The sequence below is a fragment of the Pseudorca crassidens genome, chromosome 3 (genome assembly GCF_039906515.1).
Source record: "Pseudorca crassidens isolate mPseCra1 chromosome 3, mPseCra1.hap1, whole genome shotgun sequence".
Taxonomy (NCBI): domain Eukaryota; kingdom Metazoa; phylum Chordata; class Mammalia; order Artiodactyla; family Delphinidae; genus Pseudorca; species Pseudorca crassidens.
This window is the reverse complement of record NC_090298.1, coordinates 171,504,514-171,571,140: the sequence shown is the minus strand read 5'-3', so window position 1 is coordinate 171,571,140 and position 66,627 is coordinate 171,504,514. Positions and strand designations below refer to the sequence as shown.

General features: G+C 60.8%; 4 protein-coding genes and 1 long non-coding RNA gene across 10 annotated transcripts; 3 read left to right on the top strand and 2 right to left on the bottom strand.

Annotated features, from left to right (window-relative positions):
• Positions 1-6,851: 6,851 nt before the first annotated feature.
• PLK5 (polo like kinase 5 (inactive)) lies at positions 6,852-14,202 on the top strand. The gene is given in 15 exon segments (XM_067734483.1): positions 6,852-7,054; positions 7,713-7,826; positions 7,979-8,095; positions 8,781-8,910; positions 9,025-9,112; positions 9,204-9,299; positions 9,922-10,120; positions 10,251-10,377; positions 10,557-10,633; positions 10,767-10,851; positions 11,100-11,177; positions 11,719-11,831; positions 11,834-11,875; positions 13,042-13,152; positions 13,806-14,202. Coding segments are annotated over 15 exon segments (1,680 nt in total). The 5' UTR covers positions 6,852-6,937; the 3' UTR covers positions 13,992-14,202.
• A 3,264-nt stretch (positions 14,203-17,466) lies between these two features.
• On the bottom strand, positions 17,467-26,203 carry MEX3D (mex-3 RNA binding family member D). The gene is made up of 2 exons (XM_067734414.1): positions 25,536-26,203; positions 17,467-19,681 (listed from the first exon to the last, which is right to left on the bottom strand). Exons 1-2 carry the CDS (start codon positions 26,143-26,145, stop codon positions 18,303-18,305), a joined length of 1,989 nt encoding a protein of 662 aa, XP_067590515.1. The 5' UTR covers positions 26,146-26,203; the 3' UTR covers positions 17,467-18,302.
• A 262-nt stretch (positions 26,204-26,465) lies between these two features.
• On the top strand, positions 26,466-30,105 carry LOC137222748 (uncharacterized). The gene is made up of 3 exons (XR_010942570.1): positions 26,466-26,593; positions 27,455-28,575; positions 29,805-30,105. It is a non-coding gene; the product is annotated as an uncharacterized lncRNA (long non-coding RNA).
• Positions 30,106-32,099: 1,994 nt separating this feature from the next.
• THOP1 (thimet oligopeptidase 1) lies at positions 32,100-49,952 on the bottom strand. 6 transcript variants are annotated; one of them, XM_067734406.1, is made up of 13 exons: positions 49,750-49,950; positions 47,372-47,584; positions 44,934-45,082; positions 43,812-43,919; positions 41,024-41,126; positions 37,749-37,909; positions 36,589-36,724; positions 36,019-36,385; positions 35,737-35,938; positions 33,752-33,938; positions 33,518-33,646; positions 32,755-32,855; positions 32,100-32,504 (listed from the first exon to the last, which is right to left on the bottom strand). In XM_067734406.1, exons 1-13 carry the CDS (start codon positions 49,763-49,765, stop codon positions 32,349-32,351), a joined length of 2,028 nt encoding a protein of 675 aa, XP_067590507.1. In that variant the 5' UTR covers positions 49,766-49,950; the 3' UTR covers positions 32,100-32,348. The 6 variants fall into 6 exon arrangements, with proteins under 6 accessions (XP_067590507.1, XP_067590506.1, XP_067590509.1 ...); XM_067734405.1 differs by having other exon boundaries at positions 32,755-32,891; positions 49,750-49,948; XM_067734408.1 differs by lacking the exon at positions 49,750-49,950 and adding an exon at positions 45,971-46,143 and having other exon boundaries at positions 32,755-32,891; positions 47,372-47,511.
• Positions 49,953-51,403: 1,451 nt separating this feature from the next.
• SGTA (small glutamine rich tetratricopeptide repeat co-chaperone alpha) lies at positions 51,404-66,327 on the top strand. The gene is made up of 12 exons (XM_067734456.1): positions 51,404-51,525; positions 58,533-58,671; positions 59,358-59,464; positions 59,651-59,735; positions 60,772-60,871; positions 61,230-61,334; positions 62,023-62,161; positions 62,839-62,901; positions 64,071-64,108; positions 64,648-64,737; positions 64,918-65,039; positions 65,174-66,327. Exons 2-11 carry the CDS (start codon positions 58,572-58,574, stop codon positions 65,030-65,032), a joined length of 942 nt encoding a protein of 313 aa, XP_067590557.1. The 5' UTR covers positions 51,404-51,525; positions 58,533-58,571; the 3' UTR covers positions 65,033-65,039; positions 65,174-66,327.
• The last annotated feature ends 300 nt before the right edge of the window (positions 66,328-66,627 follow it).

Sequence of the window (66,627 nt, the reverse complement as noted above, 5' to 3'; positions counted from 1 at the left end):
GAGCTGGGATGGTAGTTTTCTCCACCCCAGGGAGAAGCCAACAGAAGCAGGAAGCAGAGAGGGCGAGATTTCTGAGATGGTTGTTTCAGTCCCTGGATCAAGCTGCACCTGAAGCCATCCATCCATTATTTTTCACTTTAGCAATTTGGAGTTTCTGTGACTTGTTATCAGGAGGTCCTCTCAAATAGGGAACAGCATCTTTTTCATCACCCTCACCCCCCTGGACAGGTCCTGTTTCTTAGGCCACTGATCCTGTGATGCAGTATTTCACCTCTACATATCACCACCACCTTGGAGGCCTCCATATCTGATGTGACCCCCCCAGCTGCCCCCGTGAGAGGAATCCTCACCCCCACCTCATGGGTCGGGATGCTGGGGGGGCAGAGGGGCAGAGTCACACACAGTGAGACTTGGAGGGCCTGGGATTGCTTCACAGTCACATCCGAATGGGTGTCCTGAGCTCCTTTTGAGGCAGGGGGCTGGGGGGACTTGCCTGAGTGGGGAGATGCTTGAGGCAGGACCTGGAGAATGAAGGGGAACCGGACGGAAGAGGGTGTGAGGGAGAGGGTGTTCCTGGCAGATGGAACAGTACGTGCAAAGGACAGAGGGCCAAAGGAGCAGGGTGAGGACCAGCCCAGTGAGGAGGCCTGTGTAGCTGGAGAGCAGTGAACATGAGGCCAGAGGCGGCAGGGGCCTCGCATATTGTGGGGACCGGGAGCATGGGAAGGTTATTCAGAAAAGGCAAGAAGTGTTAGGTGAGAAGGAAAAGTTATGCATGATCTGATGCCGTTTATATAAAAGGAAAATTACCTATGTTAGCATAAACTCAGACAGGAAGTGGACAGGAATAAACCCTCACGGTTGAGCATGATGATCTAGGCGGGGGTGGGGGGGGAGGGGGTTGGGGTGAGTTTGAGTTACTGCCTTTTAGGTTTTAATTTATTGTAGTCTTTTAATTCTCTTTTTTAAAGAGAATTTTTATTTTGGAATAATTTTAGATTTACAGAAAGTTGCAAAGATGTTACAGCAAGTTTCTCTCTATCCTTTGTCATCAGAAGTATAATGTCACCCCCCGCACACACACACACACACAGGATGTCCATGTCCTGGTCCTGGGACCTGTGACGTGTCACTTCACGGGGCAGAGGGGACTTTGCAGGTGGAATTAAGGCCCCTGGGATGGGGAGGTCCCTGGATTCCCCGGGGGCCCCAGCATCGTCACAGGGTCCTTATAAGAGGGAGGTGGGAGGGTCAGAGGCAGAGAGAGACGGGAGATGCTGCACTGCTGGCTGTAAAGATGCAGGAGGGGCTGAGAGCCAGGGATGCGGAGGCTCTAGAAGCTGGAAAAGGCGGGAACCGATGCTCCATTGGAGCCTCCGGAAGGACCGGCCCTGCCCACGCCTGCATTTTAGGACTTCTGACCTCCAGAATGTGAGGTGATAAATATATGTTTTCCTAAGCCACCAAGTTTGTGTTAATTTGTTACAACAGCCATAGGAAACGACTATTTGTCACATCTAAGGAACTCATGTTGGTATATTATGATTACTAATTGATAATATTAGTAATTACCATCACTATTGACCAAACTCCAAACGTTATTTGGATGCCACGAGTTGCTGTTTTTTTTTTTTTCCTTTTTCCCCAACTAATTTCCTTTTTCTGCTCCAGGATCTCATCCAGGAGCCCACATGACATTGAGCTGCTTCTCTCATAATTGGTCAAAAGACCCAAGCAGATGAAATACAGATTATTCCTCTGGAAATCTGGCTGGTTCTGATGGCACCCAGTACTTTGCATGCAGCCGAGTCAACCGATGTCCCCAAACAGAGGTTGAGAAGGCATCCAGCTGAGGACACTGGGGGACGAGCGTCCACCCGGAGGGGCAGCACCCACTCAGGACCCTGAGGATGCCCACCCAGCGGGCGGAGTCTGAGGCAGCTGGGGGAGGGTTTGGACTTTCCCAAGGCTCCCCCAGTGAGTGGGTCAGCACCTACACGGGACATAGCACGGAAATGCACAGCCTGTCTCTGCCATGGAGCCCCCAGTCCTGTAGGAGAGAAGTCAGCGAACTAGCAGGGAAATGGCATGATTGCAGGTTGTGAGGGTACTGCAGAGGGACTCATAGGGTGTGGGGGGCCCTTGCCTGGGCCCCAGAAGATGAGAAGGAGCTCCTGGACGAAGACTGGGGGGTGGGGAGTCCTTTGGGCAGAGAGAATGGCATGTGCAAAGGCCCTGAGGTTGGGATGAGCTTGGTACGGGATCTCAGACCAACAGAGAGGCCAGGGCGGCTGGGCCAGGGTGAGCGAGTGGGTGTGTGGGAAGGCCATGGGGGCCCACTAGCAGGCTTTGGATGTGATCTGATTTGGTTCTGGAAGGCTTCTTGCTGTCAGGAAGAGGCTGGACTGTCCCTGAGCCCCACAGCATCCCCTGAGTCCAGTTCTCAGGCAGCCCCTGGTTCTGTGAGCCTCTGAGGGCCCAAATACATCGTGGCCTCCCGACCTGGCCATAGCTGTCCTTAAAGCTCCTGACCCAGGGCCCTGGCTGGTCCTGAGCATGGTGCCAGGGAGGCCCCACGTGGTGTCTTCAGTCCCATCTCCTCCTCTGGATCATCCTTGGGCTCCCCTGCCAGGCATCTTGAAGGCAACGTCCCCAAAACTGCACTCTGGACCTCCTCTCCGGGACCCTGTCTGCCGCCCCACACCCTGACTGTGGACATGTGTCCTAGTGTCACGGGCCAAAGGGGAGAAGTTGGAGTGGTTGAGCCCAGGCTCTGCTCCGCTCTGGGGGGGGCATCAAGCCCCTCAGAGCTCCCCACCCACATACCTTCCTGTCCCACATTTCACTCCATCGCTCTCCGAGCTGCAGTTGGACCATGTATGGGAGCCATTCCAAGCTGGGTGTACAAGACAATTAATGTCCAAGGTGGAGGCCCCGGCCAACGGGGGGTGGATGCCAGGGGTCCATGCGCCCCTCGTCCTCCCCTCCCATCCTCCCCGGCCCCTCAGTCCTGCTCTTCAGATCAACTCACGGCACTAAACCCTTGCTTCAGGGTCTGCTTTTGGCAAAGGCCGGACTAAGACAGGGGAGGAGAGACAAGCCCCCTGCGTCAGTCTCCTGCTGGCCTGGACCACATCAGCGAGAGGGAGTGGACAAAGGGGATGCGGGGGGCTCCGAACTGAGTCGTGGGCACCGGGAGGAGGAGCCTCAAAGGAGAACCGAAAAGATGTAACAAGAAAGGTGGGAGGGGCTTCCCTGGTGGCGCAGTGGTTGAGAGTCCGCCTGCCAATGCAGGGAACGCGGGTTCGTGCCCGGGTCCGGGAGGATCCCACATGCCGTGGAGCGGCTGGGCCCGTGAGCCATGGCCGCTGAGTCTGCACGTCCGGAGCCTGTGCTCCGCAGTGGGAGGGGCCACCACAGTGAGAGGCCCGCGTACCGCAAAAAAAAAAAAAAAAGAAAGGTGGGAGAATAGCCTACAAAGAGGTGTCCCAGAGGACATGAGGGGACAGAGCTTCTAGAAGGAGCCAGTGACAGTGTGTGCTGAGAGGCAGGAGAGGCAAGGGTAAGGTTTGTTCCCGGAGGATGGAAGCTCAGGGAATGTGGCACCCAGATCCCCACAGCCCCAGCTGGGCCAGTCTTGAGGCAGTGGGCACTGCAGTCATGAGGTGGCCTCCTGCCCGCTCTGCTCACGGGGCCCGTCCCTGGGGACCTGAGAGGTCTGGCCGAGGGCTCCCGAGTACAGACAGGCAGCAGGGAGTCCACTGCGTTTCAAAGTCCAGGAGGCAGGAGGCAAGAGAGGGACCCAGGAGCCGGGCTGAGTCACGCCTGCCTGCCTGCTCCCTCCCCGGTCCTGGAAGGAGGGGCTGCACCACAGAGGACCCCGCGCCCAGCCCACCTGCCAGCCGCCTGAGGGAGGCCTCCCAGGGTCCCGCCTGGGCGCTGTCTCAGCAGCCACCCCCTCCACCTGCGGCAGGTATTTTGAGCGAGGCTCCCCAGCACTTCTCCTGGGAAATCTGCTGAGTCTGGGGAGTTATCTCAGGTCAGGGAAAGAACAGACTGGAGACAAATCAAGCCTCTGGCCTGGAGCACGGGGGCTCAGGGGACCGCGCGGCCAGGCTGGGGCTCCAGCCCACGACCACCCCGGCCTCCTGAGCCCTGGGCAGGGGTCAGCAGGGAGGGTCAGGCAGCCCCCCTGAGTTCCCCCCTCAACGCCTGCCCCTTTGCAAAACTGCGATCCTGTGCTTGCTACACACACTAGGCTTCAGTTTGCTCATCTGTAAAATGGGGGTATTAGCTCCCTAGGCCTGTGGTTTTTAGGGGGGTGGGGAAGCTAAAACGGTTTTCACTTTCTGATTGTGGCAAAATATACAATCACACAAAATTCACCATCTTCACCATTTTTAAGCGCACAGCTCGGTGGCATTAAGCACACTCACATTGTTGTGCAACCATCCGCACCATCATCTCCAGAACTTTCTCATCTTCCCAAACTGAAGCTCTGTCCCCATGAAACACTGACTCCCCACCCCTCCCCCAGCCCCTGGCCCCCACCATCTACTTCCTGTCTCTCTGGATGTCACTCCTCTAGGACCTTCTGTGAGTGGAATGACACACAGTGTGTCCTTCTGTGTCTGGCTTATTTCACTGGGCATGATGTCCTCAAGGTCCATCCACATTGTATCAAGTGTCGGAACCTCCTTCCTTTTTAAGGCTGAATAATATTCCACTGTATGGGTGGAGCACGTTTTGTTTATCCCTCATCAGTCGATGGACACCCGGACTGTTTCCACCTTTTGGCTGTTGTGAAGAAAGCTGCTATGAACATCTAAGGTTTTCCTTTTATTATAAAGTTTTCCATTCTAGAGTGCTGGGGCAGGGCATCCCTGCTCGAGGGGGCGCAGGCTGGCAATGGGATGGCTCCCCAGCCCCGTGGAGGAGGTTCAGCCAGGAAAACAGTGGGCTGCCGGGAGATGGGGGCAGAGCTGGTGTCTGCAGAGGGTGTCAGCTGACAGCCCTGCTGTGAGGCACTGGGCCAGGAGCTTTCGATTTCTTTCCCCCAGGAGGCTTCTGGGGGTCCAGTGGGCTCAGCTGCCTACTGCAGCGTGAGGGCTCTTCCTATGCTCCCGTAGCCCCTGGAGGAGAGGCCTGGGGGGCAGTATCGGGGGGGCAGGGGCTCCAGACGCACCAACCTGCACTGCAGGCCAGGTTCGGCCACAGTCTGGTGACCCTGGCTTGCATGTCCCTTCCTGAGCCTCAGTTTCCTCATCTATAACGTGGGGCTAAGAAGAGCACCGACCTCTGGGATAAGCCACTTCCTGGAAGGGGTCTGGCTTTCTGACGTTGGCCTCCAGAACCCGCCCAGACCCCCGGCTTTGGTTAATTCTGGGTGATCTCCTCTCCACCGTTTCCTGACGGCCGGCTGGGTCTGTCTTGGGCACAAGACTGTGCTGAACAAATACCTGAATTCGCAGGCAGCAGAGGCGTGCCACTGAGAAGAACCTGGATTCCTGCCTGCCAATGTGGATTCCAGGGTGACAATGATGTGACAGCTCAGACCCCCGGGCCCCCCAGCTGCCTGCCTTCTGTCACACCGCACCTGGTTCTCATTAGCAGAGGACTCGGGCTCCCCCGGCCGCAGCCAGCTGGCCCCCTGCACTGGCCTGGATGGAATCCTTGGCCCTGGAGCTGAGGCCGGCCCCCCGCAAAGGTACCAGAGGATGGCTCCATCCAATGCACTGGGGCCCCCGCAGAGTCCCCCATGCCCTGGGTGCCCCCATTTGACATGCCAGGCAGACATGTGACAACGCAGAAGGTGTTTCCTATCCCTGGTGGCTTGGCTGGGCCGAACTCCGAAATCTGGTCTCTGGAAAATTCCGAGGCCTGATTCCAGCCCCACGGAGCCCTGCTAACCCCTCCCCATTCATTGTGTTATGTAACTTTTGGGGATTAATACCGAGGCATCGAGAGGCAGCTGCCTGGATTCACGTCCAGCACTGTCCCTTCCTGGCTGGGTAAGCGACTTAACCTCCCTGGGCCTCAGTGTGTTCATCTGTAAAATGGGGACAAGGCCAGTTCCTGCATCTCAGAATCGGTGAAAGGGTGACTTGAGACAATACAAGGAAAGAGCTGGGCACTGAGTCTGGGGAACAGCTCAGAGATGCTCCCATGGTTCCCGGGGGGCCCAAGCCTGCCCACTTGTTCTCCATTCCCCTGCCTCTCTTTGGCTGCCCAAGCCAGGAGTCACAACCCCCAGTGTCTGTCCATCAGTACCCAAATCCTGCTCCTTCTCTCCACTGAGTGTCCATCATATATGCCAGCCTCCCAACCCCAGCAGTGCCCCTTTGGGCTTCACGCCCCTCCCCACCTCCCTGAATCCTGCTGTGGCTCCCTAGTGCCAAGATAATCAAGTCTCGTGCATTGTCATATGGGGTCCGGGGACCCACCTGCCAGGACCCACAGTCACACGTATTCAGGACGACTAGACTCAGACCTCAAGCGCAGTCTGGGGAGAGCCCTGCCAAGCCCTCCCTCCCACCCACCCTTCCCCTCGAAGCCTCGAGAGAATGAGACAATCACTCTGACCTCAGTCTCCTGCTCAGAGAAATGGGCGTGTTGACAGTTCACAGCTTGGCGGGAGGCGCAGGATTGGAGGAGCAAGCGAGCTGAGCGCGCGCGGGACTGGCGCTGGGCTGGCGTGCAGGGTGCCAGCGCCGCTCTGGTCCCTGAACTCCCGCCAGCCCCGCGTCCCCGCACGCCCAAGCGCCCCCACGCGCCCGCCCCCTCCCGCGCTGGCCGCCCCGAGCGTCTGGACTCCACCCCTCCCCCCTCGGCCAATAAGACGCGTCCAGGCAGCGCGCGGCCCCCAGAGCAGCGCCGCGCGCGGTGGTCCCGGCCGAGGCTGCGCCAGTGTGCCCGCCCCGCCAGGCTCCCGGGAGGGATGGAGCCCGAGCCGCGGCGGCGGCGGCGGCGGCGCAGTTGCCGCCCGCTGGTCTCCGTCTTCCTGCGCGACCCGAGCTCGGGGCGCGTGTACAGGCGCGGGAAGCTGATCGGCAAGGTGGGGACCCCGGCACCCCAAGTCCGCTGACGAGGGGGCCGGGCCGGGCAGGGGTCCCGGCGGGGCGGGGCGCGTTCGCGCGATCGCGACCGCAAACGAGCCAGCGTGCGCCCCGGCTTTTGTCTCTGCGTGTGTCGCGTGTCCACGCGAGTTTGGGGCTGGCGTGGGTGGACGCCCGGGTCTGCGATGTACCCGCTGTTCTGCGTGCATCGTGTGGCGGGAACCAGTGTTGGGCACGTTGTGCTGTGTTGTGGGTTGTGTGTCTAGGGTGTGGGTGTGCGCCCAAGTGTTCTGCGACTTGGAGCCTTGGTGCGGACCCAGACTCTGTTGTGTTGTCCCTGTGCGTATGTGTCTGAATGTGTCATAGGTCTGTGCTTTCTGTGTTCGGGCGTTGTACCGTGTGTCCGGGGACTGTATTAGGGTCCGTGGGCTCTATATATCCAGGTGTGGATGTGTCTGTGTGTCTGAGTGTATGTGTCCCTGTGCCTTCGTGTACTTCTGTGTGTTGTGTTGCCTTGGGTATCCAGGTATGAGGATGTGAGCTATGCATCCATGCGTCTCAGGGGTGTGTGTGTGTGTGCGTGTCTGTGTGTGAAGAGGTCTGGCCATCTGTCCCCACACCTGTGTGCCCTGAGCTCGTGAATCGCCTGCCCCGCAGGGCGCCTTCAGCCGCTGCTACAAGCTGACCGACATGTCCACCAGCTCCGTGTTTGCGCTCAAAGTGGTGCCTCATGGCGGTGGTGGGGCTGGACGGCTGTGCCCCGGCGACAAGGTACGCTCTGCGCATCAGTGCCCAGGGGCGCTGTGACCAAATCGGGTCCGCAGAGACGTCCTGCCCTGGGCGTGGTGAGCATGCCCGTGGGGGCATGGGTACCTCGGGTGTGGGCACCTGCCGGGTGTGTACACGTGGGACCCCGCCTGCAGGTGGAGCGCGAGATCGCCCTGCACAGCCGCCTGCGACATCGCAACATCGTGGCCTTCCACGGACACTTTGCTGACCGTGACCACGTGTACATGGTGTTGGAATACTGCAGCCGCCAGGTGCCCAGGGGGCGGGGCCTAGAGGGAGCCATGCCCCCCCAGTCCACTGTGCTCATCTGTGGCCCCCTCCCATGTCTGTCTCTCCTTACCTGTTTCTACCTGTGACCACACTAGGCCCACCTCTGCTCACCCTTAATGCTCTAGTGCCCACCTGCCCACCCAGAGGCTCTCTTGACTCACCTCGGCACACCTATGCCCACCTGTGCCCCTCCTGCACTCAGCCAGGCCCCACCTGCCCACACCTGGCCTCACCTGGGCAGTCCTGCCCCTGTTCCCCAGGCCCGGGGCCCTTGGGGCCACTCACACGGTGCAGCCCAGAGCCCAGATGTCCGACAGGCAGGAATGCCTGTTCCTGAACCCACTTGGACTTAGTTGCACCTTCATAGACCCCTTGAACTGCCTGAGCCCACTTAAATACACCTGAGCTCTCCTTTGCCCAGAACGTACCCACCTTGGGTTCGTCTCTTGCCGAAAAGCTCACTGTGGCCCCCTCGACCCATCTGAACTCGTACGTTCCTCCTGGGGCTCAGAGCTCACCTCTGCCTGTCCCACAATCAGCCACATCCACCTGAGAGCTGAATTTACCTTTGCCTTCTTGGGTCCCTGGAACTCACTGTACCGCCTAACCTGGGCTCACCTGTGTCTCCTCGGCGCCGCCGGTGCTGCACCTGCCGGTCCCCTGCAGTCACTGGCCCACGTGCTGGAGGCGCGGCAGACGCTGACAGAGCCTGAGGTGCGTTACTACCTGCGGGGCCTGGTCAGCGGCCTGCGCTACCTGCACCAGAGGCGCATCGTCCACCGGGACCTGAAGCTCAGTGAGGACGCGGAAGGGGCCGCGGGGGCGGGGCGGGGGCGGGGCGAGGGCTGGGATTCCACCCACACGCCGTGCTCCTCCCCCTCCCATCCCCTCCGCCCCCGGGCCCCGGCAGGTAACTTCTTCCTGAACAAGAACATGGAGGTGAAGATCGGAGACCTGGGGCTGGCCACCAGGGTGGGCCCAGGAGGCCGCTGCCACAGGTGACCGGGAGGCTCTGAGCGGGCTCTCTGGGTGGGTGAGGGTGGGCCGGCTCTGGCCCCAGCCTTCCTGAGCCCCCGTTATGCCCCCCAGAGTGCTCTGTGGGACCCCAAACTTCCTGGCCCCGGAGGTCGTGTCCAGAAACGGGCACTCCTGCCAGTCGGACATCTGGGCTCTGGGCTGCGTCATGTGAGTGGCCCCCGAAGCCCCGGGCCTGGGGAAGGGGGGCAGGACGGCCCAGCTGGGGCCAGGTGTGGGCAGGTGGGAGCGGGCGCCGGCAGGTAAGGACAGGTGTAGGCATGTACAGGGGAGATTGAGTGGGGGCACAGGCAGGTATGAGCAAACACAGGACCAGTGTGTGCAGCTCGGGGGGGCAGGTGGGAGCACACACCTGCCATCATCTGAGCGTGCAGGTATGAATAGGGCATATGGCGGGATGATAGTTTTGAGTGTGCACAGAGGTGTGGACAGGTGTGTGCAGGTGGCAGATACACAGGCAGATGAGGGCATATGTACAGGTATGAGGTGTGAGCATGCATAAACTAAACCCGGAAAGGTATATGCAGGTGTGTCCAGGTATAACCCAGGAGCAGGCAGGTGTACAGACAGATGCTGGTGTCTCCTGAGCAGACAGGAATGGCCAGGTGGGAGCAGATGTAGGGCAGCTATGAGAAAGTGGATGTGACGTGGGTACGGAGTCAGGAAGTGTGGGAAGGTGTGGCCAGGTGTGCACAGGTAGGTGTGAGGCAACCCTGGATGCCCAGGACAGATGCAAGCAGGCACCCAGGTTCCTGCCCCCGACCCGGCCCAGGTACATGGTGCTGACTGGCGCCGCTCCCTTCGTGGCGGCACCCTTGTCGGAGATGTACCAGAATATCCGAGACGGCCGCTACCCCGAGCCTGCACATCTGTCCCCCAATGCACGCCGCCTCATCGCCCGCCTGCTGGCACCCAACCCGGCCGAGCGGCCCAGCCTGGACCACCTGCTGCAGGATGACTTTTTCACGCAGGTGTGGGGTGTCAGCGGGTCGGGGCTGCCCTTCTCTGGGGCGTCTCAGCAGACCCAGGTGTGGGTCAGGACCCCCAGCTAGCCCAGGTACTCAGGAGTGGTGTGCTAATGCCCAGCTCTCCACTCCGAAGGGCTTCACCCCGGACCGGCTGCCGCCCCACTCCTGCCACAGCCTGCCCATCTTCTCCATCCCCCAGCCTCTGGGCAGGCTCTTCTGGAGGGTGGGCCGGCTGCTGCTGCCCCAGTGCCGGAGGCCTTGTGAGTACCGCCCCGCCCCCTCACCTGCTCCTACCTGCGCCCCGCATCTCACACGCCTGTCCTCCTCCCTACCTGCTCTGAAATGTCACCGCCACGGCAGAGGCGGATGTCGGTGGCAGAGGTCTCGCCCTGCATGGGGTCAGGCTCTGCCCGCCCCCCAATCCTCGTGCCTCCTGCAGGCCCCTTCACTCCTAAGGAGGCTTCAGGTCCAGGAGAAGACGGCCCTGACCCTGACTCCATGGAGTGCGGTAGTGAGGTGAGGGCGCGGGGAGGGGGGCATGGTGGGGAATGTGGAGGGCATCCTCACAGGGAGGCTGGGCAGAGGGAGAAGCCAGGGGGTCTTCAGGGGGGGAGGCCAGAGCCCCCAACCCCTGCTGCTCCCTCCCCAGGCCTCCCTGTCAGAGGGAGGGGCTCCGTGCCCTGAGCGCCCTGTCCACCTGCTCAGCCAGGGGACCCTCGGGAGTGACCCGGCGGGTGAGCAGACTCTCCATCGTAGGTGGGAGCTGTGGGCAGGACTGAGGGTCGAGAAGTGGGGGCAAAGATCCTGCCTTGCCAGGACCACGTCCCCTCTCCCGGCCTCAATTTTCCCACCTGTAAAATGACAATGATGTCTGGAATCCTTCTGGGGTGAAAATAGGACTTTCCCGGATGTGGGAGTTTGGGGCGGGGCTGGTTGGAGGGGCCCTGGCCTGTCTGTCCCCCACAGAGATCTGTCTCCCCAGGGCCCCAGGGGAGCCCGAGGCAGGAAGTAGAGGCAGCCATCAGGAGCCTGCAGCTTTGCCTGGACTCTGGCGCCCCAGGTAGGAGCAGCACAGATAGCTGGCGACTGTATTACAGACTTCCAGCTTCTCCTGTGGCCCAGCTTCCTGGGCCACTGGGGTTTCCCAGGGTTTCCATGATTGCCCTTTTTCTCTTCTGCAATCCAATCTAGGATCCCACATGGCCTTGAGCAATTTTTATTTTTTAATACAAAAAATGTTTAATGAAATAAAGCAAAGCCCTACGGTATTTTGGACCTTACAAGCATTTCAGATTTACTCATTTCCAGAGGCAGAGGCAGCTGTGATCCCAGGGTCCCCCAGTCCTCCCCCATCAAGGCAAGAGTTGGTTGTTTTTTGTTTTTTGTTTTTTTGGCCGCATGTGAGATCTTAGTTCCCCATCCACGGATCGAGCCCGTGCCCCCTGCAGCGGAAGCACGGAGTCTTACCCACTGGACCGCCAGGGAAGTCCCAAGAGTTGGTGTTCTATTCCCTGGACTTTACTCTCCATCTCCTGTGCCTCTGCCGTCCTTCCGCCCGCCCCTTCCAGGACCCCTGCTCACTTCATTTCATCCTGTGCCAGCCACGCAGGACCCCCCAGGAGAGCAGCGGCCCATCCTCTGGGCCCCCAAGTGGGTGGATTATTCCAGCAAGTACGGCTTTGGCTACCAATTGTCAGACGGGGGCAGTGGTGTCCTGCTTCGGGATGGCACCCACATGGCCCTGCGTCCCGCAGAGGGGTAAGTTGTGGAGTTCCTTTCCCCCTGGGAGGCCAGGCCCTCCTCCCTGCCTTTCTTCATTCACTCCTCACAGATTTATTACACATCTACTGTGCACACCTACAGGCGCTTACTGCCTGGTCGGGGAGAACAATGCTAAACAAATGAATTACTAAGTTGATTTCAGGCGGCAGTTTTCGAAGGAAACGAAACAGGTGAGGTGACAGATTGGGGAAGTGGAGACGACTCTCAACAGAGTGGTTGTGGAAGCAGGGGCTTTCTGAAGAAGTGACGCTCAGGCGAGACAGAAATGATGAGAAAGAGTCCGTCAGGAATAGCATCTGAGGCCTAGGGAACAGCATGTGCAAAGCCCCCGAGATGGGACTGAGCATGGTGGGTTTGAGGAATGGCAGGGAGAGGGGAAGGACATGAAGTCACAGAGCCTCACAGGCCACTGTTGGGGTTGGGGCGGGAAGGGGAGGTCAGACTCACACTTTTTTTAAAAAAAATTAATTAAATTAATTAATTTATTTTTGGCTGTGTTGGGTCTTCGTTGCTGCGCGCGGGCTTTCTCTAGTTGCGGCGAGCGGGGGCTACTCTTTGTTGCGATGCACGGGCTTTTCATGGTGGTGGCTTCTCTTGTTGCGGAGCACAGGCTCTAGGCAGGTGGGCTTCAGTAGCTGTAGCGCACAGGCTCAGTAGTTGGGGCTCGCGGGATCTAGAGTGCAGGCTCAGTAGTTGTGGCGGCCCGTCAGGATCTCAGCGTGGACAGGCTGAGTCTGTGGCTCCAAGGGTCTGGAGTTCAGGGGAGGGGCCGGGGCTGGATGAACAGAGAGGGCTGGTCCGTGCAGAGCTGGTTTCACATCATGGTCCAAGAGACACGGCTGCGTGAGAAGGTGTCCTCGGGTGTGAGGTGTCCAGGATAGAGGTCCTGACAGCTGGCACCGCCCTGTGCAACCCCCCCACCCCCATCAGCCAAGTCATCTACATGCCTGACCGGGGAAGGCTGGAGACGTTCGCCCTGAGGGATGTGCCCACCCTGCTGGGTGCCAAGCTGGCTGTCCTTCGGCTCTTTGCCCGATACATGCAGCGGCGGCTGCGAGAGGTGAGGGCTGGGTGGGGCTGGGGGGTGTGCCAGGCGGTGGGAGCCCTCGGCCCTGAGGCCCTGTGGCTGGGTCTGTCCACAGGAGGGGGGCCTGTCCACAGCCGCCTGGCCGGCAGCCCCCAGCCTCTGCCTGCTGCGCTTCCTGGTGTCCGAGCGGGCCGCACTCCTGCTGTTCAGTGATGGGACGGTGCAGGTAAGTGAGGGTCCCCCCCGCAAACAGGGCTGTTACATTGCACACTTCTGGGGGGAGCCCAAGAAAATCGGAAATAAAATGTGTCTGAATGACAGCAAAATGTCACTCAGGGTCATCGTCCTGTGTGGTTACCTGTAGCAGCTGTCGAAATGTCATTTTGTTGCAGAATCATTTTTAGGTTTTCCTGTGCAGTCCTGGCAATCCCTGGGACATCATAGCCACTCCTAAAACAGATTGCAAATGCACTAGTATACAATACTTATTATTTTTAAAAATTAGTATGATTTTATTTTATAGTAAAAATCCCCTCTCCGTTCAGACCAGAGTACCCTGGCCTGGGCCGGGTCTTAGAGGATTGTCTTCAAATGGCCCTGCCCAGCAGCTGTGGAAGCTGGTACCCATGAGGAGCTGCTGTTCCCCAGGGCACAGGCTTAAGAGTAGGAGGTCTCACTGGGCGGCTCTGGGTGGAGGAGTCCCATCTGAGCCTCAGTTTCCCTGTCTGTGTGGTAGAGCCCTGGGCTCCTGACCCTGAGTTCCTATGGGTGGGGCAGCCACTGAGACTCAGATCAGGGGGACCTCAGTCTCCTATCCACTTGTCCTCCGAGGGCCAGGGCCCCTTCTCCCCTCGGACCCAGCTCCTCCCGCCTTGGTAGGTCAGCTGCAGCGGAGACCAGGCTCAACTCGTGCTGAGTGGTGGGTGTGAAGAGCTGCGGCTCACGGTCTGGGAGCAGGGCCAGCCTGGCACCTCCTACCCGCTGGGCGTCCTGCGGAGCCACGGCTGTGCTCCGGCTGCCCGCCAGCACCTTCAGCATGCGATCCACATGCTTCAGAGCATCTAGCTTCCCTGAGGGTCAAGGTGGACCTCTGCATGTTGATGCCCAGGACCCAAGCTCCCTTTCTGTCCCTTTTGCTCCCCCAGAGGGGACGTCCTTGGGGACAGCTGGGGGCGCATGCAGGGGGTATAGGAGGTGGGGGTCCTGGCCTCGTGGCATGACTGTTCAACCCAGACTTGTGTTTGGAATTGTTCTTTTATCATTAAAGTAAACTTGACTCTGCAGCCTGCCGTTGGCCTCTCTTTGGGGGAGTTTGAGGAGCTTTGCCAAGGGGGCACCATGATCTGAGCCCACTGCTCCTGTGGCAGAGACAGGCCAGATTTTCACCAACACAGAAATTCTTACTAGAGTGGGGTTCTGCCATGACCAAAAGTCTAAAATATGGAACATTCGCTCAACTGCTGGGCGGTGAGGACACAGGTGTTGGAGGCTGGGAAGATGGCGACCCATGCCATGCCGGGACAAGACACTGGACCAGGGTCACCCTGATGTGCTGCACCTGTGAACCAAGAGAACCAATTGCCAAGGGGGACGAGAGCTTGCCCTCAGGACTTCCCCTCGCCACGCCCCCGGAAATGCTTTCCAGCTCCCTGACTGAGAATGCGGTCCCTCTGGGTTTTTGTGAGTTTCAGTTATTCCAACTCACAGTGGCTGAAACAAAGAAGAGCTTATTGGTGCCTATAACTGAGAGGTTGGGACCCATGACCTTCAGGCAGGGCTGCATCCAGGGCCTCTCACGGCAAGGTAGGGAATTCACCCTGGCCTGGCCCTCTCTCTCCCCGAGGGCTGCAGTGTCTCTGGCCTCACACTTACAATATTCACAACCCTGTATCCAGCAGTAAGCAGTCTCCTCAGGTGTTTCTGGAAAGTCCTGGGACAGCACTTCCTCAGACCAGCATAGGTGACAGCCCTGCCCATGGTTGGGGGACCACCCGGTTAACCATTGCGTCTTCAGAAACCCCTCCAGGGGGCTGGCTTTGGCTGGTCTGGATTTGGACTTCGGCCCTGGGCCTCACCCTCCCCTGGTGGGTCCTTCAGCCACCCAATCTCCACGATCCCCTGCCGAGCTCCCGGGCACCTGGGCCCTTTGGGGCCCTTCTCTCCTCTTATTTCAGCAGCAAACTGACAAGCCCACTCCCTGCAGCTCCCCAGAGACCCCTCAATTCCTTACAGACACCAGGCCAACACCCCTTCTGCCCACCCCTGTCGGGACCCTCGCTCAGGCTCCCGGTCCCACCTCCCTCCCGAGGACGCACGCCCACCACCATAGACCCCTTGGCCGGGGTGGGGGTCAGCCACAGCTCTTCCTCTTGCTCTTGGGGCCAAACTGCAGGGGGGTGGTCTCCATGCCTCAAGTCCCTGCTGCCTCCGTAACCCTCTATGGCCTGACTTCGCTCCAGGTCAGCTGGGGCCACTGGCGCCACCACTACTCTGCCACTGAAGTGTGGGCCGGCCCCGGGTTAAGCATCGCCCTCCCACCCACCCATACTGGTTCCTTGAAGCTCTGTAACAAATTACCACAAAGTAATAGGTATTTGTTCTCCACGTTCTGGAGACCAGAAGTCGGAGACCAAGGTGTGGCAGGGTCGCGATTCCTCTGAAGGCTGCGGGGCAGGCGGGGAGGGCGGGGGCCGGGCGGGGAGGGGGGGGGTGGATTCTTCTGACCTCTTCCAGCTTGTGGTGGCCCCAGGCATCCCTGGGCTTGAGGCTGCATCACCCTAGCCTCTGCCTCCGTCTTCACACAGCTTCACCCTCTGTGTCTGAGTCTCCTCCTCCGTCTCTTATAAGGACATTAGATTTAGGGCCAACCTAATTCAGGATGATCTCATCTCAAGATTCTTAATTACATCTGCAAAGACCCTTTTTAAAAATTTTTATTTATTTATTTTGGCTGCGTTGGGTCTTCGTTGCTGTGCGCGGGCTTTCTCTAGTTGCGGCAAGTGGGAGCTGCTCTTCGTTGCGGTGCGCGGGCTTCTCATTGCGGTGGCTTCTCTTGTTGCAGAGCACGGGCTCTAGGCACATGGGCTTCAGTAGTTGTGGCTCACAGGCTCTAGAGCACAGGCTCAGTAGCTGTGGCACGCGGGCTTAGTTGCTCCGTGGCACGTGGGATCTTCCCAGACCAGGGGTCGAACCCGTGTCCCCTACATTGGCAGGAGGATTCTTAACCACTGCGCCTCCAGGGAAGTCCCTGCAAATACCCTTTTGTAAGCTCCCATCCACAGGTTCCAGGGGTGTATCTTTTGGGGGCCACGAATCAATGCACTCCACCCCCTGAGCCTCATCAGAGCTGGTTGCTTGTACCTAGGTGTATCCCCATTTTTTTGTTGCTTTTGAGCCACGCTGTGCGGCATGTGGGATCTTAGTTCCCCGACCAGGGATCAAACCTGTCCCCCTGCAGTGGAAGCGTGGAGTCCTAACCACTGGCCCGCCAGGGAAGTCCCAGGTGTATGCCCATTTTACAGATGGGGAAATTCCAGCAGGGCTAGGTTGGAACCATGCATGTATGTGGCCCTTCCTGAGACCCACCTGCGGCCCTGCAGCCTGGGGCTACTACTCTCAGTTGGAGGATCTGATGTGGCCATCACTCGCTCGTGGGGTGCCCTGTCCATCTCTGGCTACTTCCTCTCCATCCCTGTTGCCCCATCAGACGCTCCTGTCATCCCAAGCCCCTGGCCTCCTCCTGGAAGCCCTCCTGGCTGCTCTGCTATGCCTTCCTAGCTTTCCTAGCGGGCTGTGTTCCCCAGACCCCTCATTGCCCATTCCTCAAGCCAGCAGCCTGTGGTCACCTGGCCCCTGGGTTTGTCCCTGGAGCAGTCCTGGGCCCCTCCCTGTCACCACACCCCATCCTCCACACACTCCAGCGCTTCCTTCCCCGCTTTTGGAACTTTTGTGGCAACTGCCAGCTGACCACGGTCCAACCCATGGTCCCCCAGTCCTCGCCTCCAGGCCAATGCCAGTCCTGAAGAAATGTGTCCAGCAGCCCCACGGGCCATGGTCCTCTGCTCCCAACTAGGTGACAGGGGGACACCACCTGTGGCTCATCGCTCAGATGTTCTTTGGGGACTGGTAGGTGTTAGGAGTCATCCTGGGAGAAAGGTTTGCAGACCTCAGTTTCCCTGTCTGTACAATGTCAGGTGGACCCCGTCCTGCTGGAGATGGGGGTCCCACACACACCACGGAGGCAGGCCGATGCCCTAGGAAGTAACCACCTGGCACCATCCCCTCCACATGGGTCATAGCCGTCCCCATGGCTGGTTGTCCCCTGGGATATCAGGTCCTGAGCCTCAGGAAAAGGGGACCTGGCTGGACCACCTTTCAGTGTAGCCCCGATGCCGACAGCACCTGGCTTGTGGAAAAGCCTGGAATTGGGGTATCCTGAACTCTAACTCTTGTATCTGGAAGACTAGGGGGGGAGGGGCTGGATCTGAGCCCTCCCCCCACCCCTCCCCCATGCCCACCAACCCCACACCAGGCCAAGGGCTCACGTGTAGTAAAAAGACTTTATTAAGAAGGCTTTGAAGTCAAAAAATAAAACTCTTGATACAATTTTCTGAACCCTTAGGTCAGCTCAGCAAATATATAATCAGTAATTTAGCTGTGTAAGATTAAAGGTCCGTTACTTTATTTAAAATAAAATATATTTTAGTTTTCTTAAAATTTATTCCATAAAGTACATATTTCCCTATAAATTCCCTACATATACACAAGAGGTAAAAAGTAAAAGTTTAAAAAAACAAAAAAATTAAAAAACGGTCAACAGAAACCACAGCAGAAAAAGGATTAATAATTAAAAAAAAAAAAAGTAAGTTCTGGACGCCCCCGCCCCCCGCCCCCCTCCAGCCTGCGCGCGGCTTACATACTAAAGGGTAACCAGTTGGCCCCAAAAAGGGAGCCGTCCTTCTGGAAGTTTCTGCAGAGGTTGAGGCCGTGGGAAAACAAACACTGTCAAATCGATATCAGCTACGTACAAAAGGACAACCGGGAGAGTTGTAAAAATCGTGGTTTTTTTTTTTTCCTTAAAAAGATCACCCTGGGGAGGGGGGGGGTGTCTTAAATAAAAAGTGCAAGCAGGCCTTTTCTCTCTGGTTTATTTTAACCTGTCGACTCAATACTGTCATTTGTTAAGAACTGAGGTGTCGCTGGGCCACCGGGTCGCCGTCTCCACGCTTGGGACTGGAGTTAAAGCTCGTCTGTAAACACTGGCCAGCCCGCCGCTCACCCCGCCCACCCCCTCCCCTTCCTCCCCACCCGGCCCTGAGCACCCACCCCGCGTCCGTGGACGGGCCCTGAGGGCCGCGGGCGCGGCGAGGTGACCGGCTAGGAAAAGATATGAATGGCCTGGGTGGCAGGTGTGCGGCAGGCTGGGCACTCGGGCTCGCTCTTGCCGCAGATGCGGACGGCGCAGTCCATGCAGAAGAGGTTGTGGCCGCAGGGCACCAGCGCGGCCATCACCTCACCCTCTGCACACACAACGCACTCCCGCGCCAGAGCCGCGGAGGCGGGGGCGTTGGGGGCCGGGGCCGCCTGGGGCTTGCGGCCACTCTCCGAGGCGCTCGAGTCCAGCGCAGAGCACGAGGAGGCCGAGGAGCTGCCGGGCAGCGAGGTGGCCGTGGAGAAGCTGGCGCTGCTCGAGAAGGATGCCAGGGAGCCCTGCGGGGGCCGCCAGGGCAGGGCGCCCACCGGGTCGGGCGCAGCGCGGCGGGCCAGCGGGAGCTCCAGGCTCAGGCCGCCGGGCTCGGGCAGCGTGGGCGAGTGTCGTGGTGTGCCAGCCCCGCTGCTGCGCCGGGCGCCCGCGGCGGGTGGCGCGGGGGCCCCGTTGACGGCGGCGCAGCCACTGAAGGCGGGCAGGGGCGGGGCCCGCTCAAAGGGCGCCCAGATGGTGGCCGCGGTGGGCACGGTCAGGTCCAGCGCCAGGAAGTCGAAGCCGAAGTCGCAGTCCTCGGGGGCGGGTGGCCCCGCGGGGGCCCCCGGACCGTCCCCACCGAAGGTGAAGCCTCCGTTGCCCGAGGCGCCGTAGGGGCTGGTGGGGTCCGCGTCCGGCACCGGCATGGTCGGCCCCCCTCGGCCGCCCGCATAGAAGGCCTCGGGGCCCCCCGGGGTGCCCAGAGCAGCGTCCCCCCGGAGGCTGGCCGTGGGCGCGGGGGGCCGGCGGCCCGGGTTGGGGGCCTTGGCCCAGAGGCCCGCGGCTGCCCCGAGCAGGTCCAGGCAGACGTCGGTGCCGTTGGAGTGGAAGTCGCTGTCGGGGCCGGTGTCAGCGAAGGCTCCCGTGCGCAGCGTGATGTGGGCCTCGATCTCCTCGCGCGCCCGGTCCACGTTCTCGGGCATGCCCGTCACAGCGAACACCGGCTCCTTGTCGCGCCCGGGCGTCACGATGTACGTGTGCGTCCGCTGCTGGATGCGCTTGATGGTGGCGCCCTTGGGGCCCACCACCAGCCCCACCACGCGGTAGGGCACGCGCACCTGGATGGTGGTCTGTCCCGGCAGGTTGGGCGGGCCCTGCGCGGTACCGGGCAGCCCGCCTGCCTTGCTGCGCGTGGCGCGGATCACGGAGAAGTGCTCGGCGGCCGACAGGATCTCACGCTTGGCCATCTCCACGTCCTCTTTGCGGCCGGTCACGATAAAGACCGGCTCCTCCCCACGCACCGGTGTCTTGATGTACGTGTTCGTCTTGGCGCGCAGAGCCTTGATCTTGCACCCTGTGGTGGGGGACGGGGAGACACAGTGAGGGCAGGGACCCCTCCCCAGGACAGCCCCTCCTGGGCAGCAGCTGCAGGGGCCAGCCGGTGCGCTGGGTTAGGAGGCCCCACCTTCGGGCTGTAATCTCAGGCACTCGGCGTCCCTCCCTCCAACCTTGGGCGTCAGTGTCCACTCTGGTTCTGCAACCCCTGGCTCTGTAACAGGGGGATTGTCCCAAAGGCAAGGAGGGACCCTGTTTTAGGTTGAAAGGCGTCCCCCCAAATCCATGTCCACCTGGAATGTCAGAATGTGACCTTATTTAGAAATAACGTCTTTGCAGATGTAATTAGTTAGGGTGAGGGCATGCTGGATTAGGGCGGCCCTGAATCCAATGACCAGTGTCACTATAGAGGAGGGACATGTAAAGACACAAGAGAAGATGGCCCTGTGAAGACGGAGCCCAGGGTTGGAGTGAGACAGACACAAGCCCAGGAACGCCAAGGCCTGTCAGTCAGTACCACCAGAAGCCCGGGGAGAGGCCGCAACAGATTCTCCCCTGGAGGGAGCATGGTCCTGCCCACACCCTGATTTCCACCTTGCAGAACTGTGAGGGTTCATTTCTATAGTTTCAAGCCATCCAGTTCATTTTACCAGATCTAGGACACGAATGCAGACCCTCTGACACCAACTCCCTGACAGGAGGGGAAACTGAGGCTCGGATTGTGGAAATGGCCTACGACTTCTTCCTGACCATGTGACCCTCCCCCAAGAGCAGATCCTGGGCCCCATATCAGGATGCCTCCAAAGGCCCTCAGTGGTCCCAGCCTCTGAGGGGAAGCTCGGGGACACGGCCTTGTGGCTTCATCTTTGCTGCCTGGGCTGGGCTGGGCTAGGGGGCTGACCCTGCGGAAGGGGGCCAGGGTGGCCGTTGGGGAGAGGGTCAGTCGAGCAGGTTCTTTGACTAGGTGCCTCTCCCACCACCTAGGCGGCCCTCCTGAGGTCGACTGGAAGCTGCCCCTGAGACATCTAAACACCAGGCGTGGCCGGCCGGGGGCCCTGACACCCACCCCCCCGCCCAGGGGCCTTCTGACACATCTTGAGTCCGGACCCAGGAGTCTGGGAGGACCCCCCACCCCCAAGTTCTGGGGATGCCAGAGGGACACAGGGATATTGTTGCAGTGCAAACAGAGGGCGGCACTGAGTGGAATGACAGCGTGGCTAACTTCTCAGCGAGGGAAAATACAAAGTTAGCGGGACGAGCTGTCTGCCTGCAGCCAAGGAAGTCAGAGACACGGGGCCTGGGCAGGGGGCAGCCTCACCCCCAGCGCAAAGAGGGCAGGAGCCCCCCATCCATGGCTGAATAAAAGGGGGCCAGCTGAGTGGGGGTCTGAAATCTCCCAGGGAGACACTGCTTTCCTCCCATCTCCCGGCCTCGCCTCCTGGCCCCCAGCCATCCCCACTGCACCCGGCGTCCTCCCCGTCGGTGGCTGCTGACCTGGGCTGCCTCCACTCCTGCCTGGATGGTCTCCTCCCCACTTGGCTGGGGAGGCCCCTCCTGCAGTTCCCCTGCGCCTGACCTTTCTCATTTGTCACGTCATCCTCACTGCTGCACCCCACCGTCCTCTCCCTTCTCTGCATCACATCACAGCCCGGCACCCTCTCTTCCAGGAAACCCGCCCTGACTATGCTGGGCCAGGCCCCAGCACACACTTCTCAGAGTTTCTCCTCACACCCTAAGTCTGACTTTCTGGACTCCCCGAGGCTGGGGGACTGTGCTGTAAGGGCCGGTGGACTGGGATTGCCCTGGGCACTCAAGGAACCATCCCATGCCTCAGTTTCCTCACCTGCCAAAGGAGGGCAGAAACACACCCAGCCTCACAGGTTTGGGGCAGGACCTGACCGGCCACAGACTGGAGAGTGGCCCCAGACCGGTGCCTGTCCTCATGGGGGAGCCTTGGTGGGGAAGGGACCCCTGGGCAGGTCAGGGCTGGGGAAGGACCCTGCAGCTTTCCGCTTGCCGGCCCCCATCCTGCCCTGACCCAGAGAGCAGCCTTGGATGGAGGCCTCAGTGGCCAAGTAGAGCCCAATTAACCATCCAGACTTCAGCTGTGACATCCACTATCCCCCAAACCCCACCCACGCTAAGACCCTGAGAGGTGGCAGAGCTTGGGGGGGTGGGGAGTGGAACTGCACAAGCCAGGAAATTGGGTTTCCAGGAGTGACCCTGGGGGCTACCGCCAATTGGTGGGTGCAGCAGAAATGTAGCTTCCCGGGCCCTGCCCCAGAATTCCAACTCAGATAACCGGGAAAGGTGGCTGACTGCCCCAGGCCCCAGCAGGCCCCACCCTGCGGCAGCCGGACCCTCCTCAAGAGGGGCAGGGCCAAGGGTCCCCATGGGGGGCCTAGATGCAGGCAACCCTGCTTCCCATTGTTCGTGACCCTGTACTGGGGTCCAGGCACCACTGCACTGGGCGTTCAGGGAACCAGGCCACACGGGCTCTGCCCCAAAGGAGCCCACGTGGTGACCACAGGCCACACTTATCAAGGGAACCTCAAGGCCGTGTGCGGGGAGCTGAGGGGCCGCCCTGGGAAGGAGGCTGCGTGCCGCTGGCTAAGGGGACAGCAGGGACAGAGTTCCAGCACGCCAGGGCTGGGACGAGTCAGCCCGATATACTGCCACTCCCAACACAGCAGGGTGCTGTCCCCAGGGCCAGGCTGAGTCACAGTACCGTGTCTGGGGGCAAAGCTGGCTCACCTGTGAAACAGGGCCAGGGAAAGCCCCGTGCAGCAGGCACGGAAGGGTGTGACCTGCCACCCGGGGGCCCCGTTCTTCCTACGCCCCCCAGTGGGTAGGTAAGAATGTCAAGGCAGGGGCCCCCGACAGGCCTGCAGCGTCCCACAAGGGTGGGGCCCCGCACAAGGGAGAGAACAGCGAGCGCGAGGGATGATGGAAGGGACCCTGGCTGGCTGGCAGGTCACTCGCTCCCGACCGTGAGCCGAGTGTGCTGCAGACCCAGGCCTGGCTCTGAAGACCCAACCCCGGCCACCCCACCCACGGCCATTCTGCCAACTGGGGCAAAGGCAGCAAGGCGGGGGGCGCAGGAGAGGGTCTCAGAAAGAACTGGGCGCCAGCCCCTGACATTTGATGACCAGCTGGGGTGACAGGCTCTCCACCGGCCCTTCTGAGTTTCCACTTTTCCTGTTTGTGGAAGGGGGCCACCTCCACACCACCTCCAACCCTGGAGCTTTGGAAGGTGGAGGTTCTCTCCTGACTCACCCCTGCTCCCTGCAGGGCAGGAAGAGCCAGGAGACTAGGGTTCATATCTGGGCCCTGCCGACCAGCTCTGGCGGCACCTCCGCTCCTGCAGCCTCTCCCTCCCCGTCTGTGACCCAAGGCTGCAGGATCCTCTCTGGGGGACACCTCAGGGCAGGTTGAGGTTGCCTCTCAGTGGGTCCAGGGCACCTTCTGGGCCCCTCGGCCTCCGGGAGGAGAGAGCAATGCAGGGGCTATAATCTCCTGCCTGTGCCCAAAAGGTGCATGGACCCATTTCAGGGCTGAGAAAACCGAGGCTCACAGAGCAGCAAGGGGGTGTCCAGGAAAGGGCGAGCCCGGGTCTGTGGCTCTCGTCAGCACAGGAGGTCGGGCAGGTGAACCCCCTGACCCTGCACTCCAGAGAAGGCGGTGGCCGTGGGCCTGGGGTCAGACAGAAAAGAATAAGTTCAGGGTAGGCCGTGCCCCCTGCCCTAGGGACAGCAGAGCAGTAAGAAGGGACAGGTTCCATGTCCAGGGACCCACAGGGTGGACAGCAGGGTGGGTAACCGGAGGAAGGGCACAGAGTCCTCCAGGCTGTGCTTGAGAACTGGTGGCAGAAGCTGGGAGCCACAGATGCTTCTAGAGTGGGGAGACACAAGGGCTGCTGCAATTGCCAACCTGTCCTGGCATTCGTACTCCCCTCTCTGGTGCCCTGCACCCCACTCACCCCTGCACCCCGGGGTGGCTACAGTGTGCCGGCCAGGTGCTGGGATAAGAACCAGCATCTGGCTTGAGAATCCTCACGACAAGGGAGCTGCTCTCCCCCCTGTCACAGAGAGGGGCTCTTGTGCTCAGAGTCACAGGACCACCCTAGTCTGCAGGGAGAGCTGTCAGGGCCCAGGGACCCCCAGAGCCTGCCTTGCTGTCTGCCATCCGCAGGAATCCAGGCTGATACCCTGGGTACCAGCGGGTACCAGAGGGACACGCGGTACCAGTGGTCAGTGTGGAGCCTGGCGACCCAGCCACCAGACTGCTCAGCATGTAGGCCAGGTATCGGTGCCCCCTGCTTGCGGCCCGCACCCCCGGGGGGCTGACACGCACATTCACATGGGACTTGTCCTCAGGCTCCACCACCAGGTGGATCAGTCTCATGACCTTGGGTGACAGCCCCCAGCCTCAGTCTCCACAGGCTCCTGGACACTCGGCTGGGAAGCAGCTGTCTTGTTACAGGTCCCAGTGAGGTTACTGGGGACAGGGGCGGCAGGAGGTGTGTCCTGAATAAGAAGGAGGCAACTGGGTGGCAGAGGGGAAAGGTCCGATTGTGGTCTCGTGGTGCCTGCGGGTAGCCGCAGGGCCCGGAGAATGGTTTACGGGTCCCCCTCCCCCCGGCTCCCATTCCTAACAGCGGGTCCCCGGGCCCAGCATCACGCCTGGTCCTCCTTGTGTCCACACATGGGGAGGACAAATGAATGACTGAACATACCTGCACCCAAAGCCAGAGGGCTTGCTACCCCCTGGCCCCACCCACCCAGAACTAGTAGAGCGGTGTCCAGGGCATCCCTGCGGTCCTCTGCTTGTGGCAGTTAGGGCGACAGGTCACCTTGAGACTCAAGCCCCCCAACACCCTTCTCTAGCTCCTGTTACCGAGGGTCCAGAGGCAGGGACCCCTAGCCCCACGTCAAGCCCCGCCCAGGCCCCACCCCAAGTTCTAGAACCTGGCTGAGCAGCAGGGAGCCCGGAGGTGCGGGCAGGAAGGCAGGAAAGTTGAGGCTGGTGGGCAGGCAGCTAACAGGGTGGGTGGGTGTGTGCTGGGCCGGGCACTGCCCACCACCCTCCAGCCCGCCCGCCCCGCAGCTCCAGGGCCAATGAGCGGCCGCCGGCCTGATGTCACCCTGCAAATCTCAGCCTGGCTCTCTAACAAAGAGAACAATGGGGCAGCCACAGGGACACTCCGACAATGCCGCTCCGGGACCCGCACACCCTGGGTCTGCTGCTGGCCACCTGGCCAGGGGAGGGCTGTGGGGCAGGACCCCAAAAGTGGCTTTTACGGGGGGGGGTCCTTGTGCATCCCCCAAATCCCTGACTGGGGGCGGAGAGCCCGGTAGGGATCCTCTCTCATCCTGTCCTGCTCCCCATCCCCAGCAGGGTGCCCAGGCTGGCAAGTCTCGATGCACCCTCTCTGTGCCGCCAAACTTCTCTCGACACTGCCGGAGCGCCCGCGCCCCCAGCCCCAGCGACCCCCCAAACCCGAGCGAACCCGCCCCGTGCCAGTTTTGGGTGTGGAGCGGGCACTGCCCAGCCCGGCCCCCTTATCCCTGGGATGCCACCGCTGGCGGCCCAGGGCCCGGGCAGTGAGCTGCACGCAGGGGCCTTTCCCGGCTGCAGGCACCCAGACAAAGGCGGCAGCGGGGCCAGAGCGCCAAGGGGAGGAGCGCGGGCTGCGCCCAACTTTCTCCCGCGGCCAGCGGCAGGACAAAGGCACACAGGCGGCCACCGAGGCCCGAGCCCACGCGGGGCGTGGCCGGGGTCTGGTGTCCAGCCGCGGGCTGGGCTGGGTGGCCCCTCCCGGGACGAGCCGCGAGGGGACCCCCGGGGAGGCGCCCCCGACGGCGGCCACTCACCCTGGCGACCCACGATCTCGGCGACGTGCTCGGAGCTGGGCACGGGCACGCACTCGGTCATGTTCACGCTCTTCTTGCGGCTGCCGATCACGCTCATCTGCTCGGCCAGCAGCGTCGGGGGACCCAGGGCCGCGGGGTGGGGCGCGAAGCCCGCGAACACGTCGGGCGGCGATGGCCGAGGCGGCGGCGGGGGGCTCACGTCGGGCTCCAGCAACGGCAGCGGGCCGGGGGCCACGGCCACCCCGGGCGCGCCCGCCTCGGGCCCGTCGGGGGGCGCGGGCTCCGCCGCGGCCCCGCAGTCTGCGCCTCGCGCCGCCGCCACCGCTCCGTCCCCGCCGCCCGCGGCCGCCCCCTCCTCGTCCTGGTCGCCCGCGCCCCCCAGACCGAGCCCTGAGAGCTGGTCCAGGGCCAAGCGCAGCGCGGCGGCCGCGTCGTCGGGCTCGGGCGGCGGCCGGGGCGCAGGCGCGGCCTCCTCGGCGCCCTCGGGCGGGGGCGGCGGCGGCGGCGGCGGCGGCGGGGGGCCCGGGCTGGGGTCCCCCCCGACCGCCGCCCCGGGTCCGCCGCTGCGCTTGCCCCCGCCGCCGTCGGGCTGTCCGGTGGAGCTGGGCATGGCGGCGCTAGCGCTCGGGCCCGCGCTCCCGCCTCTCGGCCGCCGGCCGCCCCCGCCGCCGCCGCCCGCGCCGCCGCCCTCCGCCTCTGAGAGCTCGGCCGCCGGCCGCCGGCATCCAGCGGCGGGGCGGGGCGGCGGCGGGGCTGCTCGGGCGCGGGCGGCGGCGGCGCGGCGCGGCTCGGCTTGCTTCTAGGCGGCGGCGGTGGCGGCTCCTCGGCGGCGGCGGCGGCGGCGGCGCGGACGCTCCTTCCCTCCGCCCTCCCGCCGCCTCCCTCCGGCCGCCGGCCGCCCCGCCCCGGCCCCGCCCCCGTGACGCGGCTGCCGCCAACAATGGGGCGCCGGGTAGGGCGCACGCGCGGGACGGGCGGGGCGGTCACGTGGCGCGGCCACCCCCGCCACGGGCTTTGGGGCGGGCCGGGCGCTGTGGCACGTGCGGGAGCGGCCGCAGGTAGGTGCCCGAGGCGGCCCGGGCCCTGGGGGAGCGAAGGCGCCCCGCCCCAGTCCTCGCCTCTGGGCCGGTGTCCCTCTCCCGAGGCCCCTAGCGCCGGGGCTGGCCTCCAGACTCCGCCCCCCTTCCCCCGCGCGATCCCCGCACGCACCTGGCTCCTAGGGCCCCCCCCCCGGGAGGTCTCGGGCACCCACATCCCCCATCCCGGGAGAGTGCCCGGAGCCGAGATCGCGCCACGTGGTGGTGCTTCCCGGCTTGGGCTGGTTTCTACCCGCCAGAGCCCTCGGACGTGAGCACCGCCCTCTAATGCTCAGAGAGCAGCCCAGCGTGCCCACGCCTAAAGCCAACCTGTCCCGGTGGCCCTTCCTCCAGCGGCCTTTCAGGGCCTTCTTTTTTCCTTTGGGGCGAAGGAGCCGTCCAGTTTCCCCCTGTGGGATTTCTTTTGGTGAATGGATGGGCTGGGATCGACCCCACCCAGGTTGTCCTACCCGGTCTCCGAGGGGACCCGGGACCTAGTCCCTGCTTGGCTGCGGGACCTCAGGCCAATTGCATGGGCTCTTTGGGTGGGAGAGGGGGCAGCCCGCCCCTTTTGTCCAGCACTGACCTCTCACCTGGTCCACTGCCATCCTCACCCGACCTGGGTACCTGCCCCCCACCCCATGGAGTCCTTCGGCCACAGCTGTCCACGACTGGATGGCCCAGAGTTCGTCACCTCTCTTCACGAACTCTGTCTTCCCTGGCAGGTGCCCCTCCCCCTCTCTTAAGGGACCCCAGTTTCTCTCTTAAGGTCTTGGACTTCTCTTTTGTGTGCTTGAATGCTCGCTCGGAAGTATTAATTATTTCATTATAACTTATGTTCAGGGACTTCCCTGGTGGCGAAGTGGTTAAGAATCCGCCTGCCAATGCAGGGGACACCGATTCCCAGCCCTGGTGGGGAAAGATCCCACATGCCACAGAGCAACTAAGCCGGTTCGCCACAACTACTGAGCCTGCAAGCCACAACTACTGAGCCCCTGCGCCTAGAGCCTGTGCTCTGAAACAGGAGAAGCCACTGCAATGAGAAGACCACGCACTGCAACGAAGAGTAGCTCCCGCTCGCTGCAACTAGAGAAAGCCTGCGCGCAGCAATGAAGACCCAAGGCAGCCAAAAATAAATAAATTTCTTAAAAAAAAAAAAAAAACAGGAGGAAGGGGAGAAGTGTCATAAATAACTTCAGAGACACGGAGGAAAATGCCAGAAGCCACCAAAATTGCTGAAAGGGGGTCTGGTCCGGGGAGCATGGGGCTGGGCATGGCTATTTTCCATGATGGGAATTTCAGTTATTTTTTTTTTATTTTTAGCTACACATATATTAGTTTTTAAACGTGTTGAGGCAACACTGATGAAAACACCACGGCCAGTGAGGCTCGGTGGGGGCCTGGGTCTGAGCTCTGCTGCTGAGCGCCCCTCCAGCACTGCCCAAAGCGGAGTGGCAGTGGTGCCTCATCCAAGGTCATGTTTTGAGAGAATAATAGTCAAGGAAAAGAACTTTGTTGCCAAAGAATATAAAACCACAAAACTGCCTTCCTTGCACCACTTCCACGTTCAGTCTTCCTCCTCCAGTTATTAAAATGTGCTTGTGGCAGTTGATTTTGGAGTGGGCTCATGGTTACTTTTGTGAATTGAGTTGGGTTTGAAATAAAATTTACACGCAATGAAAGGCACCTGCTTTCACTGCCCTGTGCATAAGCTCTTCCTGGCCAGATGAGCGGCTGCAGGACCCAGTTGGCTCTCCCCTCTCTGTCGGTCACCTGGACCAGTTTTGCCTCCTCTGGGGCTTCACGTAAACAGAATCTTTTTTTTTCCCCCTTTTTGTCTGTACCGTGGCACATGGAATGTCCCTGACCTGGGATCGAACCTGTGCCCCCTGCAGTAGAAGCTCGGAGTCCTAACCACTGGACCGCCAGGAAGTCCAGGGAATCGCTTTGTACTCCCTTGTGGGGTGAGTTTTTTGCACTCGGCCTAAGTTAATTTTTGTCATTTTTTAAAGACTCCCGGCCAGGCAGCTGTGCATCCAGGCTCCTTCATGGGCCCGTGTGGGCTGCCTGGTCTCCCCAAGGCTGCCAGGGACCCTCTGTCTCCCGCCAAGCTGGCTCCCCACACCTCTAGGGCCGGCCAGGATCTGTGCACAGATGTCAGGTTCCCTGAACCCCTGATATATATATATATATATAATTTTTTGATAAATTTATTTAGTTTTGGCTGAGTTGGGTCTTCGTTGCTGGGCGCGGGGTTTCTCTAGTTGCGGTGAGTGGGGGCTACTCTTTGTTGTGGTGCGCGGTCTTCTCATTGCAGGGGCTTCTCTTGTTGTGAACCACGGGCTCTAGGTGCGCGGGCTTCAGTAGTTGTGGCTCGCAGGCTCTAGAGCGCAGTCTCTGTAGTTGTGGCACACAGACTTAGCTGCTCCGTGGCATGTGGGATCTTCCCGGACCAGGGCTTGAACCCGTGTCCCCTGCACTGGCAGGCAGATTCTTAACCACTGCGCCACCAGGGAAGCCCCCTGATATTGTTTTATTTTTAAAATTTGGGATATAATGTACACATATTAAGGTGCACCCTTTAAAAGTACACAATTCAATGTTTTTTTTTAGTAAATTAAAGAGTTGTGCAGTCATTACCACCATCAATTCTAGAACATTATCAGGAATTCCCTGGTGGTCCAGTGATTAGGACTTGGCACTTTCACTGCTGAGGGCCTGGGTTCAATCCCTGGCTGGGGAAATAAGATACATTCCGCAAGCTGGGCGGCGTGGCCAAAACAAAAAAATGATCATCGTCCAGAAAATGAAACCCCTTACACTTGCGCCATTACCCCCAAGCCCCCTACAGCCACAGCCCTGGCAACCACTCATCTACGGATTTACCTTCTGACATTTCACATGCACGGCATCAGACACTGTGGCCACAGCAGTCAGGGTTCTCCAGAGAAACAGAGCATAGGAATTGGCCACACAATTATGGAGGGCTCTGTGTGATTCAGTCCGAGGCCAAGGGCGCGAGAACCAGGAGCTCCAGGGCAGGAAGAGAGGGACGTCCCAGCTCAAGAAGAGAGAAGGAACTTGCCCTTTTGCTGTCCTTTTGTTCCACTTGGGCCCTTGATGGGTCGGATGACACCCAAATGGGTGAGGGCGGATCTCTCAGTCTACTGAATCAAATGCTAATCTCTTCCAGAAACATCTGCACAGACACACCCAGAAATGTTTTACCAGCTCTCCAGACGTTCCTCAGCCCGGTCAAGTTGACACCTACAATTAACGTCACAGCTTGCTTCTGTGTCTGGCTTCTCTCACTGAGCATCGTGTTCTCAAGGTCCATCCACGTTGTAAACGAGTGTCAGTGTTTCTCTCCTTTTCACGGCGAAGTGATGCTCCCGCGTGTGGAGGGACTAGATTTTTTGTATCGAACCATCCCTGGATAGACGCTTGTTTCATCAATTTTTTAAAATAAGTAAATAAATAAATTTTTGGCTGTGTTGGGTGTTCGTTGCTGCACGCGGGCTTTCTCTAGTTGCGGTGAGCAGGGGCTACTCTTCATTGCGGTGCGCAGGCTTCTCAGTGCAGTGGCTTCTCTTGTTGCGGAGCAAGGGCTCCAGGTGCGCGGGCTTCAGTAGTTGTGGCACGCAGGCTCACTAGTTGTGGCTTGCGGGCTCTAGAGCTCAGGCTCAGTAGTTGCGGCGCACAGGCTTCGTTGCTCCGCGGCATGTGGGAACTTCCCGGACCAGGGCTCGAACCCGTGTCCCGTGCATTGGCAAGCGGATTCTTAACCACTGTGCCACCAGAAACCCAAACTCCATCCTTTTTAAAAATGTGTTCCTTCCACCCTCATGGAGGAGGGGTAGGGGATGGGGAGGAGTGACAACCCGATTTGCAGGGGTCCTGTCGCAACCCCTGAAGGGGACGGGGGAGGATCTAAGAGGTGGCACGACCCCCTAGTGACAGGTAACAGCTGCACTGCTGGCCCTTCCTGCGCCAGGACCTGAGCTCAGCTCCCAGGGTGGCTGGAGAAACGCACTGCTTTTGGTGAGATGCCCTTACTTACTGTGTGGAGGCTGCTCCGGCTGCCCTGGCGACCACACCCCAGCAAGGCTCTGTGCCTGTCCTCCCTGCCCCCTGCCCAGGGCTCTGAGAACAACAGTCTCTGTGGAGCAACCTGCTTCCAAGTCCTTCAGTGACCACGAAGGACTGGGAATGGGCTGGGCTGCCAGGGAGCCTGGGCATCAAACACCTGAGCTCAGCCCTGGGGGCTGATGTGAGGGCAGGGGCTGGGGGGTGGGCAGTGAGCAGATGGGCCTCCAGCTGGCATTCAGTCTGGGCCCCGCACCTGGGGAAAGGCCTCACCCTCTCGGTCCTGACCTGCCCGCTTGGGAACCCTGTGGCCCACCAGCCCGAGGCCTGTGGCCCCTGCAACGGACTGCCCAGAACACAGCTGGGGTGCCAACGCCACACCTGGATTTTGCACGGGGACCATCTGGGGGCTCGGTGCGGGGGAAGACGAGCAGCCCCCAGGCCCCGACACGCCACTTCCATATCCATCGAGAGGTGCCCGGACGGAAGGCCGGCTGTGCTCCTTTTCGAGCCCCAGGTAATTCATACGAACAGCCCTCCTAGCCACGGGGCACCCACCCACCGGCTCTGGGCCAGCGACCAGCCCAGAACACAGAAGGCACAGAAGTGGGTGCAGGGAGCTGAGCCAGTGCTGCAGAAAGGCAGACACCACAGCCTGGTCCACAGCCGACTGGCCCAGGGTGGGTGAGAACGGGCGGGCAGGCTGAGGGGAGGACAGAGCGTGGCACGGCCTGCCCGCCTGGGCCCCAGGGAGAAGGTCAGGGCGCTGCCCGCGCCCTCGCTCCGCTGCCTGGCGTCCTTTGTGGGGACAAAGGGCCGGAGGCAGGGCTCCCGAGGAGCTCAAAGGCCAGGGAAGGACACACAGGACGGTCCAGCCCACCCTACCGCTCCAGTGGTGCAGCACCCTCTCTGAATTCCTACTGCCACCAAAAAACCCTCCTAAGGCCTTTGGGAAGAACTGCTAGGACCCAGGAAGACAGCCCCTTGCTGTGGCCCAGACTTCACGAACTGCCGGCGACCAGAGGGAGCCAGCCGGCCGGCCGTGAGCAGGACAGGGCACGGGGACAGGGCCAGCCATGGCCGGGCTCCCCACAGCTGTGCCCACCGCCAGAACCAGCTCCCGCCAATCACAGCCCCCGACATGCCAAACAGTGACGGGCGAGAGGCCGGCAGGAGACTGACACCCCATCACTGGAGAGCCGGCCCGGCGAGGGTGGGGGGGCCATCCCCGTCTGAACTCACCCCACAGCTCAGCCGTCTCCCAGTGACCCAGACACGTCACCAGCGGAGAGCAGCCTTCAACGGCCCCAGGGCCGAACCCGACCAAGGTCAGAACTCCCGCCAGAGTGATGGCCCCCATGCCACTCCTGTGGTGGAAGGGATGGCAGTCAGAGACCCGGACTGGAGCCTTTTTTTTAATGCCTCCGTTTCAAAGAACCGTGTTTTAACCAGGAAAGCTCCCCAGGAAGGGGCTGTATTAGTGCAACAAGTGGGAGCCTTGACGCCAGGCTCTCTAGACACATCCAGGTGGAGACTTTTGGCCCAGGCCGGCCGCCGGGGACTCAGGGGCTGGGGGGACACGCGGCCCCTCCCCTGCCCCGGCGGGGCGCTAAGGCACCCGGCCCACTGGGGTGGGCAGAACCCTGTGCCGTCAGCAGGCTGGCGGCTCGCAGTCCTCAACCTGCAGCCCTTTGCTCAGGAGGAAGGCGTCCTGCTTGGGGTCCCGACCCAGGAAGAGCCTTAACATGACGCTGGCGTCCTGGGACCCGCCCGGCCTCAGGATGCAGCTTCTGTAGTCCATGCCCACCTGCCGAAAGGGGGCGGGGCTGCAGGAGGGTGGAGTATCCCCACCCCTGGCTCCAGGGGCCAGCAGCATCCAAGGGAAGGGATCTGGGGGTGTGGGTGTGGCCACCTCTGCTGTGGCTGAACAAAGGGCAGGGGAGCAGGAGGACCAGGGCAGGGTCCTCAGGGCCGGGCAGGCCCAGGCGGGTGGCACAGGCATCTAGGCCCAGGCCGAGGACCGCGGTCTTGGTCTGCGCAGCAGGCCGGCCTCTCACCTTGCCACTCAGGACGCCCTCCTGCTTGAAGCGTGTGTGGAACATGTCCGCGGAGTACACCTCACTCCACAGGTAGCCATAGTACTGGGCGTCGTAGCCGCCTGCCAGGTGGCCGAAGGTCGCGGGCATGTTGGTCCCTGGGACACACGTGGAGAGGCTCCTGCCCGGCCCCCTGGCCCCTCAGTGCCCCTTCCCGAGAGCGGGGCCCTCAAAGCAGCCCTGTCTGAGACCCCTGCCACTAGAGGGAGACTTGGCCCAACACTTCAAGAAAACAGGGACCTTGCGGGCAACTCAGTGGAGGGACACAAATAAATCTTTGCCCACTTTCTGCTGAAGCTCACGAGGGTTCACCTCTAAGCCTCTTACAAGGTCAGCTGCCGAGGCTCCGAGGGATGAATCAGGGCTCGCCCTCCGCCACGGGGAGAGCGCGGATTAAAGCACTCACGAGGGAGTGAACCCGTGTCCACACCGACATGCACGTGCAAACCTGTGGACGCGTTCCGTCCGGGGTATGAAGCCCTCTCCTGCCCCTTCCAGGCTCTCCAGAAAGCACCTGCTGAGACGCCCACCCCACCCTTGGCCTCCACGGGCCACAGCGGGAGGGACCAGCCCAAGAACCGAGGCGGGAAGAGGCCAGAGGTCCGAGGGCCTCGGCCGGAGGGTGTTGGTCGGTCCCCCTTCACACACCACTAGACGATCTTCCTGACCCGGGCAGTGGCCGCCACCCCAACCCCTAAGGTGGGCCTGCCTCGCGCGTGGCTACCTGGCGTGGCTGGGACCCCGAGGATCTCCTGGGAGAGGCGAGCATACTCCTCGGCTGGGTCTGCGGCCGTCTGCGTGTGCAGGGCCTGGTCCACCTTGGCCAGGACGATCTGGCGCAGGTTGAAGAGGCCTGGGGGGCAGGAGGAAGGAGACGTGGGACTGGCTCTGTGTCCAGGCCGCCCTCTCCAGCCAGGCGGTCTGGGAGCCCCCTTCCCTTCCCTTGGCCCGGCCGCACCTGTGTTGGCCTGCCGGGACTTGATGAGTTTGTCCAGCAGCTCCTGGGGGACGGCGCTGCCCGTGCGGTAGTGCTGGGACATCCTGAGCAGTGGCTCCACCTCCCACACCCAGTTCTCCAGCATCTGCGAAGGTGCCTCCACGAAGTCCCGCTCCACGTGTGTCCCACTGAACATGGCGAACTCGGCCTGCAAGGCAGGCTGTGGAGCTGCAGGAGGGCCCACCCCGGACCCCAGACCTGCCCGGAACACAGGGGTGCAGAGAGCCCGCCACCCCGTGGATCACCGCACCCCCTCCCCACCCATGGAACCAACACTCTCCAGCCAAAGCCCCGCACCCAGGAGGCAAAGGTGCGGACACGGCGCAACTGGATGGCGGCCGTTGGCAGTCGCTCTTTGCTCCTCTTTCGTGCCTGAAATCCTTCCTGAATACACGGCGCCTGACGCAGTGTGGCTGGAACCCAGGCCCGGCAGGTGTGGGTCCACACGAGCCCAGTGACCCCGGCATGTCCTTCCCAGGCCCCAGGGAGCAGGGCAGACGCTGCCTCCTCACTCCTGGGTCACTTGACCCCCAACTTCCGGTTCCAGCCCCAATTGCAAACAAGCGTCCTTCTCACGGTCTGCTGAATGCTCCAATGTGTGCATTTTTGTGTTTCTGGGGTGATTTCTCTGCTCAACATGGCTCCGAGCATAGAGCTGAAGTGTTGGCTGGTGTCCCAAGTGCAGGAGGGCGGTGACGTGCTCACAGGGGCAGTGCGTGTGTCAGATGAGCTTCCTTCAGGCGAGGGTTACAACCCCGCTGTGAGTGAATCAACAATTGCTATCAGACCAGGTGTCTTTAAACAGAAACACACATCACATGTGGCTGCGTGGGGATCGGTGGTGACAACGTGGTGACAGAGGGTGACCCCCAGCCTCACACCACAGACAACACTCCACCATAGTGGACAACAACAAAATTAAAGGTTTGATTACAAAACTTCTAGGCAGAAAAGGCAGAAGAAACTAGGCAGGAGAAACTCAGTACCTCGGGTTAGAGAAGAATTTTTTCCATAGGACACAAAACGTGCAAGAAAACAGTTAATAGACTGAACTTCAAAGTCAAAACCTTCTGCTCGTAAACATACCAGTAATAAGAGGTCCCTCCACACACGGGGACATCCCTCAGCCACACAGGGGTGAAGCCCTGACACTCACTACCACGTGGATGGACCCTGAGAACACGATGCTCAGTGAGAGAAGCCAGACACAGAAGGACACACAGGATGCGACTCCACTAATGGGAAACGTCCAGAACAGGTAGATCCAGAGTCAGAGAGTGGGTTCCTGGTTGTCACGGGCTGGGGAGGGAGTGATAGCTAAGGGCATGTGGGACACTTTCGGGGTGATGGAAATGTTCCAAAACATGGCAGTAGTGACGGCTGCACAGCTCAGTGAACTGTCCCCACGTGCTCCGGTGCAGCCTGTGACAGCATCGCTCTCGGGACGGAGGGCTGACCGCAGGAAGACTGAGCGAGCAGTGGGTCCTGGGCCCGGCCGCTCAGCTGGGGGCCCCATGTGGGGAAGTCACTGGGACTTGCTGAGCCTCCACCGAGACTGGCAGCAGCCCCAGGGCCTCACTGGGTGCGGCGTTCCCGGCCCCAGAGCCTTCCCTCTGGTTCTCATCACTGGCTATCACCAGACTTGCAGGCAACGTTCCTTTCTTTCTTCTTTTTTAAAGGCAACTCTTGAGTACATGTATTTAACATGTAGGGAACCAGCCCTGACACCTTGATCAGTGGCTTCCAGCCTCCAGAGCCTCCAGGACATCCATTTCCGTTGTTTACGTGCTCAGTGAGTGGGGTTTGATGATGGAAGCTGACACCGAGGGCGTCGCCACGTCCGGGGTGACGTCAGCTGAAGAATCCCGCGGCGAGGACATGCCTGAGGACCACGCGCGCCCGGGCCCTCCCCCGCTCCTGCCCGCAGCCCAGCGCCCCGCACCCACCTGGGAGCAGAGCTGGTGCATCACGTGCCCAAACTCGTGGAAGTAGGTCTCCACCTCATCGTGCTGCAACAGGGAGGGTGCGTCGGGCGTGGGCTTGGTGAAGTTGGCCACCATGGCCGCGATGGCGATCTGGCGGCTCCCGTCCTGTCGCAGGCAGCCCGGCTGCAGGCCGAAGCAGGCCGCATGCCCGTACTTCCCTTCCCTGGGGAGGGACGCGGGGTGAGGCCCAGCTTCTGCAGAGGATCCCCGGCCCATGGCCGACACGTTCCCCCAAGCACACACCGAGGGTAGAGGTCCAGGTAGAACTTGCCGATGACCTTGCCCGAGGCCGTGTCCCGGACCGTGTAGAGCGTCACATCTTCGTGCCACACGGTGGCGCCCTCCTCCAGGTCGAAGGTCAGCCCCAGCAGCTCCTGGTAGATGCCCAGCAGCCCGCGCGTGACCACCTGCATGGGGAAGTACTCCTTGAGCAGGTTCTGGTCCACGCGGTAGCGCGTCTCCTCCACCTGGTTCATGTAGTAGCGCATGTCCCAGGCGTTGATGCGCCCGTCAAAGTGCAGGCCCCGCCTCTGGCACTCGGCCTCCTTTAGCTCCAGGATCACGGCCCGTTCCTGCTCCCCGAGGGGCTTCAGCTTCTGGGCCAGCTCATCTGCGGGCAGAGGAGAGAGGCTCGGCTACGTCCCTGGGGCGGCTCCCAACCCTACGCCCCCAACCCTACGCCCCTCGAGGCAGAATGAAGGGTCTGGGAAGGTGACCCCCAGGCTGACACAGTGGGGTCTCAGGCAGCACCGCGTCCAGTCCAGGTCCGCCTGACCCCGCTCCCCACTGGGCCCCAGGGGGAGGCAGGGTTACCTAGGAAAGTGGCCACCACCTGGCTGGTCTTGGCCATGTTCATCTCCAGCACGTAGTCGGCATGCGTGCTGAACCCCAGCAGGCGGGACTTCTGGGCCCGCAGGCTCACCAGCTCCCCAAGGATCGCGCAGTTCTCCTGGAACCCAGAGACGGCCGGCGCTGGGGACCATGGGCCATGCCCTCCCCGTGGGGCCCCGGGCCAGGTCTCTGCAGGTGGACAGGGCTCTCAGGCCGCTGGCGCGCACAGCCAATACCCCTCCCTCCTCCTCCTGGCCCAGATTTCTAGACACTTTGGTGCTGTCCTACCATGTGGTCTTTATAAACAGGTCCTTCGGAACCAGAAAGGTCGTGAACCGTGATGGGCTCTAAGGCCAAGGGCGGGAAGCAATGTGGCCAGGCTCTCCAGGAGCCACCAAGGGGCCTCCCCAGGCTCAACAATACAAACATGGCTACTGTGCAGACAGCAGCTCATCCCCACGGCGCCCGAACACCCAGCCCCTGGACGGTGAGACACCTGTTGCTGCAGGTGGCCCGTGGCTGGCTGCTGAGGCCCGGCCCCAGGCGTATGCCACCTTCTCTGGGGCCACCTCTCCGGTTCTGCGGTGGGGTTCTCCTGGGAGCCCCCAGTCACCACAGGACCAACGTGGCCTGTCTGCAGGCCGAGAAGGCGGGGACACAGGACTGTCCCCCGTGCCCCCCGCATCCCCTGCGAGGCCGAGCGAGCACCAGTGGTGTCTGCGGGGAAGATGAAGGGCTCATGCACAGCCCCCATCTACTGAAGATGCTAAATGGGAGAAGCACAGACTGCAGCCACATGCAGTATGGACCAAACACAAGTGTCCTTGCAGAACCCGATGTCTGAATGTCAAGGCCGTGCCCGGGCCACAGCGAGAAAGCCCAGCCCACATGCTAGGCACAGAGAGGGGATGGGGGGGACCTCTGCGAATCCGAGCTCCTCGGGCATCTGGCAACACCCGAGAGGGAGAGGACCTGAGGCTAAGGCTCGAGAGCGAGGGAGCAGAAGCACGAGCTCAGGAAGAGGCTCAGACCCCTGCCCCGGGGAGCCTGGGGGACGGAGGCAGACCCCCGGACACCTGCTAGGGGCGGAGCGAGCTCGTGGGCCCCTCCGGGCACTGAGCCGGCAGAGGTGGGCTCCTCACCCGCTTGCACCGACAGTTGAAGGCCTCCTCCACCTTCCTCCTGGTTTCAGGCACGTGGCATTTCTTCAGGAGGGGGAAGTAGTGCGGGTACTTGAGGGTGACCTTCAACTTCTCATCCTCGGTCTTCTCCAGCGAGTTCAGGAAATCCTCAGGGAGCCCTCCTGTGGAAGCCAAATCGGGGAGCTCTGAAAGGACCCGTGGGCTGCCCGACCCAGGTGGGAAGGGAGGGCGTCCCTCCCGCGTGGGAAGTGAGGAACGGGAGCCAGCAGGGAGCACAGTGCCCGGTGCGGCCTACCCAAACGCCCACTTCCCACCTCTGCACCCAAAGGAGCCACGTCAAGGGCTCTCCCGCCTCAGACAGCTGCTGCTCTCCTCATCAGGACGCCCTCGGGGAGGAAAAGCTATGTTCAGCTCCACCCAGGCCAGCCTGCACCTGAAGACGGCGTTCACCCCGGGACAGCGCCCACCCCGGGACAGCGTCCACCCCGGGACGGTGTCCACCCCAGGACAGGCTCCAGCCTGGGACAGCGTCCACCCCGGGACAGTGTCCACCCTGGGACGGCGTCCGCCCCGGGACAGGCTCCAGCCCGGGACGGCGTCCACCCCGGGATGGCATGGGCTGCCGTCTCCTCTGTGTCCTTTCTGGGTGGATGGCACCAGTGGAAGGCAGAACCCGCCAGGCAGCCCTGACTGGGCGGTGCCCCCGCCCCATCCCAGCTGTCAGCACTGCTGCAATGGCTGGCCTCCAACCTGGCCTGTCCTCTTAGCATGGAGACCCGGGTACATCGCCCTCAGACTAAAACCTCCAGGGACCTGTGCCTCACAGCCTGGGCGATGCAAGGCCACCGCCCCTCATGCCCCAGCCTCGCCACCCAGCTCAGCCCTGGGGCCTGGGAGCTGAGGGAGGGGTGGAGGAACCCTAGAGGATCCCCCTCAGGTGGGCCGTCTCGGCAGGCCCCAACAGGTGTGCCCGTGACGCTAACCCTAACCCAACAAGAAACAGCTGAGGGAGAGCCACCCTCGCCCCGAACCGGCTCTTCCTCCCTACTGGGACTGGAAGACCCTGTGACTCTCTCTCAGCCTCACACTTACCCAGGAGCCGGTTCTCACTGTTGGACAAGGTGGTGAAAGCATGGAAGGGGTGCCACGAGGCGAATCCCTAGTTGCTCGACCTGAGCTGAAGGCACTGGTAGGCACTCGTGGATGTGTGTCTGCACGCGTGTGTGCACACAGCTCTCGTCAGCTGAGGGGGCCTAGAAGCAATAGCTCCCAGCATCTGGGCGCACACCCAGCAGCCAGACCTTCGTTCTGACTATCCCGCCAGGGCCAGGCCGGGCTGGGCCAGGGAGAGGACAAAGTGAGCCCGGCCCACCCTGTGTCAAATAGCAGGTGCTTGAAGAATCACAGGGACACGTCCACTTGAGGGGCTCTTCGAGGCCACACTGGGACAATGAGCATCTAAGTAAGTGATGACAGCAGGGGACCGCACCCCACCAGGAAGACCAGGACCTAGAAGCCCACACATACAAAGACACTGGTCAGCAAGTACTGGGGGGTGGGGTGAGGCGGGGGGGTGAGTTCTGACTTACAAGAAGATACAAACTAAGAGATTACACAGGACTAGTGGGTGGAAACAAATGAGAGGAACCAACCTCCAAGCTTCTCTGGAGAAATGACTGACTATGAACGGAGAATGGCGCCTTTACAGAGAAGACGCCTAGAGGAAATTGCCTTAGGACTGAGATTTAGGGAAAGAAACCAAAGTGTTATGTGTGTGTATGACTCTCTCTCGAGAGGGGGAGGGAGGGGGATGGAGAGAGGGAGGGAGGGAGAGGGGGAGAGGGAGGGAGGGGAAGGGAGGGAGAGGGAAGGAGGGGGAGGGAGGGAGGGAGAGGGATGGAGGTAGAGAAAGAGAGGGAGGGAGGGGGAGGGAGAGGGAGAGAGGGAGAGAGAGGGAGGACAGAAAGCAGGGAGAAAACAGAGAAAGAACACACCATCTATGTTTCTGTAAAATGACACCAGGGATCCTTCCACAACCGGAGAAAATAACCCAGCGAGGCTCCTGCTCAGCTGGAACTGAAACTGCAGACGGGGTCAAACCCCACCAGGCTGGCCACACGTGTCCAGCCGCCACCCCAGCCCTGTGAGACGGGTCACCAGGGCTCTGAATGTCTGCTCCATGGAGCTGGGGTTCACCCTCTCGCCCGGGAGGCTGGGCCATGACAGTAGGGCCCCTGGGCTGGACAGATGGGGGGAAAGCAGCCCCGCAGGACAGCTTGTGCCAGCAGATTCAGCTGCCAGTTTCCAGAGGCCTGGGATCACCCTTTGGCCCGTGAACCCCAGGAGCCACGTGGGTCTTGCTGCCCAGGACAGGGGGTTGGGGACCAGAAGTTAGGGCAGCAGAGGTTGGCGTGATGGACCTGAAAAACCTGCCTGGGTCAGCGTGCATCCGTGGGTGTCCCCAAAACCCACCCGCCCAGAGGCGAACGAGGTGTCACATCTTATGCAACAGCCTGTTACACAGAACTGGTGAGGATGCTCAGCCCCATCTGAACCCCGGGCAGAGCTGACAGGCCGCTGCCCACCTGGCCTAGATTTTGCAAAACTATCAGCGTGGGCAAGACGGAAGCAAGTTTGTAAAAGGCTGAGGAACCGATCAGCAGGGAAGGAGCCTGGAGAGACAGGAACTAAATGCAATGCTTGAGGCCTGGCTCAAGCCAGATGGGGCCAGAAACGTGAAGACTGCCATCAGGACGGCTTGGGGGACCGCTCCACGCTCTGCTTCCCGAGGGCTGCCTGCACCCGGGGACTCAGGAGGCACCCTTGCTCCTAGAGACATGTCCGGAGGCCCTGGCGCAGGAACAGCACACACGGCATCCACGTAGGGAGGCCGGGCCCGGGGAGCACACGGGGTCTCCCTGGTGCTATTCTTGCCACTTCCCTACAGGTGTGAAGTTTTCAAAATAAAGCATTCGAGGAAGAGGGCAGAAGTTGCAAAAGCCGCCCAGGCCCCAGCCCTTCAAGACCCCACGCCGGGTCAGGCTGGGGAGGACCCTGTGAGATTAAAGAAACATCACAGAGAGCAGGGTGGGGGTGGGGTCTTGGGGGACAACTCCCTTTGAGGCAGAATCTCGGTAGACAGACCGCAACCGCCCCCAAGGAAGGATCCAGAACATTGGGACCCAAACACTCTGAGCACCCCAGCGGAAGAAGGCCCTCCCGGGGGCCAGGGGCACACAGACGCCTCTCCACCACCGTGCGGGGCCCGCACGCACCCAACTCCTCGCGCGTGAATGGCAGGAAGGTGGTGTCCTCGTTCAGGTTCTTGTTGAAGTCGATGCACAGGAGACTCAGCTTCTTCTTGATGCTCTTGATTTTCTGAAGGAAGAAGACGGCCGTGAGATCGGGGGGCGGGGGCACGGAGGGGGGTTAAGGCAGAAGAGGCGGATGAGAGGAGGGAGATGGGAGAGAAAGGGCCTCGGGTCCTAACTGTTAGGACCCTCCTCAGGAGTTACCCCAAGGTGACAGCCTAAGCTTCAGCCATTTCAACGGAGCTAAGTTTCTGCCCCTTCAGGGTCTATCTGGTTTTCAGAAACAGGGAGAAATGGACCTGCCTGGGGGAGGGAGCAACGTGGGGTGCAGAGGAAGGCACCGGCTCCCTGGGGCCCCTGCCGGGCCAGCAGCAGGCGGGGCGCCTCGAGGACCTGCCCAGGCTGCACCCCCTGCCCGGCCCAGGACTCAGTGCGCCCGCCCCGCTCCCGGGCTGAACAGCCATGCCTGTCGGAGGACAGGAGGGGCGCTGGGGGAGCGTGCCCGCTGGCTCTGCCAGGAGCAGGGGCTCGTCGGGCACGCCTGGCTCAGAAGCAGCCCGAGGGACGCCGGGCATTTGCGGGCAGCAGGCGCCGTGCCAGACACTGGCCGCCCTGCAGCCTCACGGCCCCATGGGCCACGACTGGGCAGGAGCACAGGGCGCCCTGGGAGGGCGGGGCGGCACTGAGGACCCCGCCCCGTGCCAGCAGGCCGCCTCTCCTGGGCGCCCTCCTCCCCGGGCGTCCCCGTGGTCCCTACGGCCAGTGGCTCTCAAGCGTCAAGGCAGTCTGCGCAGCCCCAGCGTGCACACCCTCGCCTCCCCCAGCCTCGAAGCTCCACGCGCCTGCCGCTCCGCAGGACTTCGGGGCCCCCGCGCCCGGCCCACCCTGGAAGCTGGAGTCCCACAGTCCTCCGAGTCCCGGTTTCCTCCACCACAAGGCACAGCACCGGCAGAAGTGGGACAGCGTTTTTCTTGAGTAACGAGAACTGCCGCTGAGCCCTGGGTCGGGCCTGGTACCTGCATTAACCGCTTCTGTCACTTTCTGACGCAAACCAGCCAGCGCAGGGATGCACCCCAGCCCCTTCTGTACGGAGCTCCCACACTCGGGGCCACCGTCCCCCTGCGCTCATCGTAGGCCCGGAGCCCCGGGTCATTCTAGCCGATCCTGAGCTGCTCCTACCGGGGACCCACACCTCAGGCTCCAGTCCCCAGCCACCCCTCCCCTCCTTGCTGCTGAACCCTCGTGCTCCCGGGAGGCCCTAGGTGATGAGGCGGGCCCCTGCCCAGAACCGCGACTGACAAGCTCTTTCCTCATCTGCTGGCCTCACTGTTCTCTGTCCTCCACACAAACCGACACGGTCAGCGCTCACGACCACCTGTGAGGGGGTCCTCCGGTCACGCACATTGCAGAGGGTGAACAGGGACAATGGGGTCCAGTGACCAGCCTCCGGGGACCCAGCCGGTTGGTGGCAGAGCTGGGTCTGATCCTGGAGGTCAAGACGCGTGCAGCCACGGCGCTACACACCCCCCACCGAGGTGACGCGCTCGACCATCGGTGGCTCGCCGTGCCCGCCCCCCTCCCCACCCCACGAGGCTGCCTCCCGGGAGGGGCCGGGCTGCCCATCGCCCGCCTGGCCAGGGCGCTGCAGGGACCCCGTCCTGCTGGACCAGGGGTGGGAAGAGCTGAGGGCTCTGGGGTCCACGTTGGGGGCAGAGGGGTGTCAGGTAACTGGGAGGACCTGAAGGGACAGGCCCCGGGGGGCTGGGCCCACTGGGAACCTGCGTGGCCACAGGGCTCAGCCCAGAGAGGAGGGAGGGGGTGAAGGCGGACGAGCTCGTCAACCTCCCACCACCCCCAGCCTCCGTGCCCAGCGGGATCCGCGCTGTGAATTACAGGAGAAACGCGTCGGATCTTGGCCCCCAGCCCTGGCACACAGCTCCTAAACCTAAAGCCACAGGATGGGTTGCATCTTACAGCCCCACTACCTGCCCACCTCCTGGGAGGGGAGAGGGACAGGGGTTGCAGCGTGAATCAGTGGCCCATGGCCAGCGATGTAATCGTGCTCATGGAACAAAATCTCGGTAAACTCGGGGCTCAGAGAGCTGCCGGGTGGGCGCCTGCAGGGGGCCTGGAAGCCCCGGCCCCGCCCCACGCCTCCACACCTCCTCCAGCCACCTGGCTGCTCCTTATGATAACCCGGTGGTCCGGTCCGTGGACTGGGTGCCTGTGTTCTGGGGGCCGCGCTAGCCGACGAATGGAACTCGGGGTGGGTGCGTGGGAACTCCTGACACAGCCTGTCAGCCACAAGCGCAGAGGACGACGTGGACCTGTGGCCGGCGTGGGCCAAGCCCTGACCTGCGGGCTCTGACTCCGGGTAGATGGAGTCCAAACTGAACCGTAGAAACCCGACAGTCACAGAGCTGCTGCTATGGGAGCCCCACGGGCCTGGCGTCAGGACGGAAGCTCTGTGGGAGCGGGGGCTCAGGGTGGAGTGGGCTCGGAGGAGGCGGTCCTTCCTTGAGACCCTCCCAGCAAAGCCACAGGGGGCGGGGGGCCCGGCTGAGGCGGGGCTGAGGCGGGACGCAGAAAGGGGCCCACGCCGGCCGTGCTCTGGGGAAGCCCTGTGACCCTGAGGACCGAGGGCAGAGCAGGTGCAGTGGGACTGCTGGTCCACGTGGACCTTCCCTCCTGGGGTTGAGGCGGCAGAAAGATGGGCAGAGGCAGGCACGCGGGGCCCAGGCCAGGCGCTCACCTCCTGCGTCTCCTCGGGCAGGTGGAGCCCGTTCCTCCTGCCCAGGCTTATCAGCCGCTCCAGGTACCGCGACGCCTCTGGCCTCAGCGAGTCACTCTGGACCTTCTCCTAGAACAAGATAACCAAAGTTCTGCTCGCAGCAAAACATCGAGACGGTGCCCAGTGCTGGCGAGGCAGCAGAGAACAGGGGAGTCATCGCTGGAGGCAGTGCAAGACAGTGCAGCCACTCTGGAAAGGAGTTGGCCAGTTTCCTAGAAAGCAAAACTTCCTAACAAAGCAGCCATCACAGGACTCGGCAACCGCAGTCATGGGCACTTACCCCAGAGAAATGGAGACTGAAGTCCGCACAGAAGCTGTACACAAATGCTCGCCTGACTGGGAAGAGCCCCAGACCGAAAGCCGCTGGGGACCTTCCCAGGGCAGCGGATGACACGGGCAGTTGTGTCAACGTCAGGAGCCTGCTGGGACGCTGACTTTACTTTCACAAAAGGTGACATTGGGGAAAACGGGGCCAAGTAGCCGGGACCACTCTGAATCATTTCTTACAACTGCACGTGAACCTACGATTAATTCTGTCAGTGAAAATGTCTGTTAAAAGCAGCACTGCCTGCGCTTTCAGAGGCCCCCGCCCTGTGTCTGCACAAAGCACCCAGGGGCCTCCCCTGGTCCCGAGGGATACGCATCAGCGGGTTCTAAGAACCACCCACCAGACACGTGAGAAGTATCTGTGGTCCCCCCGACACAGGCAGCAGTGCTCGGCCGGCTGCACGGAGCACCCACAGGAAGGCAGGAAGTGCACACACGTGTTACTCGTCCCTCACCTCACGTTGGAGACTGGGCATCCCCTCTAGGTGTGCCCAGCAAGGTCGGGAAAGTGAGGTGACGGGTGGACCCGGGAAGGCATTTTATGCTTCCTCTCCTCCCTCCCACTCGTCTTTGTCACGTTTCTAACGTCGTCTGCTGTGGTCCAACGGCCCCACCGTGAAACTCACCACCTTCCCCAGGCCCGGCGCACAGCCTGTGGTGCCCACTGCCCACCTGCGGGGCTGCCTCCAGCTTGACACCTCGTAAAGCCCGGGGAGCGGAACGACCCAGTCTGAAGAGGTCCCACTGCGCGCTCACCTGCAGCCAGACGATCCTCTGGTACACGTCCCGCCTCATGCTCATCTCCACGTCGAACTCGGACAGCTTCTTGTCCGCCTCCGTGCTGGCTGTCCGGATGTCCTTGGATGGGGAGACGTGCTGCGGGAAGTCAAGGATGTTCCTCTGGACTGAAACAGGGAGACGACAGGACAGGTGTGAAAACGGCCCCGGGTGGAAACGGGTGGGTGCCAGTTCCAGGCTAGAGATGGGCGCAGTTACCCCCGTCCTCGGGGACTCACATTCCAAAAGGGAAGGAACTTAGCTCAGGACACCCCAAGTCAAGAGGGACCGGAACAGGGAGTAGGATGAGACTGGAAGAGGCCAAAGGGACTCGGTGCCAGAAAAGAGCCATGGCTGCCCATGGCTACGCTGCAGCTCACCAAAGATTTTGTACTTCACGGCACACGTGTACGCTTCGTGAGACAGAACGTGTGGCAGCTGTGAAAGCACACGCTTCAGCTGAGTCACCACATGACCCGCAGACCCACCCCCAGGTGCACACCTGAGAGTAACGGAACATCCTCCACCCAAAACTTCTACACACGCCATCACAGTAGCATGATCCGTAGTAACCAAACAGTGGACACGACCCAGACGCCATCAGCAGATGACTGGACACGTGTCCCTCCACATACGGAGGCATCACTCAGCCATGAAAAGGGGTGAAGCCCCGACACTCACTGACACGTGGACGGATCCTGAGAACACGATGCTCAGTGAGAGAAGCCAGACACAGAAGGACACACAGTGTGTGATCCCATTGATGGGAAACGTCCAGAACAGGAAGATCCACAGACACAGTGGGTTAGTGTTGTCAGGGGGTGACTGCTGATGGGGTCGGGGCTTTTTTTTGGGGTGATGGAAGGCTCTGGAACTGGAGAGTGGTGAAGGTTGGATATGCTAAATACACTAAAAACCAATGACGTCTATGCTTTAAGTGGGCAGATTACGTGGTATGTGAATTCTATCTCAACACAGCAGTGTTTAAAAAAGCATATACTTTGCATGGGGGAGACCTGAATTAACATCACAGTTTGGTGGCTTCCACGGTTCCAGGCTACCGAGATGGCCCAGGTCTGGTGGGTCAGCTGCAGCGTGGAAACCTCTGCAGGGCAGTCACCGGCTCAGCTGACTAGGCCAAACACGGTGGGGCTCTGGGCGGGTCTCATGCCGGTGGCCCGAGAGCAAGCTGTGAAAAGGACAGAAACAGCCTTTCTGTCCGTTTGGGATTTGCAGGCTGTGACTGCACCGAGTATGACAACGAAACACCAGAGTGTGGGATTAGTCCAGGTGGCTGGTGTGGGGAGACGGGGCACAGGAAGGGGCGCTGGGCGGAGCTCAATCTGTGCTCAAAGAACCCGACGCCCGGCCAAGCAGAGGGGAGGGGCTCCCCGGCTGGCACGAAGCCCCCAGACGGGGCGCAGGATGAGGGGCAAGGCGGCGCGTGGCTGGGCCCCAGAGGCCACGTCGAGGGCTCCCACCTTGACCCCCAGGGCAGTGGGAAGGCACCGGAGTTGGTCGAGGGGAGTGCCATGGTCCAATTCTAGTTTTCTTTAAAATTACTCAGGTTACTGAGGGGAGATGGAAAGAAAAGGCCACAGAAGTGGAGTAGGAGACCAAATCATGTCTGGCAGGGTCCCTCCTGAGGTGGGAATTTGCATCATCCACCCTCCAGAGCCTCCTGCCACAAATGAGAGGGGAGACTGAGCCCGTCACCCCTGTCCTGCCAGAGCAGGGGACTGGGGGGCAGAGCCGGCCTGCGGCCTCTCCATCCGCTGCCTGAGCCGCAGCCCTCACCCTTGGGCCCAAGGCACACTGGGTCCCCCCAGGGCGGACCCTCTGGAGTCTAAGCCTGCAGGCCAGGGGCAAGCAGACCCTGCACGGCGAGGCGTCAGGGACATGCGAGAATCCCGCAGCTGGAATTCAGGGATTCTAGACGGTTCGCAGAAAAACAGCTGCTCTGGAGATTCGGGCCCAGGGGGCCTCCTCGGCTCAGAGTTCTCTGCCTCATCAACCTCTGCAGAGGGGGCTCTGGGAGGCGAGCTGTGTATCTGACATACAAAGGCAGCAGACAGACTGTGGAGGAGAAGAGGGAAGGACCCACAGGGTGGCGATGAGGACGCCTCAGGGTATCAGGGGACCCAGGGCGCCATGGGAGGAGAAAACCAAAGGGGACCAAGTTCAGTGGCTCAGAGAAAACAAACAGATCCCCGGGCAGGCACACGGGCAGGGGTGAGAAGGGGCTCCAGTTTCAAGGCTGGCACGTGAGCCGGCTCCCCAAGAGGAGAACTGGCAGACACTGCCTGACGCTGCCGTTCTGGGCCCTCGGGGACAGAGCAAGCTGGCCATCCCGGGCTGCCTTTCTCCACCGGGCCCCCGGGGAGGAGGTGGTGTCGCCCAGTCTGGGCAGGGCTCACCTGTGTAGGACACCTCCACGTCGGCCAGCGCCTTGAGTGTGTTCTCGTAGGACACATCTTGGAGCTCCTGGGAGCCCACGCGGTCGTACACGCGCTTGGTCTCCTCGATGAGCTCGGTGGTGAGCTCCCCGATTTGCTGGGCACTCAGATCCCACCGGAGGTAGTTCACGGCCGAGCACGGTGCCGCCACGTCCAGGGCGTCTCCTGCACAGGCTGGACCCAGAAAACAGAACCCCACACCCGGCGTGTCTGCTTCAGGCTCGGAATCAGGGTCAGAGTAACAGGCTGGGGAGAGCCCACAGTTTCCCAGAACAGATGGCGAGGCCCCAGGGCTTTCTGGGGACGCACAGGGCGATTGGTCCTCTAGAGCACAAGGTGATCCTGCCCCCAGGGGACACTGGGGGATGTCTGGGGACGTCTGTGGTTGTCACCACTAGGGAGTGATGCTCCTGCCTCAGCGGGGTCAGGCGTGCTGCTCAATACCCCACAGCAGCCAGGACCGCCCCCAGGAGAGGCCCCGCCCCCGAAGTCAGCGGTGCTGAGCGGGACATCCAGCATAGACCTGCGTTTCACTGAAAGAATAACTGCACTGCAGGGTGGTACCCCCAACCTCCCTGAATGGAACCTGGAACATCTGTATTGTATTACTTCTCTAAAAGAAGGGCAAATCCTGATTACTGTGACGTCCCTAGCCCCAGGAGTTTTTGGATACAAGACTGTGGTCCTATAACAACAGCTGTCGGGCTTCCCTGGTGGCGCAGTGGTTAAGAATCCACCTGCCAATGCAGGGGACACAGGTTTGAGTCCTGGGCCAGGAAGACTCCACATGCTGCGGAGCAACTAAGCCCGTGTGCCACAACTACTGAAGCCCGCGCGCCTAGAGCCTGTGCTCCGCAGCAAGAGAAGCCACCACAATGAGAAGCCTGCACACCGCAACAAAGAGTAGCCCCCGCTTGCCACAAATAGAGAAAGCCTACGCGCAGCAACGAAGACCCAACGCAGCCAAAAATAAATAAATAAATAAATAAATCAAAAGAAAAACAACAGCTGTCACTTGAAAAACTTCTTGTGTGTTCCAGGGTGTTTTGACCTCACTGAACTCTCAGGCAGTTCTGTACTCTGCACCCTATGTAGCTCCACTTTACAGACGGGACTCCTGAGTTTGCCATGATGCCACAGCCAGCAAGCGACAGAGGTGGGGTTCAAAGCCGGGCAGCTTACTTCCACTGATACACACTAAGTGGCGGGGGGAGCCTCTTCACTTCAATAGAGGTTCGATTTTTCTGGCCAAATGACTGCTTCAAATTAGAGAATATCTTTGCAGAACATTCTGGATTTCAAGAACTGCACAAGAGGGACTGTGAGTCTGCATTAAATCTGGTGGGAAAGAAGGGCTCCAGGAGCTCAGGAAAGGCGGGAGGTCCGAGTCGGGTGGAATTGTCGGGAAAACCTTTTGGAGGAACTAGGATTTGAAAACTTGGAGCAGGCCCATTCTTTTCATAAATATTTACTGATTGTCACCTACGTCCCAGGTCTCTGAGCTAACAATCCCGCAGCAAACAAGGCAGACAACATTCCTGCCTCCCTGAGGCCTGAATAACCATAATTATGATTATCAGCATGAATACAATTATCATCATCATCACAATGGGCTGCAGAAAGAACAGAGGGAGGATAGGTGGGCAAGAGAAAATTCCAGGAGGCACCACTCAACATCTTGGGCGATTTTCTAAAATAGAGTATGCGGGTGGCATCGCTCCCCTAAATGAAAACCAACCCTTCCATAGCGTCCCTTTGTGCTTCCCATAAAAGGGACTCCCAGCTGTGTTCCAGCTAAAATGACCTGTTGCTCCCCAAACGCCCTGCTGGTGCGCTTGCCTCCCCGCCTTTGCCTTCGCGAGTCCCACCACCTGGGACGCTCCTCCCGCAGGACAGCTGCTTCTCCCCACGGGGTCCAGGCTGAGTGAAATCCCACCTCCACCGAGAAGTCCTCCAGGACCGCCCTCCCTAAAGAAGCACCACCAGCCCCGGCACCGACGACTGCCTAAAGCCCTCGCTTAGTTTTTGCCTGTTGAACGTCCGTCTCTGGCTCTGGAACTGCGTCTAGAACTCCCTCAGAGTCCACCCAAGGGCCAGACCCATCCTCATCAAAAGCGACACGGAGTTTGCCGAATGAGTGAAGCGCTGGAAAAGTTGTTCATTCATTCGGCAACCGAGGGTTCGGGGTTCCGGGCTCGCTGACCCCCCTCCCCTGCCTGGGCCCGGGTCACTCGAGAGTCACTGGGCTCCGCTCTTAGGCCCCAGGGGCCACCCCGAGGGACGGTGCGCGCGGCTCCTGGGTCCGGCGAGCGGGGCCAACACCAATGGGCGGCCGGTACCTGCGGGGGGCTTCATGGCTGGCGGGTGTGCACCGGCGACCTCTCCCTCCACCTGGCCTGCGTCGGCGTAACAGCCGTCAGCCTCCGTCCACTCAACCGCCGAAGCCTACTGGACTGAGGTGCCCACCGCCCGCGCACCAACTGAATGCTGGGAGACGCGTGCGCCGGACGGGAGGGCGCACGCGCACCCCAGCTCCGCTCACAACCCGAGGCTGTGCACCCGAGCGCTGACTTCTCCTGAGCATGCGCTGGAACCACCCCCGCCCGTCATTGGCTCTCAGTGGTGAGAGGGCAGAGCCTTCGGGGAGGCGGGGGAGAGGCGTTTCCATGGAAACCCACACAGCTGGCACCTCGGAGCCTTCGCTAGGTTCTCTCTGCCAGTAGTTCGCTTGGGCTTCTAGCTCCTGTATTAATTTGTACTTGCCTCCTTTCTACCTTTGTTGGGTATTTGGCTAGTTTTACAAGTTATCTCCCTCACTTAAGGTCCTCCGTGGTCCCTTCCCATATCTCAGGCTCTTATCCCATTCCCAGCATCCTGGCCAGCGTCTAGCGTCTAATGAACAGAGATGGTGCGCCACATATGTTAGCTGAATCCAGTTGGTCAATTAAATTAAACACACATTCATTTAAAAAACAGAAATGTAAGCAAGTATCATTGAGAAAGCTTCAGTGAACGGATCCACGACTTCAAACAACAGGTGTTTTGGAACAGGGCAGTTACTTGACCTATATCTAGGGTTCTCGGTTAACACAAAACCTTGAACCGTCTAAAACACCCAGAAAGAAAAAGTTGCGAGAATTAAACCGGCCCCAAAACCCACCTCATTTATTTCTGAAAAAAAATGAAAATAACCCAGGGTGTTAAGTGTGCATGCGTTTTAAGTAGGATAAAAATGAGTTAGGAGAACGCTTCTGGCAACTTTAACGCTAATTTACTAGGGAATTTCGCGTTACCCACCCGCGGTTTTTTCTCTCTTGAGGACATCAAGTTTAGTTCTGTTAATCTTCATTTTCGCTGTTTCCTGTACTTGGAGTGCTTTCCTTCCGTACTCCAAATCCACGTGTGAAAGAGAGGCCTTCCCTAATCATCCCAGCCAACTTACCCCCGCCCATCACAATCACAGCACCCCACTTTTTCTTCATAGCGCTTGCCATTAAGTAAAATTTGTTCATTTATGTACTAGTATACTAGTTTATAGTCCGTCTACCCCAATACAAGGTAATGAGAGCAAACATTTTGTTGGCCATCAGAGTTGGTGTGCAATAAATATTTTTCGACTATTAGACATCTGCTGTAAACAAATATCTCTATCACTTTACTCTTATGGATTGAATAAATGAAAGAACGCACTTGTAGGTGGATAGGTGGGTGAATAAATGAACAAATATGTTCAAAGAACGCCTGTAATTCTCTGGTCGCCAGATACCTAAACACAACTGCACCACGTGGTCGACTCTGCACCACATGACGGCTCCGCCAACCCACAAGAGTCCGCCACTGTCCCACCATGCACCGCTCCATGCCGGTCAGTTCTGATTTCCGCCCTCCTTTCGGTCGCAGAGGTCAGTTGCCCTAACGACTAGCTTGTCCCAGCCTCTAAATTGCGTCACTTCCCCCCCACGCCCGCCTAGATAATTGGTGCGCCTGCGCAAAATGAAAGCCCGCGGGTGCTGGCTCCTTCTGCGCAGGCGTCGCAGCTGGGGGGGGGCGGGACCGGGCGGGGCCGCGGTACGCAGGCGCAGCCGTCGGTGGGTCGGGGTTCGGCTGCCTGAGAGGTGAGTGGGGGGTGCTCGGCGCTGAGCTCGGCGGGCCTGAGGTCCGCGGTTCGGGGCTCTTGGGGCTCCCAGGGCTCCGGGCCCCGTAAGAGGACGTCGGTGTGGGGCCGGGGTCGCCGCGTCCGCGGGGTACTATGAGTGGGCGGCGCGGAGGGGAAACTGAGGCGGACGGCGTCGGGCAGGCCCTCGCCGGCCCGGGTCTTCCTCCCGCAGACCCCAGGCCCGGGAAATGCGGGTTCGCAGGCCGGCGGGTGGACAGCGGGAGGCGAAGCGCTCCGCACATAGTGAGCGCTTGCTGGGTGTCCGCTGCTTTCCGGAAACACGGTCCTTTTGAATCGGGGCCCCCGTTCGTGGGGTTCAAGTCGGGGCTCCTGTCTCGGCGCCGCCACTCTCTACATGGGTGACCTTAGCCAGCCTCTTGGCTTCTCGGAGCCTCAGTTTCCCCTTCTGTAAAATGGGCGTCGTCTCCGCCACTGCCTGGGGTGGGAGGCTTCCGGGAGGATTAAAGTCGCAGGGCCCCCAGCGCGAAGTGAGAGCTCAAAGGGAGCAGCAGCGGTTAGTCTGATTTCACACGGAGGGCCTCTGCCTACTGTGCTGGAGGTGGGAGAAATCTGGGGTCGAGGACCAGCTCGTCCACCTCTCGCTGGCTGTGTAAGCTCGGGGAGATCGCTTCCACTCTCCACCAGCCCTTTTCTTCTACTAATAGGGGTTCTAGAAGTACATGCCTCTTACAGGCATTTTGAGGTTAAATACACGTGGAACGTTCTTTACTTAGTTTCCCTCTCCTTGTCAAGAGCTTTCTAGAGGACAGCTAGTTTTGTTATTAGGTGCCAGGAAATGCGTGTGCACTCTGCATCCTCGCTGAGTGATGTTCCCATTTTCCTTTGTTTCTGCCTCACTGGTTATTTTTGTCTGCTTTTCCTCTCTGTAGACCAGGGATTTTGTCCTGTCAGGGGACCCGGGGCCGTGTCTGGGGACATCTGTGGCTTTCACGACCAGGGGCACTCCTGGCACCAAGTGGGTGGGGACCAGGGTTGTTGCTCCACACCCCTCAGTGCACAGGACGGCCCCCACAAAAAATGATCTGGCCCCAAATGTCCACAGTGCCAAAGTTAAATCCTACCCTAGACTAGTGATTCTTCGCCAGTGGGCTTCAGAGGGGGCAGAGGGTGTGAACCCCCAAGAAATCACGTGCACGGTTTTGTGTGCATGCCCACTTTTGTGGGATGAGGAAAGTGTATTTTGGAGCTTAGGCTCTGGAATCAGCCCGCCCAGGTTCAAAACTGCCGATTTGCATCTTAGCTGGGTGCCCTTGGGGGGGTGCCCCCATCTCTCTAAGCCTCAGTTTTTTGTTCTGTACAATGGGAGTTAGATTAAACAAACTGTAACCAGGGGGCCAAATCCCCCTGCAGCCTGTGTTTGTGAATGAGGTTTTGTGGGATCACAGCCCACTTGATTGCATACATGTTATCCATGGCCTGGGAAGCTGAACGTCCTCATTCTGACCCTCCTTTTCAGAAAATGTTTGCTGACCCCTGAAATAGGCCATTATGTGTACTCAGCTCAGGGCCTGGAAAGTCCTGGGCACTCCAAGGATTTCATTCAGGGGTTTATAATTCAGTCTTCCTGAAAGGGTGAGTGGTTCTAAATGGGGTTAAGCTCTGCCCCGGATTGAGAGCTATAGTCTTACTTGTTCCTCCTTTTTTTGGGGGGGCAAGACCCAATGCTGGCCTTGGCGGCCCATGCACAGTGAGAGTGAAAGAGTAAAGGGGACAGTTGGTAGGTAGGCTTGTCATCCCCTCTGCTGATGAGGAAACCGAGACCCAAGAGAAACGACCTCCCAAAGGAACCTGGTCACGTGTCTCTGACCATGACAAGGATCCAAGGTTTCTCTGAGTCCATGTGGACCAAACGCCCCTGAGTGCTGGGGTCCCTGGGGGAAGGTGATCTGTCCAGTGGCTCACAGTCGGGTGCAGAGTGGGCAGGCCAGGAAAGAGTCGGAAGGCCTTGTAGGAGATGCTGGACCAGAGGCAGGACAAGTACTGGGCTTTGCTGGAAGAAGAGGGTGTCCAGCTCTGTCTGAGGAGGTGACCTTCTGGCTTGGTGTTGAAGGGGGAGTGAGTGGTTCCCAGATGGCAGGAGGGAAGGTGAGCATTGCGTTTGAGCAGAGCACAGGGGCTTTGGTGAGGGGCCACATGTGCCTGCTCAGGAGGTTTCGGGGGGCTGTGGAGGGTTTTTAGAGTGCAGGACATCCTGGCAGCCCCTCAGAGGAAAACAGGGCTGCGATGTGGGGCTCGGGCTGGAGCCTGAGTTCCAGCTCTTGGGACCGCCCTTTCCTGGGAACCCTAGGTGCCCTGGGAGGGGAGGGAGGAGCAGAGGACCAGCTTGCACACACTGGTGTTGGTGAGAAGAGCTGGATTCGGGGTGGAGGCGGGGCAGGGCACCCCCAGAAGGGGTGGGCAGTCTCAGAAAGAGGGTGCTTCTCCTTCCTGGTGTCCGGGGCTGGGTCACTCATTTTCCTGAGTGTACCCTTTTGCCTCTTCAAATGATCAGTTCTGAGCAGGGAAATAAAAGGAGTAGAGGCTGGGGTGTTTGGGCGTTTTTTGGCCAAGCTGCACAGCGTGTGAGATCTTAGTTCTCGGACCGCGGATCAAACCCATGTCCCTTGCACTGGAAGTGCGGAGTCCTAATCACTGGACCGCCAGGGAAGTCCCGAGGCTGGGGTGTTTTTAATGATAAAATGGAAAGGTGGACGGAGAGCCGGCGGGGGTTCTGAACGCACAGGGAGGAACTGGCACCGGGACCCCCGCTGCAGCCGCACCCCGGGGCCAGCGTCCGTCCCCCGGCCAGGCTCGCGCCTGAACCCCGCACCTGCAGCCAGCGCCCCGGGTGCCTTTGGAACCTCACAAAGCCCTCGCTGTTCGCAGAGAGAGCGGCCTGCCCCAAGAATTCTGTCCGGCAGCCAAAGCCCAACAAGTCGGGATTGTTCCCGAGACCCCAGTGCCCAGGGGCAGTCAAGGAAAAGAGCGTCCTGGCGTTCCTGGGCCTGCTTTGCAGGGAGCGGGAAGGCGAGCAAGGGCCGACAGCTGTTCCGCGCCCAAGAGGCAGGAGAGCGGCAGTCCTCACGGCGCGCCTGTCTCGGACATGTGCTGGGTCCCCGCTGTGGACCCACATCCGCTTTTCTGCAGTCCGGAAACCCCAAATACTCTGCAAACACAGGATTTGCTGAAAGTTTGCAGCCAAGTCGTTTGGCCAGAAACTCTGACCCGTGCTGACTTTTATTTTTCCCACTGAGTGTTTATCAGTGATTTTCAGCTGGTGGTGGTTTGGTGACGTCTGGAGACTTTTGTGATTGTTACCCCTGTGGGGGAGGGGGGCTGCTCCACACCCCATGGTGCCCAGGACAGCCCCCACAGAGAGTGACCCAGCTCCCATGTCAGCTGTGCTAAGGGGGAGGGGCCCTGCATTCATTATTTGGGAAAAAATCGAGTTTGATCCCTGTTCACACTGGACACCAGAATAAACCCCTGATGATCAGACAGTGTAAACCAGGGTGACCCCCAGCGTGTGTGGGTCACCTCCCCTCCCTCCCACTCAGGTGTGGATTTAAATGTGTGTAGCATCCCGGGACCTCAAAGGTCAGACAGTCAGGGAACGTAACCTCCGGGGGTCTCGCCCCGAGTGATTCTGCCCCCGGGGGACACTGTTGGACGGATGCCGGGATGCTGTTAAGTACCCTACAGTGCACACGCCCCACAAAAGGAGTGACCTCCCCCCGCGCCATGCGGATAGAGCCCGGGGGAGAAGCTCCGCGTGGGGCGCTGGAGTCTCACCACAGCCTCTGTCTCCCTGTTTTATAGAAGAGGAAAGAGAGGGCATCGCGGGGGCTCCTTCAGCCGTGACACGAGCATCCCGGCTCAGGGGTGGGGAGGCGACGTGGAGCTGGCCTCGGGTGGAGACGGCTGGACCTCAGGTGCTAAGACTGCAGAGCCCGCTGTTACCCCCAGGGCGCCTCCGGGAGCCCTGGTCTCGGTGCTCACTGTGTCAACTTGGGGGGCCGGCCCTCGGGAGGAGGTCATGTCAGTAGACCAGGAGAAGCCGGGAACCAGGAAACCGGGTAGCGGTTGCCTCAAAGGAGCCGTTTAGTCGGGGTGGGAGGACTGGTAGCAGCATGTACAAAGGCCCTGAGGTACAAAGGGCCGGGGCCCTTGGAAGAACTGAAGCTGTGCCAGGAACGGGTGTGACTTCATGTCTCAGTTCTCTGCACCCTGACGGTCCCCTCAGAGTCACCCTCTCCGTCCTCACAGCTCAGTCACGTAAAGATCAGATTGCCTCTTTATCCTACTCTTAAGCAAACGCTTGTCACCACAGGGCCTCCATTAGTTCCCTGTGAGGAAAACAGATCCCCCCACGCACAGACCCTCGAGCCCAGTGTGACGCTCAGTCACCCAGTACCAGCTCCCATGGGTCTGGCAGGGGGGCCGTGCCCCTAAGTGCTGCCTGGAACACATCGGGGGAGCCCCAGCTGCCCAGCCTGTGACCTTCCCATGTGACCTGTCAACCTGTGACCCCCTCTGGGAGACCCTGGCACCCCTCCACCCTGTTCGGTGATCGAGAAGTCGGCTGGGAGGGGTTGGCAAACATGAAGGTGGTAAATTCTGTGGGCTTTGGGGCCCTTGAGGAAAACCAAGCATGCTCTGCAGACACTTCTATAACGTAGGGATGAAAAGACATCCTCAGCCAAACAGGCGGCTGCCAGGTGTGGCCCTTGACCCCTGATTAGAACAGAACGTACAGAAGGATCAGGGTCCTGGGGTCTCGGAGGGTCACATCCTAAGAGGGCCACTCTGGGCTTTGAAAACAGATTTTCTCCTAGTTACAGTAAAATAGATATACCGCGAAGTTTACCATCTTAACCATTTTTAAGCGCACGGCTCAGTGACATTAGGCACGTTCACATTGTCGTACAGCCATCCCCACCATCCATCTCCAGAACTTTCTCATCTTCCCAAACTGAAACTCTGTCCCCGTGAAACAGAGTCCCCCAGCCCCTGGCCGCCACCGTCTAGTTCCTGTCTCTATGGATTTGAGCCCTCTAGGGACCTCATGTGAATTGAATCAGACAGCGTTTGTCCTGTGTCTAGTTTATCTCACTGAGCAATCACGTCCTTAAGGTTCATCCAGGTTGTAGCAGGTGTCAGAACTTCCTTCCTTTTTAAGGCTGAATCATATTCCGCTGTGTGGATGGATCACATCTGTTGATCCATCCATGCATGGACATTGGGTTCTGTCTGCCTTTCGGCTGTGGTGAATGATGCCTCTGTTTGTCAAATGTCTGTAAAACCAGAACCTTGTTGATGTTTTGGGCAGCAGCTCGCTGGTTCGGCTGGGGAAGATGACTCACCTTTGGGGGTTTCACTGTCTTCAGAACGAGCGGGTTGTGCTGGCTGGTCTCCCTGGGCCCCTCTGTGTTGCCCCTGAGAGCCTGTGCATCTGGGGCTGGCCGTCTGTCCTCTGGGCTCTGGCGTCCTGATTCCAGACCTCCCAGTTCCTGGGACGCTCTTGGGCCAAAGGCGCTTGCTTGGTAAAGGCTCATTGTATCCAGAAATGGGGGAGGAGAAAGCTCATTACCATCCCCATAATGGGGGTGGCCAGAGTGCCCTGTCCAGCTGTACGATATAGCTGCTTTAAGTCCTTCCCTTTTTAAAATTTGAGATATAATTCACATACCGTAAAACTTAGTAGATTTTAGTATATTCACGGTGCTGTGCAACCATCACCACTAATTTCAGAACATTCCGTGACCCCCAAAGAAGCCCCACCCCCTCCCAGCCCCTGGCAACCACGAACCTGCTCTCTGTGTCTGTGGATTGGCCTCTCCTGGACGTTTCCCATCAGTGGGATCACACACTGTGTGGCCTTCTGTGTCTGGCTTCTCTCCCTTTTTTTAAGTTGCCAATGGATGTAGTTTTCTGTGAACCGGAAACGGCTCTGAGCGCGGCCAGCATCGCGTGTCTTGACTGCACTCACCCGGCGGCTCTGGGCCGGCAGCGCCCGGCCTGCTGTCGGCCAGTGTGCGAAGCCTGGGGGTTATAACTTGCTCTGTCCGGTTTGATTTAGCCGCCGCTGGCCAGTGGTGGGTTAATGATAACTCAGCCAGGAGGCCGCCTCTCGATTTCCAAGCCACACAGGCTGTTCACCCTGCGGGGGCGTGTTTGGGGGGCCAAGATGCTTCACACCATGGATCCCACCCTCCCGGGCGAGCCCTGCATGGCCTCGGGCAAGCGTGGGAGATGGGCCTGTGCAGGGGGCGAGGCTGTGTGTGAAGTGCCTGGCGCGCCACGGCCCACGGGGAACAGGCCCTTCCCACGCCCGTTCTCCAGGCTTCTCGCCTCAGCACTGTAGGGGGCCATCCGCCAAGTTGTGACGACCACAGCTGTCACCAGTGTCCCCTTGGGAGAGTCACACCTGGCCTAGGAATACAGCAGGTTGTAGAGGAACCCAGAGGAGGCCCTGAGGCGGCCTGGGAGGGGGTGTCAGTGCCCTCTGGGCCTTTGGTCCGCTCAGGCCCACCCAGGGGTCCTGTCTGACCCTTGTGGGCGGTGCGTGTCCCCCGGGTGTTCGGGGCCCGGAAACTGTTGGACCGTTTCCTTGTCCAGAGCGTGGAGTAGCAGCAGGTGGGACTGCAGCCTGCCCTCTGTGTCCCTGGGGAGCCCCACGCCCCCCGTCCAGCTGGTGAGGAGGGATGACCACCGTGCCCAGGGCCACATCACCCTGGGGTTAGAGTCAGGCAGGACGGCAAGGGGCTCTGGACCTACAGCCTCAGCGTCTCCTCTGTGAAATGTGGAGAATTCACATGTCTGCCTCACCGTTGTCAGGCAGACACAATTAGCCAGTGAGTTAAAGTGGCTCCTGCCGGGCAGGGCGGGTGCGTGAGGGCAGAGGGGCAAAGGCTCGGCTGTGCCCGCCGCCCATCCTGTCCTCACACTGTGGACCGCTGTCCGCAGATCCTGAAACCCCCAGACCTTGTCTGCTCCCATCTCAAGATGGATAACAAGAAGCGTCTGGCCTACGCCATCATCCGGTTCCTGCATGACCAGCTCCGGCACGGGGAGCTCTCCTCTGACGCCCAGGAGAGCTTGGAAGGTACGTGCTGTGGGCCACGCGCGCCTCCCAGGGCCTCGAGTCCCCTGCCCGACCCCCCACTTGCATCAGCGCCTAGAAGCTCCGCGGGGTGGGAGCAATAGGCTGGTCCCTGTCCTCGTTTCACAGGTAGGGACGCTGAGCCCCAGGCGGGTGCAGGGCTGCCCCCCGCCTCCCTCACTTTAGGCTGGGCCTCCCGCAGCTGTTCTCTTCTGGAGGGATGCAGTTCCCGAAGGTTTTCCATGTCCCCCGTTGCGCGTGTGTCCCTACCGGTCAAAGGAGTGAGAGAGGCCAGGGGTGGGGAGCCCAGCCCAGACCCGGCCGCTAGCCTACCTGGCAGGAGGTAGCTGTTCCATGCCCACCGGGCCGCACCGAACCCCCGAGGCCTCCCACCCGGGCAGCCCCCGCATTGTGACCCCACAGAGAGGCCTGGCGTCACCACCTGAGCCCTGTGGGGCAGGGACGGCGGCTCCCCCACTCCTCCCGGCCTCAGGGCTCGAGGGGCAGGTCCATCCTGCGCTGCCCGAGGAATCACAGCTGGCACCCATAGGGCCCCGCAGGGCACACGCAGCGCCTGGTGCATCCAAGGCCTTAGCGAGCACGTCCGAGAAAGGAAGCGTGAGCGCTGCCCCCCAGAATCGTCAGCTTGGGGTTGGGTTCAGTAGAGCACACCTTTGTCCCCCTGACAGTTGCCATCCAATGCCTGGAGACCGCTTTCGGGGTGACGGTGGAGGATAGCGACCTCGCGCTCCCCCAGACTCTTCCCGAAATATTTGAAGCAGCTGCGGCGGGCAGGGTGAGCCTCGGGCACTGCGGGGCTGTGGTTCTGTCTCAGTTCGAGGGCCTGAGTTACCCCCCAGAGCTCAGCTGTCCTCGGGCGTCCCCTGGCTGGTTGGGGGAGGGGAGAGGGTGCTGGGCTTGGGGGAGGAGGTCAGCGGTTTCCTGCTGCCCCTCAAAGAGCTCATTGTGGCTTTGGGGCCAGGAGATACCACCTGATCTGAGGAGCCCCCAGCGAACCCCACCTTCGGAGGAGGACTCGGCCGAGGCAGAACGCCTCAAAACCGAAGGTAAGGAACGCCCCGCACAGCTGGCCTCCGGGTGCTATGGGCAGAGGCCGGCTGGTCCTGGGCTGTGGAGCGGATGGCAAACCAGCCTTTGGAGATGGGGCCGGAGGGCTTTTACACTGATGCAGAGATGCAGAGAAATCAGACCCTTGACCAGGAGGAATTAAAGGGTAAGGCCGCTGCGGAGGGCGGTCCGACAGCTTCCCAAATGGTTAGATAGAGTGACCATGTGACCCAGCAGTTCCACCCTAGGGTGTGCCCAGGAGGGGTGCAAACGCACATCCACAAAGACGCTTGTGCACGCGTGTTCATAGCGGCATAGGAGTGGAAGCCGCCCAGGTGCCCATCGGCTGACGAGCGGACACACACACGTGTCCCTCCACACACGGGGACGTCACCCAGCCACGCAGAGGAGAGAAGCCCCGACACTCGCTCCAGCGTAGATGGACCTTGAGAACAGGATTCTCAAGGAGAGAAGCCAGACACAGAAGGACACACAGTGTCTGATTCCGTTGGTGGGACACATCCAGAACAGGCAGAGCCAGACAGAGAGTGAATGTGTAGTTGTCAGGGGCTGGGGGGGGCGGTGACAGCTAATGGGGACGGGGCTTATTTTGGCTAATGGAATGTTCTGGAATTAGTGCTAACGGTTGGACCAGTTTGAATATACTAAAAGCCGCTGAGTTATATACACTTTTAAAGGGTGAGTCTCACGGTATGTGAATTCTATCTCATTAAAACTGCGCTGTTTCTGAAGGAACGAGCAAAAGTGATGGTATCTGAGGCTTAGGTTCCCAAATACCACAACCATGACAGTGACAGCTGCTGCACCAAGGGCTGGCTCTGGCCAGGCCCTGCGCTGGACGCAGACCCGCCCTCTGCCTCGTGCCACCACCCTAGCCTGTGTCTAAGCGTTGCATCCTGGGCCCCCAAAGTCTCGAACTGCCACATGGAAGCCAGGCGAGCCGAGAACGCCATCTCAGAACTTCGGGGTCCGAGGGGAACAGCCGAGGGTACGTTTCCTTCCCTTTCTCTTCAGGGAACGAACAGATGAAAGTAGAAAACTTTGAGGCTGCCGTGCACTTCTATGGGAAAGCCATCGAGCTGAACCCCGCCAACGCCGTCTACTTCTGTAACAGGTACGGCAGGGACCGGTGGGGTCCTGGGCAGGCTGAGCGGAGTCCCCAGGGGAATGGGAGGGGCGGTCGATCTGTGGGTTAGTGATGGCTCAGCCGCTGTCCCAAATAACAAGCCCATGCCTGGTGGCCGGCCAGGTGCGGCCCAGTGTCAGTGGTGCTAGCGGCCGCACTCGTCTGCCCCCACAGCCTCGGTTTCCCTGGTGAACGGGGCGGCACCCAGATTGCTGTATCCTCCGGCGCCAGCCCCGGCGTCCAGCCCCACCGGCCCTCCCATCCTTGGCAACCCTGCCTCTGCCCCACCTGACAGACGGGGAAGCTGCAATCAGCTCCCCGACTGCCCTGGTTTGCCTTCTCCCAGAGCTGCGGCCCACAGCAAACTGGGGAACTACGCGGGGGCGGTTCAGGACTGCGAGCGGGCCATCTGCATAGACCCGTCCTACAGCAAGGCCTACGGCAGGATGGGGTGAGTGCCGCCCGCCCCATACATGCTGTCTGCCTGGGGTCAGCGCGGCCCCGCACGTTAAGGCCCCGGCCCACTGGGCTGCCCCACCTCACACACCAATCCCAAGTCCAGGCCGTCAGCTGAGCTTCTGACCGACCAGCTGTAAGTCCGGGTTCCCACGACCCTCTCCTTGGGTTCAGCGATTCCCTCGAAGGCTCACAGGACTCAGGAAAACGTTTCACTTAACCTTCTCTGGCTTATCGTAAGGGATGCAGAGGAGCAGCAGGCGGAGGACCGCCAAGGGCGAGGTCGGGGAGGGTCCCGAGGCAGAGCTTCTGTCCTGCGCGGTTCGGGGCGCGCCTCCCACCCAGCACGCGGGGCGGTCACCAGTGGGGGTGGGTTTTATAGCCCGTCTCTAACGCCTCCCTCCCCGGGAGTTGGGGGTGAGTTTGGTCTTTGTGGCCAGCAGCACATCCGGAGGCTTCCTGGAAGCCCACCTCATTAGCATAAACAGGCCTCCTCGTTAGAATAAACTCCAGTGCAGTCCAAGGACACACCTGTGATTCAGCTCGCTGGAGGAGGGAGGAGCTCTGACCACGCCTGCCCCGCCTCCTCCCAGCCCTGGCGACCCCAGCAGTTGGGGCTGCTGGGCCTGGGCGGGCAGGCGGATGGCCTCCCAGGCCCTCCACGCGCACTGTCCCTCCTGCAGCCTGGCTCTGTCCAGCCTGAACAAGCACACGGAGGCCGTGGCCTACTACAGGAAGGCCTTGGAGCTGGACCCCGACAACGAGACCTACAAGTCCAACCTCAAGGTGGCGGAGCTGAGGCTGAGAGAGGCACCCAGTCCCGTGAGTCCTCTGGGGACTGGCCGCGGGGGCAGGGCGGCTCGGGGTCGAGGGCTGGGCCTGACCCGTGTGGGAGGAACGTCTCTGGTGCCGGGGGTCCGGCATCTGTTTAACGGGGTCCTGTCGTGAGGGAAGAGGCTTATCCTCGCAGAGTCCCCGGAAATGGGAGGGCGTGGGTCACATGGGGAAGCCCCAGCTCGTCAGGAGGCAGAGGGCTGGGGGCCGTGTGGGCCTTGGGAAGGAGCTGGCAGGCTGGGTGAGCAGGCGCGGGATCGGGTAGTTTGAATGGCACCAGGGCAGGGGGGCTGCCCGGGGTGACCAAGGCAGGGGGACAGTGGCCCCAAGCCCCGAAGAGGCTGGTTTGCGCGTGCAAGGTGCACTCGCGGGCCATTTGTTTACCGGTTTCTAGGGATTGGCCACCCCGGGAGGGGCCGTCCTGCCACATTCAGCATCACAAAGTGAAAGACACGGTTAATATACCGTGCTCTTCCGGGGGACCCACACCGTGGTGCGCGTCTTTCACGAAGCACCCCCGGCCGCAGGGCCTGGCCTCCCGGGTTGCTGGGACGCCCAGGATTCCAACAGGCCCCAGGTGGGACCTTACCCCTCAGTTCCCGGGGGGCCGGCTGTCGAGGTTCTGTGTCGAGGCCCCACTAACCAGGGCTTTTCTCACCCCACAGACGGGAGGTGTTGGCAGTTTTGACATCGCGGGCCTGCTGAACAACCCAAGCTTCATGAGCATGGTAACGGCCCCTGCCTGCCATGTCACCATGGGCCCCGGGCCAGGGCCGCCCCACTGCAGACACCATGGACACTGGGCGCCGTGGGGTGTGGAGCCGGACAAGCTGAACCCGCCTCTCCCAGCTGAATAACCTGGGGAATCTCCACGCCCCTTCTCCCCCAGTCCGGGCCCCCTTGCGGTGTGGCCACGGTGACAGCAGCATCGCTGCACCTGCTCCCTGAGGTGCAGACGAGACACCGCAGGGCGCGGGGGCCCCGCGGAGGAAGGGCCGACCACCTTCTGGTCCAGATGCGCGTGTTCTGCGCAGGGCCGTCCCCTGGAACAGGCACCCAGCGTATCCGGCACATGCCTGTCAGCCCCCGGGTGGTCTCACCGGTCCTCAGGCCACACCGCTGGCTCAAGGGGCCTCAGGGTGGGGGTCTCAGGTCGCCAGGGAGAGAGGAGCCTGGAGCCCCCCCATCAGAGAAACGTCTGCACCTGAGCGGGAAGCGTCTGGCCTCCCATGTCTCAGAGCCTGGGCTGCCGCTCTCGTCCAGGGTGGGACGGGCACGAGGCTGCCAGAGGACTCCTGGCGGCGGGGAGCGGCCTGACAGAGGCCGCTCCTTTGGCCTTGTCCGTCGGGGTCGGCGGTCTCGGTCCCCCTTACCTTCGTGCTGTGCTGTTGGCACCCATCCATGCCCGACACTTGCATGACCGTGGCCTGGACACCCAGCCATGCAGGGCAGTGGACTGGCCAAGGCTGGCTGGTAGCGCTCTCCAGCCCTTTTCGGAAAGAGCCACAGCCTGGAAGGTGCTTCCCTGGCTTCTGCTCATGTGCACGTCTTAAAATCGGCCCTGAGGAGCTAATCCCGACGTGGCTGGGGGTGTCAGTGTAGGAGAGATGCCAGGATGATGTTCATCCACATAGCAGAGCTGGAACTGACTCCCAGGTGTCCCTGGTCGGGGAAGGATGACGAGGTTCCTGGAATCTTAAGATGAGAGTCCAGATGGGATCGAAGTGGGGAAAGGGCAGGGTCACAGTGTGTGGGGATGGGGTGGGGCCCGGGGAAGAGGCGGGCCTGGCGCTCTGGGTTCTGGGCTGGAGGCCCACGGTGCGTACGGGGAAACCTCGTCAATGATGAAATGCGTTTGGGAGCTTGCTTTTTCTGAGAAGTCTGTTTTTTTCTTCAGGCATCCAACCTCATGAACAATCCCCAAGTTCAACAGCTGTAAGTGACCACCGTTCTCCTTTGGGTCTTGTGGTTAAAATTACTGTGGTGCAAGGTACACAAAATGTACCATTTTAACCATTTTAAGGTTTGTGATTCCGTGGCATTAAGTATATTTACAACGTCCTGTAGCTGTGGCCACCATCTAGTTCCAGACATTCATCACCTGAAAAAGAAACCCTGTCCCATTAGCACCATCCCCAGCCCCTGACCACCAGGAACCCACTCTCTGTCTCTGGATTTGCCTGTTCTGGACGTTTCCCATCAATGGACTCAGACTCTGTGTGGCCTTCTGTGTCACTGGCATCACCCGGTGTCCCTGAGGGACAGCATTGCCCCGTTAAGAGTCACTGTCTTTAAGCCAAAAAAGGGTGTTGCTGGGAAAGCTGATGGAATTGACAGGCTGCAGTCAGAGAGAAGCGTGGGCTGAGGGCAGGTTCGGGCCCCAGGAGATGTCCATTGCCAGCAGAGGGGAAGGGCCAAGTGGGGATCAGAGGAGGAGGGCTGAACCGTCTGCGAGTCAAGGGCTCTCTTTGCAGCATGTCCGGCATGATTTCGGGCGGCCACAACCCCTTGGGGACTCCCGGCACCAACCCCTCGCAGAACGACCTGGCCAGCCTCATCCAGGCGTGAGTGGACCTGCCAGGCGGGGCTCCTGGGCAGGCAGGGCGTGTCTCCACTCCCCCAGGAAGAGAGACCTGCTCTGTAGGGCCTGCATCCTCCAGGGAGCGGTCCCCCTGCCCTCGAGGGGCACGTGGGGTGGGCACCCTGGGCCAGGCTGAGCCCGGGCGCACCTCCCCTCCCCGCAGGGGCCAGCAGTTCGCTCAGCAGATGCAGCAGCAGAACCCAGAGTTGATAGAACAGCTGCGCAGTCAGATCCGGAGTCGGACCCCCAGTGCCAGCAGCGACGACCCGCGGGAATGACTGCCCGGTGAGTCTGGGGCCGGGCCTGCGTCGCCGAGGCCACGCAGGGGCGTCTCTGGTCATCAGGCCCCTTGCCGGGGGTTCCCACCCGGATCCCCCACCCCTCTCAGTCCCACTCAGTTGGGCTGTTTCTCTCTCCAGCCCCCCAGCGCCATCAGGTCCTTCCTGGCTGACCAGAAGCCTTCTCTCACTTTTCCGTCTCTCTTCCCATTGGACCGCCCATGAGAGGAAAAGGAATTGGACCTGCATGTTAAGACGGATTTTTATTATTTTTATTTTTTTGCCTCAGCCCTTCCCTCCCTTTTTGTACTCTCTCACGGCCCCCAGACCCTTCTCGAAACAGAGCCAGCAAGCTGTGAGCACAGACCAGCACCAGTCTCACTCCCAGCCCCCCCCAAAACCCAGTCTCTAAAGTATTTTCTAGAATAATTTGGGGGGGGTCCTTTCGCCGCTCTCAAGAAGCGCCCACGGGGAAGCCATGGCACGAAGCCCCTTCCGCAGCCCCGCCCCCTCGGCCTGTCTTCAGGGGCCTCGCAGCCCACGAGAAGCTGCTCTCTGCGTCGACCTTGGCCACCCGAGCCACCCCTGCTCGGACGGGCTCCCTGCCAGCCAGCCCGGCCCTCGGACCCGGGTTCTCGCATGAGCAACTCCCGCTGCAGGTTCCCAGGAGCCGGTTCTGTTGCCCTGGGCCTGGGGGCGGTCCGGAGCGGACGTCCTGGGTGTGCAGGACCCATTTCTGGGACTTTTCTTCCAGTCGAGCATCTGGATGGACGTGGGTCTGATCCCAGTGCTCTCTTCCCAGTACTCAAGACCGACAGACCGTGAGGGGCCCTCTCACCACCTTCAGCCTGGCCCCCGAGCCCATCCCGGCCTGGCCATGTGTCCCAGCCACTGCCCTTCTGCCCACAGGTGGTCCCGCTGGCTCGGCGCCTCCTCCCGTTGGGAGGGGGGGCTGCAGGGGGTCCTGGTGCCACCCGCCTTGGCCTGAGATTGCCAGGCAGCCACCGTGGATGCCCGGCGGCCCCAGGCGAGGCGGGACGGCGTGGGGAGGAGGGGTCGGCTGGCACCACCGCTCCGGCAGCAGTGTTGGCAGCTGGATCGTCGGAGGCTCCCTGGTGTTGTCGGGCCACGTGCGAGGTGACCCAGCACCGTGTGTGTAGGTAACTAGTAGGGAGACGGCCGCCAGCCACCCGCCGTCTGGCACACGTCCGTCGAGATGTGTCCTAACTCTTGCGTGCTAGCCATGGTGACAAGCATAACGTAACGTGTGGGGAATAAATAGACATCATGACCTCTGCCTGTCTCTGTGTTGACCTCTCAGCGCCGCCTCCCCTCCCTGCCCCTAGCTTCCAGGAACCCCCAGCCTGGACCCTGTGTGGGTCGCCTTGGAACCACTGAACCGGGTTGTGTGTGCATCTCCTGTCACCGCTGAGACAGTCCCACAGATTCAGTGGCTTTTAACCACACAGAGCATCTCAGTCCTGGAGGTCAGAAGTTGGACATGGCCCCTGCCCCCAGAGGCTAAATCCAGGTGTGGGCGGGTCTGCCTCCCTGCCAGGGCTCAAGGGGAGAAGTACCTCCTGCCTTTCCCAGCG

Bases quoted from the DNA above. Each gene is read 5' to 3' on its own strand.
- MEX3D (XM_067734414.1), bottom strand. From the start codon at position 26,145: ATGCCCAGCTCCACCGGACAGCCCGACGGCGGCGGGGGCAAGCGCAGC. The intron at 19,682-25,535 runs GTGAGTGGCCGC...CCCCCACCACAG, and splicing joins CGAGATCGTGGGTCGCCAGG to GGTGCAAGATCAAGGCTCTG.
- THOP1 (XM_067734404.1), bottom strand. The intron at 45,083-47,371 runs GTGAGCCCTGCC...TCCCTGTTTCAG, and splicing joins CGTGGAGGTGTCCTACACAG to TCCAGAGGAACATCCTTGAC. The intron at 32,892-33,517 runs GTAGCCACGCGC...CGTGTGTCCCAG, and splicing joins CGGGGTCCCAGCCACGCCAG to GGACCAACATGCCCGCGACC.
- SGTA (XM_067734456.1), top strand. From the start codon at position 58,572: ATGGATAACAAGAAGCGTCTGGCCTACGCCATCATCCGGTTCCTGCAT. The intron at 58,672-59,357 runs GTACGTGCTGTG...TCCCCCTGACAG, and splicing joins CGCCCAGGAGAGCTTGGAAG to TTGCCATCCAATGCCTGGAG. The intron at 64,109-64,647 runs GTAAGTGACCAC...CTCTCTTTGCAG, and splicing joins AATCCCCAAGTTCAACAGCT to CATGTCCGGCATGATTTCGG.